The sequence below is a fragment of the Pangasianodon hypophthalmus genome, chromosome 22 (genome assembly GCF_027358585.1).
Source record: "Pangasianodon hypophthalmus isolate fPanHyp1 chromosome 22, fPanHyp1.pri, whole genome shotgun sequence".
NCBI classification, from domain to species: domain Eukaryota; kingdom Metazoa; phylum Chordata; class Actinopteri; order Siluriformes; family Pangasiidae; genus Pangasianodon; species Pangasianodon hypophthalmus.
The window spans coordinates 9,644,311-9,714,778 of NC_069731.1; the positions used below are offsets into that span (position 1 = coordinate 9,644,311).

At 38.4% G+C, this 70,468-nt stretch overlaps 3 protein-coding genes across 9 annotated transcripts; 2 read left to right on the top strand and 1 right to left on the bottom strand.

The window, feature by feature from the left end:
* The first annotated feature begins 9,523 nt into the window (after positions 1-9,523).
* LOC113532566 (E3 ubiquitin/ISG15 ligase TRIM25) lies at positions 9,524-17,584 on the top strand. Of its 2 annotated transcripts, none has more exons than XM_026923980.3 (8): positions 9,524-10,267; positions 10,624-10,719; positions 11,037-11,270; positions 14,416-14,569; positions 16,574-16,615; positions 16,705-16,740; positions 16,824-16,853; positions 16,993-17,584. In XM_026923980.3, exons 1-8 carry the CDS (start codon positions 9,680-9,682, stop codon positions 17,565-17,567), a joined length of 1,755 nt encoding a protein of 584 aa, XP_026779781.3. In that variant the 5' UTR covers positions 9,524-9,679; the 3' UTR covers positions 17,568-17,584. The 2 variants fall into 2 exon arrangements, with proteins under 2 accessions (XP_026779781.3, XP_026779780.3); XM_026923979.3 differs by having other exon boundaries at positions 9,527-10,267; positions 16,702-16,740.
* Positions 17,585-19,065: 1,481 nt separating this feature from the next.
* On the top strand, positions 19,066-22,570 carry tmem14ca (transmembrane protein 14Ca). Of its 2 annotated transcripts, none has more exons than XM_026923983.3 (5): positions 19,066-19,326; positions 19,687-19,771; positions 20,076-20,177; positions 22,032-22,119; positions 22,369-22,570. In XM_026923983.3, exons 2-5 carry the CDS (start codon positions 19,696-19,698, stop codon positions 22,424-22,426), a joined length of 324 nt encoding a protein of 107 aa, XP_026779784.1. In that variant the 5' UTR covers positions 19,066-19,326; positions 19,687-19,695; the 3' UTR covers positions 22,427-22,570. The 2 variants fall into 2 exon arrangements, with proteins under 2 accessions (XP_026779784.1, XP_034153896.1); XM_034298005.2 differs by lacking the exon at positions 19,066-19,326 and adding an exon at positions 19,348-19,598.
* A 17-nt stretch (positions 22,571-22,587) lies between these two features.
* mak (male germ cell-associated kinase) lies at positions 22,588-43,644 on the bottom strand. 5 transcript variants are annotated; one of them, XM_034298004.2, is made up of 15 exons: positions 43,332-43,644; positions 37,600-37,814; positions 34,863-34,917; positions 34,581-34,702; positions 33,853-33,935; positions 31,672-31,804; positions 30,272-30,443; positions 29,757-29,924; positions 28,193-28,453; positions 26,113-26,291; positions 25,851-25,984; positions 25,113-25,244; positions 24,161-24,280; positions 23,641-23,736; positions 22,588-23,503 (listed from the first exon to the last, which is right to left on the bottom strand). In XM_034298004.2, the coding sequence occupies exons 2-15, from the start codon at positions 37,698-37,700 to the stop codon at positions 23,352-23,354; spliced, it is 1,908 nt and encodes a 635-aa protein (XP_034153895.2). In that variant the 5' UTR covers positions 37,701-37,814; positions 43,332-43,644; the 3' UTR covers positions 22,588-23,351. The 5 variants fall into 5 exon arrangements, with proteins under 5 accessions (XP_034153895.2, XP_034153894.2, XP_026779778.3 ...); XM_034298003.2 differs by having other exon boundaries at positions 37,600-37,819; XM_026923977.3 differs by lacking the exon at positions 33,853-33,935 and adding an exon at positions 34,311-34,390 and having other exon boundaries at positions 22,589-23,503; positions 37,600-37,819; positions 43,332-43,643.
* Between the last annotated feature and the right edge of the window lie 26,824 nt (positions 43,645-70,468).

Here is a 70,468-nt window from a genome sequence, read left to right on the forward strand (position 1 = left end):
TTGATAAACTCATAACTAGAAGGTTCTTCAATAACTAGCATATTTGTTCATCGTTCAGTAGTATGTTCAGAGGTGGAACTTTGTTTTAATGTTTCCATATACAGGTATTTGGGCATTACTTTGGCTTTCCAAATAAAGGTTTGCATGTGCATATTCTCCCACCATCAAGATGCATTTGAAAACATAGATCATTCATAAGGCTATTCTGCATGTTTATAAATCCAGCATCTTTCTATCTATATTATTTATTTTTCCAACTTATTTTTTATTGTCCAACTCTTTCTTACAAAGCATGTACACCGATCAGCCATAACATTATGAAGACTGACAGGTGAAGTGAATAATATTGATTATCTCGTTACAGTAGTACCTGTCAAGGGTTGAGATATATTAGTCAGCAAGTGACCAGGTGGTTCTCAACGTTTATGTGTTGGAAACAGGAAAAATGGGCAAGCGTAAGGATTAGAGAGACTTTGACAACAGCCAAATTGTGATGGCTAGATGACTGGGTCAGAGCATCTTTAAAACAGCAGGCCTTGTGGGGTGTTCCCGGTATGCAGTGGTTAGTACCTACCAAAAGTGGTCCGAGGAAGGACAACCGGTGAACTAGCAACAGGGTCATGGGCGCCCAAGGCTCACTGATGCGCGTTGGGAGTGAAGGCTAGTCTGTCTGGTCTGATCCCACTGAAGAGCTATTGTAGCACAAATTGCTGAAAAGTTAAAGCTGGCTATGATAGAAAGGTGTCAGAACACACAGTGCATTGCAGCTTGCTGCGTATGGGGCTGTGTATCCACAGACCTGTCAGAGTGCCCATGCTGACCACTGTCCACTGCCAAAAGCGCCTACAATGGACAGGTGAGCATCAGAACTGGACCACGGAGCAATGGAAGAAGGTGGCCTGGTATGATAAATCACATTTTCTTTTACATCATGTGGAAGCACCCGGCCTTCCACATGATGTAAATGAAAATGTGATTTATCATACCAGGCCACCTTCTTCCATGTGCATCGTTTACCTGGGGAAGAGATGGCACCAGCCTGCACTATGGGAAGAACGCAAGCTGGTGGAGGCAGTGTGATGCTCTGGGCAATGTTCTGCTGGGAAACTTTGGGTCCCGGCATTCATGTGGATGCTATTTTGACATGTATCACCTACCTAAACATTGTTGCAGACCAGGTACACCCCTTCATGGCACCGGTATTCCCTAATGGAACTGACCTCTTTCAGCAGGATAACGCGCCCTGCCACACTGTAAAAATTGTTCAGGAATGGTTCGAGGAACATGACAAAGAGTTCAAGGTGTTGACTTGGCCTCCAAATTCCCCAGATCTCAATCCAATCGAACATCTGTGGGGTGTGCTGGCCATCAAGTCCGATCCATGGAGGCCCCACCTTGCAACTTACAGGACTTAAAGGATCTGCTGTTAACGTCTTTGTGCCAGATACCACAGCACACCTTCAGGGATCTAGTGGAGTCCATGCCTCGACAGGTCAGGGCTGTTTTGGCAGCAAAAGGGAGACCAGCACAATATTAGGCAGGTTGTCATAATGTTATGGCTGATCGGTGTACATTGTTCACATAAGGTACATAACATTTTGTTTTACTTATATGTTCACAAGAGAGTATTATTTTATTTAACAAAAAAGAACAAAACAAAAACAAAAAAACAACACAAAAAAACAAAAACAAACAAAACAAAACAAAAAAAGAGAGCAATATATAAAGAACAACAACACTGGATGGGATCTTGAGACACAAAAGGAGACAAAGTGAGACAAAAAGGAATATTTGACTAATAACCAGCCTGTCTATTTAAAGCCAGATAAAGTTCAGAAAATAGGACTTATATACCAGAGGCCATTACGCCAGTCCTCACCCCGTCCCTCCATTATGGGTGACCATTTCTCCATAAACTGATTAATTTGATGTCTGAAACTGTGCGTTATCTTTTCCATCACACAAATCTCCCTTACTGTCCACATCCATTCTTCAAATGTGGGTGGTACTTTCTGAAGCCATTTAATTGTAATGTTCTTTTTGGCAGCTGCCAATAGTATTTGTAAAAGATACATTCTCTTCCTATTATTATTGTTGTTGTTTTTTTTATTATTCTTTATTTTATTTTAGAATTTGTTGTATTGGTTTTGTTCAGCACTTTGGTCAGTGTAATGCTGAATTTAAATGTGCTTTATAAATAAAATTTACTTACTTACTAAACTTACTTACTTCCCACCCTCCACTAAAACTGGCAAACTCCCAAAATAGCTATCAAGCGGTCCTTGGGCAAATCAACTTTAAAGATTGTATTAATAAGGCCAAATACAAGTGTCCAGAAGCAATCTATGATGGGACAGTCCCAGAATATATGGGTGTGTGTGGCTATTTGCTCTCTGCACTCTCTCCAGCAGGCACTAGTTTGACTGATCGTTTGAAAGAAATGATTGATCACCTTCCAGTGGAATTCTCTCCATGTATTACTACAAATAAATCTCAAACAAAAAAGAGTTTTGGCTACAGGTCAAAAGCTTCACTTAACGTTCACACCACAGAGTGGAATGGGAAAAATATGATCTTAGTGACTCTCACATCTCCGTCTTTTTCCAATCTTCAACTCTCCAGTTTGGGTGACTCTCTGCCCACTGACAGGAGTGGAACTCAACGTGGTCAACGTGGTCCGCCTCAAGGTTTGATGTGCTGTGCGTTCTGAGATGTTTTTCTGCTCACCACAGTTCTAAAGAGTGATTTGAATTACCATAGACTTCCTGTCAGCTGGAACCAACCATTCTCCCTAGACCTCTGTTTTCGTTTTTCACACCATTCTGTGTAAACTCTAGAGACTGCTGTGTGTTTGAAAATCCCAGGATATCGGCAGTTTCTGAAATACTCAACGCAGCCTGACTGGACAACCATGGCACATGACACAGTCAAAGTCACTGAGATCACACTTATTTCCAGTTCCAATGTATGATGTAAACATTACCTGAAACTCTTGCTTGACTAATTGGATAATCGCATGAACATGCAGGTGTACAGGTGTTCCTAATAAAGTGACCAGTGAGTGTATATTGATGGTCAATTTTAAATGCCAATCCAAATAAGGGCAAGTTTAAAAAAAAACAAAACAAAACAAAAAAACACTTGACACTTGTGAAAACTCTTTTTGAAAAGAAACCCCCAAAATTTAAAAATTACATTTATTAATTAATTTAAAAAAAGAATGCTGATGGAGCCTCCAGTGGCTCTGTATCAGCAGTAGCAAAATGTGGACCTAGGTTTGTCTTGAAAGTTGGTTGGTTGCATTTTGTTTTTATTTAGTACTGTCCTGAATAAGCTATTTCACATAGCAGACACAACAGATGTTTACATGTAGTCCCCAAGACACAATATTAACTGAATTTACACAAATGAACCAGTTCAAAAGTTTACATATGCTTGATTCTTAATACTGTGTGTTGTTACCTGGATGATCAATAACTGTTTTTATGTTTTGTGATAGTTGTTCATGAGTCTCTTTTTTGTCTTGAGCAGTTAAACTGCCCACTGTTCTTCAGAAAAATCCTCTAAGTACTGCACATTCTTTGCTTTTCCAGCATCTTCTGCATATTTGACCCCTTTCCAACAGTGGCCATATGATGTTGAGATCCATCTTTTCACACTGAGGACAACTGAAGGACTCATACACAACTATTACAAAAGGTGCAAATATTCACTGATAGCACTCAGGAAGGCAACACACTACATTAAGAGCCGGGGGGGTGTAAACTTTTGAACAGGGTGATCGGTGTAAATTGTTGATGGATCTCAACATCATATAGCCACTGTTGGATTGGATTGGATTAGTTTATCAATGGGACGTTGGTAATACATTTTTTACATTTTATCTCCTCAATTATAAAAATCTCGCATCCGGACAGCAATAAGATTATCACAGGAGGAGTGAGTTTCTAGCAGGTTGTGTCTTCTACGAACCTGTATGTTTGCGTCACAAGATCATATGTTCACGCTCCATGCACAACATAGCATCAGAGTGGTTGTAGAGGTGCTGGAGAAGAGAAGAGATGCTAGCTCTTATTTCAGTTTGGGGTGAACCAAAGTTCCAGCAACATTTTAAAATACAATAAAACAATAATCAGTTACACACGAAGCATCTATTTTTTATTTTATAACTCAGGGAATGTTTAATGTCTGGGGAGGATCATTGATACATGAGCTATAAGACTGAGTACGGCAAGTAGCAGCAGTCAAACATCTTTTTTTTCTGATGCGAGGTGACAGCTACATAGTAAATCATGGACATGTGTATCCAGATGGGACTAAAACTATCAGGCGAGCACAGAGTTTGGAGAAAAACAGTAGGTAATTCATCCTGCAATTTTCTCAGAAGAGGATGGAAATTACCCCAGGACTCCATGTAAATGTAATCCCGTCCAGACAGGGCTATAGACAACAGTACTGTGTCAGTGAGGGAACAAGAGAAACATGACTCTTTCTAACTTTAACTCTTTCAAACATAAAACAGAAATGAACAGTTTCTGAGTCATTTTCTAACCAAGTCACTTGCACTACATATCTAATTTTGCTTTCCTGACTGGTAAACTAAGGCAAAACTGCTGTCTCTTTTATTCACCATTAAAAGCCTAAATGTTGCTAGGGTCATTTCGACCATTGTAAAGGTTGGTCGTGCCCTTCATCCCTATGCAAACGTACACCTATGCAACAAAGGAGCAAACTAGGAAGAGTTGTATTGATATAAAACAGTTAAATAAACAGATTTTATCATAGGCATGAATCATGCTGATGCAGCAGGTAACACTGCTGCATCACACCTATGGTCCCTGATTAAGTCCTGAATGTGGGTTACTGTTTGTGTGGAGTAACAGCCATAACATTAAAACCACTGACAGGTGAAGTGAATAACATTGATTATCTCGTTACAATGGCACCTGTCAAGGGGTGGGATATATTAGACAGCAAGTGAACAGTCAGTTCTCAAAGTTGAGGTGTTGCAGGAAAAATGGACAAGCATAAGATCTGACCCACTTTGACAAGGACCAGATTGTGATGGCTAGACGACTGTGTCAGAGCATCTCCAAAACAGCAGGTCTTGTGGGGTGTTCCCGATATGCAGTGGATAGTACCTACCAAATGTAGTCCAAGGAAGGACAACCGGTGAACCGGTGACGGGCTCATGGGCTCCCAATGCTCATTGATGCGCATGGGGAGTGAAGGCTAGCCCATCTGGTTACAGAAGACCACACAGAAATTGCTACTGTAGCACAAATTGCTGAAAAAGTTAATGCTGGCTATGATAGAGAGGTGTCAGAACACACGATGCATCACAGCTTGCTGCGTTTGGGGCTGCGTAGCTGCAGACCGGTCAGAGTCCCCTGTCTACCGCTGATGGGAGGCAAGCCTGGGCAATTTTCTGTTGGGAAACCTTGGGTCCTGGCATTCATCAGGATGTCACTTTGACACATACCACCTACCTAAACATTGTTGCTGACCAAGTACACCCCTTCATGGCAACAGTTTTCCCTAATGGCAGTGGCCTCTTTCAGCAGGATAATGCACCCTGCCACACTGTAAAAATTGTTCAGGAATGGTTCGAGGAACATGACAAAGAGTTCAAGGTGCTGACTTCAAACTCCCAAGATCGCAATCCGATCGAGCATCTGTGGGATGTGCTAGACAAACAAGTCTGATCCATGGAGGCCTCACCTCGCAATTTACAGGACTTAAAGCATCTGCTGCTAAAATTTTGATTTTAGCACACCTTCAGAGGTCTTGTGGAGTCCATGCCTTGATGGGTCAGAGCTGTTTTGGCAGCACAAGGGGGACCTACACAATATTAGGCAGGTGGTTTGGCTGATCGGTGTATTTTCCCCATTCCATTGCTGGAATTTTTCTGGGTTTTCTGGTTTCCTCCTACCTCTCAACAACTACATCTCTGGAAATTTTCCCTAAAGTTCCAAAGCTCATAATAGCAAGTGGTTTTCAGTCACAGAATGCTGCTGAGCTACACAGGTGCAGACCTTGCCAAAGGACACATTCACAACACTACATGGCAACTTTGGTCTAATGCACATCACCTCAAAAATGACCTTCTTTCATTTCTACTGCTATGTCATTTCACTTGGTAATTTATTACATTTTATTTATAACCATAGAGTATGCATAGACCAGCAGAACACTATGAACCTGAAGTACAAAAGTAGCCTAAAAAAGCTTGTAGATCTTAAATGGACACTTCGGCCAAAATCTCAGATCTACTCGCGATGACACAGCAGGCTCTATAGTGAGATTTCCCTGTTTGTGTACTGGGGAAACCCCCTCCTGATAACATCTTGGAGGTGGACGCAAAATTTGAAAGACTACAACGGTTATGGTTGACACATTGGTGGGAGGGGAATAGGGAGAGAAGGGAGAAATGGGGGGCGGTGCTCACTAGACAATGGTATGTTCAGGGAAGCGAGATAGCTAGCTGGCTACTGCCAATAAGCAACCACTTTGCGTTGTAAGTAAATTATTGTGAGGGAGTGAATTTACTACTCATATGAATGAAGATTTTTTTGAGTTACTGTCAACCATACCATGCTAACCACACATGTTCAAGCCAGAATCTACAGAAGAACTGCTCCAGCGAAAAGAGCAACAGGAGGCAAGCAGAGAGCAACTGTAGTTTCAGAATTACACTGAGACAAATAACTAAAGTTAGCAACAACACAAGGAACTGCCATAATGTTAGCAACGTTACATGAATATCTACCTTTGTGTTAGCATCTTATTAGCCATCTTACTAGTTGATACATAGGTAAGGACAAGTATTTGCTAATGGACAACTAGTTTTGCTACCTCAGTTCTCCTACCTCAGGTCTGCTACCTCAGTATGGCTCCTTTTTTTCTGATATGGAGCATCTCTGCTCTCAGTTTTGTACTAAATACAGACTGAATCGCTGTTTTATCATCGTATTCAGTGAAATACCAAGTATCTTTTATAGTAATCTGGTTTGAAGTGCTTGCCGCACACTCATAAATATCCATAACGTTTTGGTGGTGTAGAAACCACTTTAGGGTTTGTAAACAAAATGACGCGATTACTATGATGCTAACTGGGTTAACTCCCTGCTTTAGGAGTGCCAGTGCGACATGTCTCACAGAATAATACATACCATACAAAGAATTCCCCTGTATCCCCTGTTTCCCCTTCAGTGCATTGAGCGGCTAGTGTATGCTTTATCATCTTGTTAGGTTATAGCGTTATTATTTTTCTTTGAGCATAAGGTAAATTTCACATTATTTGATAGTTTGCAATTAAATATATACTTTAAAGGATATTATGTATTGTTGTCGGAGGTTTTATTGCTCAATCATTAGTCAGATGTATATACTTCTATCATTCTAGGTTTCGCCCTGTTTTCAGAGTCTCTGTGTAACAGCTAGAATTTCACCAGTTTGATGAACTGATATTTCCCAATTAGAACTCTAAATACCTAGTTCTTCAGGGGCATTCTGTTTGGACAGTAGTTTATATTTTTGCTTTTTTATTTTATTATTGTGTTTATGTTGTTTTTTGTCACACAACCCGAAGTTTTGTTGCAGAAAAAATAGTCTTTATATAACATTCTTTCAAATAAAGTTCTTTCACACTAGACCACAGAGAGAACTGGATTACCTGGTATTGGTAGAAAGGAGGTTTCCCACACATATTACAGTATATTAAACTGAAATGTCTGTGAAATAATACAGTGATTATGGTAATCTATCTGTCTTTTTCCTCTGAACTCAACAAGTTTCATCCATATGCTTTTATGATTAAGAAACAGGGGAAACACATTACACTGTCACCCTTGGAAATTAGTTTCCCCAGTTTATTCCAACTAGCGTACGATTAAAATAGTACAGCAATGCTAGTAATGTGTACATGGTTAATCAACTCAACTATTCATCACACTTCACCCACAGAGCATTTGTTTCCACTGAGAACACGGGGGGAACAGATTTACCTGGTGGCCTGAGAAAAATGGTTCCTCCCTGTACAGTGTGAAAATTACAGTGTGAGAATTTATTATGCACTACAGTGATGCTGGTGATGTATTTTACAGTCATCATTATGTAGAACAAGTTTCATCTATAGATCAATCTCTTACACTGAGAACATGGGGGAAACAGATTTACCTGGAGGCCTGAGGAAAGTGGTTTGCCCTGTGTAGAGACCAATCTATAAATGAAACTGTGTATCCACAGACTGGGCATCCTCAGTAACATCTCAGTAACATCCTCATGAAAGCCAGGACCCAAGGTTTCCCAGCAGAACATTGCCCAGAGCATCACCCTGCCTCCGCCGGGTTGTCTTTCAGTGGTGGTCAGGGGTCAGCATGGCCACTTTGACCAATCTGCAGCTACACAGCCTCATACGCAGCAAGCTGCGATGCACTGTGTGTTCTGACACCATTCTATCATAGCCAGCTTTAACTTTTTCAGCAATTTGTGCTACAGTAGCTCTTCTGTGGGATCAAACCAGATGGGATCACTCCCCATGTGCGACAATGAGCATTGGGCGCCCAAGAGCCCCTCGCTGGTTCACCGCTTGTTCTTCTGTGGACCACAGTTGGTAGGTACTAACCACTGCATTCCGGGAACACCCCATGAGACCTGCCGTTTTGGAGATTTCCTGACCCAGTCGTCTAGCCATCACAATTTGGCCCTTGTCAAAGGCACTCAGATCCATATGCTTGCCCATTTTTCCTGCTTCCAACACATCAACCTCAAGAACTGACTGTTCACTTGCTGCCTAATATATCCCTCCCCTTGACAGGAGCCATTGTAACGAGACAATCAATATTATTCACTTCACCTGTCAGTGGTTTTAATAGCTGATCAATTGAGCAATAAAACCTCTGACTACGATACATTCTATACTTTAAACTAAAGTATGTATTTAATTGCAAACTATCTAACAAACAATGTGAAATTTACCTTATGCTGATGAAGAGAAAAATAATAATAGCTCTAAACTAACACGATGATAAAGCATACACTAGGCGCTCAACGCAGCACCAGGAGAAACCGTCATGATTTCGCACATGCGCACTGAAGGGGAAACAGGGGAACTGAATTCTCCAGAACGCCTGAATTTCCCTTTAAGGTGATTGGTTGATCACATGTCTGCTGTGATTGGTTGATCACTTGTCTGCTGTGAGAAAATGAGAAATTAGGTTGATACTAATCCAGTGATAAAACTCACAAGCATGAATTGAAGTACAGAAGTCGGAGCAGTGTTTCAGAAATCCACTGATAAATGCAGCCAGTTTAATGCGTACACACACGTAGAGCGACCCACAAATAAATGCGGTTAAAGATCTGGTGTATTTCCGTGTACCTCACTGTATTTTTGTGGATCACTTACTAGTTATATGTGGATCTCGTCATTTTTTGAACTGTTGTTATTTATTTGCAAATTAGAGACAGAGAGAGCATAAACAGAAATACAATCAAGCAGTTGTTTTGATGAGTTAAAAATGTCTTTAATATGATTGGCTGCGCTCTGGGGGGCGGTACACAGACTAGTCCTCCATTAATGCCAGTTAATATTCTCGGGAAGGCGTCCACATGTCCGCAGGAAGCACTAGACTACTGTTTCTGGAGAATCAAAAGTGAAAGCAGTGAGCACTGAAACATGGCGGAGGCAAAGATTTGCGTGGACGAGGCGCAGTTCTGCTGTTCCATATGCCTGGATCTGCTTAAGGATCCAGTGACCATTCCGTGTGGACACAGCTACTGCATGGACTGCATCAGACACTTCTGGGATCAGGAGGCTCAGGTGAGAGCATGTTGCTGTCCACAGTGCAGACGCGGCTTCACCGTCAGGCCCGAGCTGAACCGAAACACTGTTCTTGCCGAGCTCGTGGAGAAGCTTCGACAAACCGGATTCAGTCGCTCTTCCCCGACGGCTGTCCCTGGAGCTGAAGGCGTCACATGTGACGTGTGCATAGGTGGAAAACGTCCAGCTGTCACGTCTTGCCTGGTGTGTTTAGTTTCATACTGTGATGTTCATGTTCAACCCCACTACGAGTCTCCTGCGTTTAAGAAGCACAAACTGGTTCCGGCCTGCAACTGGCTTCAGGAGAAGATCTGCTCAGTGCACGACCGACTTTATGAGTTTTACTGCCGCAAGGAGCAGTTGTGTGTGTGTTACCTGTGCACGGTGGAGGAACATAAAACCCATGACACGGTAACAGCAGAGACAGCTCGAGCTGAAAAAGCAGTAAGTGCACACACTTATCTTCATTAAAAAGACTTTCACAAAGCAACATGCTGGCTACACTTAACTTTTAACGTCGACCAGTCTTTCACCTGTGTTGTGTTTCCATACTTTTTAAAATCAAACTATTAATTTAACACTTTAATTAATCAATTCTTATTCTTTACAGATGCAGATATATTTCTAAATCCTATTTAAGTAACCTGTATATTTGTCAGCTGTAATACTGAATTGTTTTTAGGGAATAATGGAGGAATGTATATATGACAAGTCCAACTTATTTTATCTATCGATTTATTTATTTATTTGCAAAAATTACAATTGGTGTATTCATCTTTATCTTTATCTTTTTATTCAAGGATGAGCTTAGTAGGCTTAACAAGACAATAAATCAAAGGATACAGCAGGGGGAGAAAGTGTCCCAGGACTTGAGAAAAGCAATTAACAGAACCAAGGTAAGTTCTGACTTTAACTATAATCACTAAGTACCATTTTTTGCAGAGCTACCAATAGGGCTGCTGAATGTGTTTGGAAGAGAATGTCAACTGCCACATGCTGTATACTAGAACTTACAGGCTAATGGTTGCCTGGTATTGCTCTGATCAGTAGGAAAGACAGAAATGCCATCCTTCCTAACCAGAGATTCCGGCCAGTTATACTCTCTCAGCATTGTCAAGTTTCAAATTTGCCTTCTGTTTATAGGACACGTTTTGCTGTTCTGCAGGTTATGTATTCTTTATGTGTTTTAAATGCACATTGTTTCTGCTAACAGCTTTCAGCACAGGCAGCTCGTAATGAGGTCGAAAAGATTTTTGCCGACCTGCTAGCCTCCATCCAGAGGAGACGCTTGGAGGTGATGGAGCTGCTCAGGGCACAGGAGGAGAGCGAGCTAAGAGAGGCTGAGCAACTCTTGGAGAAGACTGAGCTGGAGATCATGGATCTTAAAAAGAAAAACACTGAGCTACAGAAGACATTACAGATGGATGATAACATTGATTTCCTTCAGGTTTGGCTATAAGTAAAATTGTGTTATATTGCATCATCTCTTGGTTTAGACTTTTGCTTTCCTACTTGATTAATAGATTATTTGCATCTTTTTATAGTGATATAAATATATTTCTGGAATGTATATTCACTTGATGAATCATTCATTTGTTCATCTTCAGTAAGCACTTTATCCTGAGCAGGGTAGTGGTGGATCCGGAGCCTATCCTGACAATATTGGGTGCAAATGGGAGAATTCAACCAGGATGGGACACTGGTCCATGTCAGGGCACCACTGACCCACATACCTACAGGCAGTTTAGCATAGCCAGTACACATTGTGTCTTTTGGGGAGGGGAGAGGAAACCAATGACAACACAGGGAGAACATGCACGTAAAGAGTAGCCTGAGCTCAGGATCGAACCGGTGACCCTGGAGCTGTGAGGCAGCAGCACTACTCACTGCACCACTGCACTATGATGATCTAGCCATGTCCTAGTCTGGTGCATGTGTCTGTGTAACTTGGGGAGAGGTTATGCACTTGTAGAAATTATGTACCCTAGATGGGTTATGAAATAAGTTTTTGTGATTATCAGCTTTATCTGAAAACATGAGAGAATTATTGGCACCCTAGATATTCTTATGAATAAGATCGAACTGAAGCATGTTCCCATTTATATTCTTAAGACACCTGCGTAATTAGAAACCTCTCCTGTTTCACTGGAGTATAACTGCGAGGTGAGACTGAGGCTACATTCCCTTAATCATTCAACATGGGGAAATTTAAACAAATTTTTTAAAAAATTTGTTGACCTTCATAAATCAGGCAGTGACTATGAAAATCTCCATGACTGAAAATGCCCATATCCACTGTTGAAGCAATAATTAAAATGGTTAAAACAACCAGTGCTGTAATGCATCTGACCAGAAGACGATGCAATATATATTCCCCCCACGCATAGTGAGAGGATAGATAGACAGGCAATGATTTCTCCAAGGATCATATTTGTAGATCTGCAGAAGATAGTAGCATTTTGGGGTCACCAAGTCTCCAAATCTACAATTAGATGGAAGACATGCCTGAAGAAAGCTGTTCCTTTCATCTAACCACAAATGTAAGCACCTGGGGTTGACCAGAATCTACTGGAATTTTGAATCAGGTAGTGGTTTTTGAGTATAACCAAGTTCTGTAGTCAGATGAGACAAAATGCCTGACTGTATGGCATCAAATGACTCTCATCATAGAAAATCTGGCTGCCTCTGCCAAGAAGTTACAATTGGGTCATGGTTGAATTTTCGAACAGGACTATAATCCAAAACATTCATTCAAATCCACACAAAAATAATTTAAATGACCAAGATTTTGTCATGGCTGTCCCAGTCCCCTGACCTAAACCTCATCAAAAACCTGTAAGATGAGCTGAAGAGGAGAGTCCAAAAGAGAGGATCTAGTATCCTGGAAGATCTGGAGAGATTATTGAGGAGTAATCTCAGATTTGCACTTTTCAATCTCATCAAGCATTATAGAAGACTCAATGCTGTTATGTTGGTAAGGTTGCTAAGGTACTAAATGGAGGATGATGTGGTTTTATTTAAATCATACATTTTTGTAAGGGTTTAAAAGGATTTAATATATATATATATATATATATATATATATATATATATATATATATATATATATATATTAGTCAGGTCCAGAAGTATTTGGACAATGACAGAGTTTTTGTGATTTTGTCTTTATACACCACCACAATGGATTTGAAATAAAACAATCAAGATGTGATTGAAGTGTAGACTTTCAGCTTTATTTCAGCTTTATTTATTCAGGTTCCACAAAAATATGGCATTTACCATTTAGGAATTACAGCCATTTTAAGCAAAGTACTTCAAGACAAAGCAGATAAAAGGTCTGGAGTTGGCATTTGGCAGCTGTTCGACTGGAGCTACCAATATGAAGTCCAAAGAGATCTCAATGCAAGTGAAGGAGGCCATCATTAGGCTGAAAAAACAACATAAATCTATAAGAGAGATGAGAGATAGCAAAAACCTTAGGTGTGGCCAAATCAACAGTTGGGTAGCCTCCCTGTCTCACGTGTGTGTGTAATATATATGTGTAATATATGTGCACCCAAGGCTTCTTGATGCATGTGGGGAGCGAAGGCTAGCCCGTCTGGTCCCATCCCACAGAAGAGCTACTGTGGCACAAATTGCTGAAAAGGTTAATGCTGGCTATGATAGAAAGGTGTCAGAACACACAGTGCTTAGCAGCTTGCTGACCGGTCAGAGTGCCTATGCTGTATCCCTGTCCACGACTGAAAGTGCCTACCTTGAAAGTGCCAGCATCAGAACTGGACCATGGTGCAATGGAAGAAGGTGGCCTGGTCTGATGAATCACGTTTTCTTTTACATCATGTGGATTGCCAGGTGGGTGTGCGTCGCTTACCTGGGGAAGAGATGGCACCAGGATGCGCTATGGGAAGAAGGCAAGCCGGAGGAGGCAGTGTGATGCTCTGGGCAGCGTTCTTTTGGGAAACCTTGGGTCCCGGCATTCATGTCAGTGTTACTTTGACACGTACCACCTACCTAAACATTGTTGCAGACCAAGTATATCCCTTCATGGCAATGGTATTGCCTAATGGCAGTGGCCTCTTTCAGCAGGATAATGCGTGCTGCCACACTGCAAAAATTGTTCAGAAATGGTTTGAGGAACATGAGAAAGAGTTCAAGATTGTGACTTGTCTTCCAAATTCCCCAGATCTCAATCTGATTGAGCAGCTGTTTGGACGTGCTGGACAAACAAGTCCAAACCATGGAGGCCCCACCTCGCAATTTACAGAACTTAAGGGATCTGCTGCTAATGTCTTGGTGCCAGATACCACAGCACACCTTCAGAGGTCTTGTGGAGTCCATGCCTCAACGCATCAGGGCTGTTTTGGCTGCACAAGGGGGACCTACACAATATTAGGCAGGCGGTTTTAATGTTATGGCTGATCATTGAGCCATAATCTAACCTTTTAAAAAAGGTTAGATTAAAATTAACCACAAAGACATTTAACATTTCTTTTTTTTATCCATCTTTACTAATGGTGCCAATAATTCTGGAGCTGACTGTATATGTAGATTATTCATAATGTGTACACATGATGTCTTTTTTTTTTCCCCAGAACTGCCAGTCTTTGAAGTATCCATCTGAGTCTTGCATCATTGTCAGGTCTACCCATAAAATCACATTTGAACAAGTTGTTCAGTCAGTCTCAAAGCTGCAGCAGAGCCTGGAGGACATCTGCAGTACAGAGATGAGTAACATCTCAGACACAAGTAAGAGGCTCATAATGTACATCACTGGTAAACTCTTGAAAACATGTGTTTCTTTTGATATTAGTTCCAGCCCTGGCACCTGATCTAAATTTATTTCAGAAGGACAGATTGATTAATTTTTCTATGACTGTGGTGATTTTGCAGGTCAGTCAAAGTGTCCTAACGTTCCAATATGCTCTGTTAACATGGTACACTATAAAACATACTAAATACCACATGTAGAATAACCATTTTGAGACATCTCTGATTTAGAGACCATTTCTTTTCAGCCTCTGTGTTTGTGTACATTATTTGTAAAATAATATTTTCTATCTATTTTATTCTATGTAAACATTTGCGTGTAGAAGAGCTCTCAATATGATTTTATATATAGTCCCCTCTGAAAGTACTGGAATGGCAAGGCCAGTTCTTTTTTTTTTTTTTTTTTTTTTTTTTTTCCTTTCTGTACGCTGAAGACATCTGGGTTTGAGATGAAAAGATGAATATGAGATGATAGATTACTATTTCACCTTTCATTTCCTGATATTACATCTACATGTTAAACAACTTAAAACATGGCACCTTTTGTTTGAACCCATCCATTTTTCAAGTGATCATAAATACTGGAACATGTAATTGACCGGTGTTTCTTGTTGCCTAGGTGTTCCCTGTTAGATTGATTGATTAGAATTACTAGTACTGAATGTTTACTCCTGTTTTGACCCCTGGGTTTTGCCTGTGAAGACCGCATTGTTAAACTAACATGAAGACCAGAGAGCTGTCTATGGGAGAAATGCAAGCCATTTTGAAGCTGAGAAGGAAAACTGATCAGAGCCATTGCACAATCATTTGGTATAGCCAATACAACAATTTGGAAAGTCCTGAAAATGAAAGAAACCACTAGTGTACTAACAACCAGACATTGAACAGGTTGGCCAAGAAAAACAACTGCAGTTGATGACAGATTCATTGTGCAAGCTTTGAAGAAAAACCCCAAAAACGACAGTCAGTGACATAACCAACAACCTGCACAGGGCAGGGGTGAAGGTATCACAATCCATTGTTTGAAGAAGACTCTAAGGACAGAAATACAGAGGATTTACAAACCACTCATCAGCAGTAAGAATCAGAAGGACAGATTGGAATTTGCAAAGAAACACAGAGATGAGCCACAAAAGTTCTGGAACCAAGAGTAACCTCTACCAAAGTGATGGAAAGGGCAGTGTGGAGAAAGAAAGGATCTGCTCATGATCCAAAACATACGAGCTCATTGGTCAAGCATAGTGGAGGTAGTGTCATCCTTGGGCTTGCATGGCTGCTTCTGGAACGGGTTCTTTATCTTTATTGATGATGTAACTCATGATGGTTGCAGCAGAATGAATTCAGAAGTCTTCAGAAAGATTCTGTCTGCCAGTTTACAGAGAAATGCATCCAATCTAATTGGGAGGAACTTGTAGTTGGCCATGTAGCAAAACAATGACCAAAACACACTGCTAACACAACAAAGAACGACTTCAGGGACAAAAAGTGGAAGGTTTCAGACTGGCTAAGTCAATCACCAAACCTTAACCCAATTGAGCATGCATTTTACCTCCTAAAGAGGAGACTAAAGGGAGAAGAAAACAAACAACTGAAAGAAGCTGTGGTACAAGCCTAGAAAAGCATCACAGAAGAAGATTGCAACAGTTTGGTGATGTCAGTGGGTTACTGGCTTGATGCAGTTATTGCAAGCAAGGGACACACAATCAAATATTAAGTGTTACTTTAAGACTATCTGATCTTATACTTTTGCTCACCAAAAAAATTGGGTGGTCTGGCACCAATGGTGCCATTTTCTAAATTGCCATGTTCTAAATGAAAGCTGAAATTCTGATCTATCATCTCATATTCATCTTTTGATCTTAAACTCAAACGTCTTCAGTGTGTAGCAAAAACAAAATAACTGGCCTTACCGTTCCAATACATTTGGAGGAGACTGTAATCTTCTAGTCAGTGCATTATTCAATTTTATCTGTGTGTCTGTAGTTAAGGAGGTCCATATCTTCCATGGACAGAAGGCAAGGAGAAGTGAGTGTGCAGATATTTGGTTATTATATTTATTTTTACTTCTGCAAAATTTGTTTAATTTCTCTCACTTTTTTCTCTCTACCCAGCAGAAACACCAGCACCACCAAAACTCCTTCCTAGCTCAGGTTAGTGCTGAAAACAGATAATATGCACACAAATGATACTAGGTAAAAGATCATATATTCTAATATGTACTCTGGTGTTTTAGAACCAAAGACAAGAGAAGACTTTTTAAACTGTAAGTAAACAGACCCCCAACCCCCCCCACACACACACAAACACACACACATATATACATTAACAGTATCAGAAACATTGAAAGGACTTTGTCCTGATAGGTCAACATTTGATGAGCATTTTGTTATTTTATTTGACAGATGCCTGTTACCTTACTTTGGATTCTACAGCCGACCATCCAAATCTGCGTGTGTCCAACAGGGCAGTTGAGTGGGTTAACTGTATTGATCAGGCTGTATCAGACAATGGGTGGCCTCAGGTGCTGTGCAGAGAAGGTCTGACAGGTCGCTGTTACTGGGAGGTAGAGTGGAATGGCAGTGGCATTTGCTCAATTGGTCTTTCTCAGGCAGGTGAAAGTGCAACACCAAGGCTGGAGAATGGTTTTGGCAGAGACAATCTGTCCTGGGGTCTGGACTGCTTCCAGCTCACGTACATGTACCGTCATGCAAATGAAAACATTAAGATTGTGGCCCCCAAGTCAGCCAACAGAGTGGGGATATATTTAGATCACAGGGCAGGAACTCTGTCTTTTTATAGTATCACCAACACAGTGCACCTTCTCCACCAAGTTCATACACACTTCACTCAGCCGCTCTACCCTGGCTTTGCACTCTGGGCCAACGGCTGGAAGAGTAGTATGCATGCATATTTATATGGCAGACAGAGTTTAGAATCTGTGACAGGATGCATGTCGGTCAAACTAATAAACCTGTGATTGTTTTTCTCCCTAAATGATTGATAGTATGGAGCTCAACTCAGCCTCACTTTGCATTTATTTTAAACAATTAAATGTTGTTATACATACTGATCCTTCAGGAAACCATCTAGTTAACCCATAGGTTCCAATCAGTGGTCCTGAAATACCCCCTGTCCTGTACAGCTTAGTGTTTTCCCCTTTCCCAGCACACCCGTTTGAAATAATCAGTTAATTAATAGTCCTTTCTGAGTTGATGTGGGTGTGTTACAGCAGGGAAAACACTAAAATGTGCATAACGGGGGTTTCCAGGACTAGGACTGAGAACCAGTTGCTATCTCCACATTGTGTTTGCCAACACAACTTTATAGATATTTGCTGATGCAGTTATTCAAGCTAAAGCAGAATATAGATGTTGTTGTACATCACACTTCACATGGTAAATGTTGCTAATGCTAATTTCTAACATTATCTGAAAATAGCAATGCAGTGCTAGCTCTTGAGATGCTGGGTTATAATAATGTGAGCCTGTATTTCTATGTAATGGGCACTGGGCATAAAAGAAATGCATCAAGTTTAAATAGTCTAAAACATGATGCCAAAAGCAGTTAGTGGGAAAATGATTTACCATCTGCATAGATTTGTTTGTTCTAATGCAGTTCTGAAAAAAAATAAGCGATGAGTTGGAAAAAAAAATGAGGATGAATGTTGTAGGTTAATTTCATGCAGACATATTTTGAGTAAATGCTGAGAAGATGGAAATGAACAAGTACATTTTAATTTACTTAATTCATTGGTAGTTTCAGTCAGTTAATTTTACATAAGGGTCTAGCTATACATTTATTGTTCTTATGAACTGTTTATATTTTTGCAATTATTGCATATGTTTCATACTTTAAAAAATTATATTTAATTTAATTAAAAAGTTAAAAAAAAAAGTAAAATTACATTTTGTTTGATTTATTATGCCATTGAAACTCACAAGTGTCTTACCTAATGAAAACTTTTTGCTGATTTTGAATGAATGAATGAATGAATGTGTTTGTCAGGAGAGTGATTTCTATGAGATGTACACTATGTGGCCAAATGTTTGTGGCCACCTGAACATCACATCCATATGTGAGATTTCCCCAAACTGTTGCCATGAAGTTGGAAGCACACAATTGTACAGAGTGACTTTGTATGCAGTAACTTTAAGATTTCCGTTCACTAGAACTAAGAGGCCAAACCTATGCCAGCTTGACAATGCTCCTGTGCACAAAGTGAGCTCCATGAAGTCATGGTTTACCAGGTTTGGGGTGGAAGTTCCTGAGGCTGCACAGAGCCCTGACCTCAAGCCCATTGAACAACGCCCATGATTAATGCTCATGAGTTTGTAATGAGATATGTGGTCTGTGGTAGATGCAACTCTAACCAGTAGGGGGCAGCATAGGACTGTTTAATGTGATAGTACGTTAACTATAACCTATTATAGAGATGCATGTTAATATTTACTGTAAATATTTACAGTGATTTTTTACAGTATTACAGTAAATTTTGCTAAATTGGGACACAGTGTAGCACTGGAATACTGACATGACTTAACTATAAAAAAAAAATAACGAAAAAAAAAAGAACTTTAGACTTATCTTTTTAGAGAGTAATGTCTCAAAAAACTATATTTCCCATCATTCATGCGTGAATCACGTCACACCGGAAACTGTCTGAAGGAAATTTAACTGGTTGGTCCTGCGAGGGCATTGACTTTGACTTCGAGCTAGTTCAAGTGACCCCTAAAAAAGTGAGTATATTTAGGTTTACTTCACTGCCAATGCTATACATTGACTGGGTTTGTTTTAATCATGCACTGAGACAGTGTATCGTTTTAAACACAGCTATAAGCCGAGCAAGGCAGCCTTTAAGGCACAGATGCTTCAGCAGATATTTAGCTTTAGCTCACTGTGTTAATTGTAAAACTGTCGTGCGCCTGTTTCATAGCCACTTTAACAGACAAGAGTGTAAAAGAGGCTGTCAGGCATGAACACTACTGCGGTTCTGGTCTTTTTCAAGCAGGTGTGTTTAGTATAGTCACCAGGGTTGTAGCTTTGCATTCCCGAGTGTTTGAAGAATGCTGTGTTTTGCTGGGTTTTTGCCCTGCCAGGCGCTGGTGATGGCGGTGGACTGGGCTGGATACGGATATGCAGCGCTCGTTGCGTCTGGAGGAGTCATGGGTTATGTCAAAGCAGGTCTCCTTTAATACTCCTTACAATACAAGATTATTACTGCAGCTCATAACCATGTGTAACATCAATAAGTTTAGTCCATTATTTATTCCCTTTAATTTTTGCATCAAAAATATGATATATATGGCAAAAGTTAAAATGCACAATAAGTAAAAAGTGTCGATAGATATTGAACGTACAAGTAAACAGTTGTTTTCTAACTCGGTTTATACAATGGCCTGTAAGGTATAGAAATTTGCTGTGATGTTCAGCTAGATTTGAAGAAGCTGTGGGTTTGGTTTGAGCGGGTTTATCTCTCTCTCTGCAGGCAGTGTCCCTTCTTTGGCAGCTGGACTGCTGTTTGGAGGTCTGGCAGGTTTTGGTGCCTACCAGATGTCACACAACCCCCAAAACATTTGGGTGTCTTTAGGTTGGTATTTCTAGTCATTTTATGCAAAGTTATTCAATATTTTTTTTTTTTTTTTTTTAAACCCAGAAGTTGATTATTTTCCAATATTAGCCCTTAAACCACAGCAATTTTCACAGCAGTTTTATTGAAAAATACCTTTTACTCATTTATATTTACATTTAATGTTGTAGAACGTCCTGTTATCACTTACTTTATTTCTTTTGTCTCCCATGAAGTTAATGAGACAAATAAGACAAAAATAATCCAACTTATGTTAGAAAGAAACCAGAAAACCTGGTTTGAAAACGGAAACCCTTTCCTGAAAACTTATTTATAACCTTGCCTCTGTCTGTTACAATGCACTGTCACTGGAGACTTCTTCCAAAAATGCTATATAAATGTCTCCTCAGAGAAAAAGTCTTCATATCAACAACTGCATTATTAATCAACAAAAAAATATACATTTGTGTATGTTGAACTTCCGCCATACAAGTTCCTGTGTATGAGCTGTTACTACAGAAAGGATGACGTATTAGAACAAGCTCATTAATATGACCTTACAACTTTCAGAGCTGCTGTTATAGAAAATTAATCAATACCTTCTGAACAATCAGAAACAAGCATTGAACAGTATAATTATGAATAACTGTCATATACTGCCATTCAGCATACTAACCATTAAAAAATGCCAAGTTAATAAGAAATAAGTTGAGCAAGGACATGCAACATCTCATGTATAGGAAGATGCCCTTGGCAAAGTGAATTAAGTTTATATAAACATTGGCAAATTGGTCTGCTGGATGTCAGTCACACAAGGCTCCAGTTCCCCTGGAAACCCGTTAATATACAGTCAGGTCCATAAATATCTGGACATGAAAAATCCATTAGAGAGATACCAAAAACATTAGGTGTGGCCCAATCAACTATTTAGTACATTCTTAAAAAGAAAGAATGCACTGCTGAGCTCTGGAACATCATAAGGCTTGGAAGACCACGAAAAACAAATGTGGCGAATAATGGAAGAATTCTTTCCCTAGTGAAGAAAAAAACAGAGCAAATACAGAGGGTTTACCACAAGATGTAAACCATTGGTAAGCCTGAAAAACAGGAAGAACAGATTAGAGTTTGCCAAAAAAAAAAGCCCATATGGTTCTGGAACAACATTCTGTCAACAGAAGAACAACAATCAACTTGTACCAGAATGATGGCAAGAAAAGAGAATGGAATTCTTTAAGAGAGAAATCACTGTCGCTTGAAACCAACTTTCTGTGACTTGTTGCTAGTTTTTTTTCCCCCCCTTTTTGTGGTTCCTCTAAAGTGGCTGCATCTCTTAGACTTCACAGTGGAGTCAAATGCCTAAGCCTATGAAAAGATCGCACACTCGTTGGCCCTTCAAGGATCTGAGGTCTATGGGTGTTTGATATTAAGTTGCCGGTTAAGCCAAAGCCTTAACCTTAGCATACTGTGACCTTGGCACATTGTGGTGTTGCGGAGTACTGTTTCCTCATCTGAAGAAAATGTCTGGTTCCCAGAAGCAGTCACCTGATGGCTAGAGGTGGAGCCAGTAGGCACTGTTCTTCAGCCTTTTCAGGCTCTTCAGCCTTGCTGATGGGTGTCTTCCCATGAGTGTGATGTCTTATTTACCTTCTTCAGGGAACTGGGTTTGTTAACTAGTTAACTAATCAGTTAACTAATCAGTTAGATAATCTACAATAATTCACATATCTTTTACAGGTGGACATACTTGAGAAATCCCATGTGTATGAAATAAAAGTGTGTGAAATCCTAATACTTCATCACTGAAATGACAGTGAACTGCATTTATTAGAGACATCCGTTTAGTGTGTATTAATGATTTCTATTTGTGTTGGGCAGCTACATCAGGAACCTTGGCTGCTCTCATGGGGAAAAGATTTTACAACTCTCGGAAGATAATGCCTGCGGGTATAGTGGCTGGAGCAAGGTACTTCATGTTCACACTTGACAGACTGGAGGTCTCTGGAGACTGGATTACGAGCCTTTTCAGTAAAATATTAACATTATCCATGCTCTTTTAAAAACTCAGGAGCAGATGTAGTACTTTTTAAGCAGTTTCTCACACTACATAGAGGGCACAGGCCCTTTTAGTGGTTATAATAATTAAATGGGCATGGAATGAGACAGGACATGCCATGCCCTGTTTCGTTCATGAATGTCTTTTTTTCTTTTCCAGTATCCTGATGTTGGCAAAGCTTGGTATTGGAGTCTTGCAGAAGCCTCAAGATTCATGACTGGTCCTGCAAAAAAATGTCTTTTTTTTTTTTCAAATCATATTTTTTGTTTGCATCTATATTGTACAGCTATTTAGAATAATTTGACATGATTGCGGGTCTCATTTTCTATAAAATGTTTAATAAATGATTTAAAAAAATAAGCAAATGTGAATTCTGCATTTCCATATATATTTTCATACCACAGGATCCAACATGTTTTAAAATACTTACAAAACTGTTTCAAGCTAAAACCAGATTATTTTGATTTTCTACAATATATTCTGATATGACACAAATCTAGTGTTGGTCCGAAGTGGCTTATAAGAGGAAGAAAAAAGCAGGTTGTTATTTGGATAACAAGTAGTCAGATCTGAGTTGGCTGACTGGAATTCCAGTGGCATTAAAGGTGAGGTTTGTAATGTTTCAATGTTTTTAAAAGCCTTATGATTTTAGTAATCATATTCAAAGTTAACAACAGCTGGAATCTTGTGGGAATGGGAAGGCTTTTCAATGCAGTTGTACATCACAGCCAGCAGAAGGCCCTAAAAATGACTGTCCCTTCAAACAGTGAATTCATATGTTCTGAAATCTACACTGATCTCAAAAATCAATAATAAATGTACCTAATTTTAAAGGCACCTCACACAAGCATGACCTCTTTGTGTTTATGTGATTAAAAAGAGAAGATCCGGTTTAGAATGAACAGCCCAACTCTAAAATACGATTGATATTTTCACCCAGTCGATAAAGAAAACAAAAGAAAAATTTTCAGTTCTAGGATGAATATCTTGAATATCAAATATCTTGAATATCAAAAATGGTAATTACATTTTCTACAAAATAATCTGCACAGTGGGCTTTGAGACATTAAAAACTTCTCTGCTAGAGGAGATGGAGCCATTAAGATTAGCACAAGCTGAGGCTGTAAAGATTTGAAGATGTGCTACCGATGACTTCCGTACTTCGCTGCCCAGTCCACTCGACCATGGACAGGTTGGACAGGAGCTGCACGAGGGAGGATGTTGCCAGAATTTTTCCCCAGGACTGAGTAGCTTGTCCCTTTGACTTGAGATTTTTTTTTCCACCCATCGGCATCTGAGGAGCAGTGAGCAAGAATGTCATACGTAAGAATACAGGCCTTAAGTTTGTTTTAGGAAACAATGTATGTGGTTTCATTCTCACTGGGGGTGGTCAGAATTTGCCTAAATGAACAGCAAGGCCTTAGGCTTTACCTTCAGTACTTGCATTTAATGAAGGGGAAGCAGCAGGTTTTGGCTTTATATATTTTGTTTTGCCAGTTTTAGAATCAGCAGTGGTGGAGAGATCAACTAAGAGGAAGAAAACATGGAAAGGGATGGAGAATGGGAGAGAAAGAAACAGTAAAGGCCTGATTAAATCAAGTAAGATATGCTGCAAGTAAGAGGGCATATTATGTTGTTCAGCTATTGCTTCTCCAGCTTACTGTATGTTAAGTGCTTTGCTCAAGACACAATAACAACAGCCATCAGTTAAGACTAAACCTATATCTTGGGTCACAGACAAGTTCTTCCAGTCAGGAAGAAGCTGGACATCCAGTGAGCCTAAAGATTTTTTTTCAGGGAATAATATCTGATTTAATCTCACCCATGAAACAATACATTTGCATGACACAATAAATTTGAATGCATGAGAGATGAATAACCAAGAAGATTGGTGAATGTAATCAGGAAAACAAAATTTAAAGGTGAAAAAAGGTTAGAAGTTAGTACATACGTGCTTGCTGGTTTCCAATTGGTGCAAGCTGTATCCTCTGGCCAACAGATCCAACCTCCTTCTTCTGGAAAGATGGAATATAACCTCCAGAGAGGTTGTATGTAGTGCTAATAAAGTTCCCTAAAAGCCAAAGTCATACTGTTACAAAAAAATCTATGTAAAAATCTATGGTGTGAATTTTTGATTAGTGACCTCTTGTTACTACATGTTTCTTCTCCAGCTTTAGGGGTTCTGTAAGTTGTAGCTTAAAAGCCAGATGTTATTTGATGCAAAAGGTACAATCTGTTTTGCCCAACTGTGGAACACTATATTCTTATTTTTTATGTTGGCTACTGCACATCTCCAATCTCCAATGGAGAAGATGTAAGCTATAGCAATGTTATGTGTACCTTTAGGCTGTTCAATTTTTTCTAGTATCCTAACTCTAGGCCTATATGGGACTTTAATGCTGCCGTCCTCTGCATCTGGGGATAGTAAGAGAGGCAAGGGATGCATGCAAGAAGGAAATTACAAAAATATGACTAGGAGAAATACCAATGAAACTCAAAAGCAAGTGAAAAAGATTAAGCTGTAAGAATCTAAAGGATAAGGAATGTGTGAATCCATTAAAACCATATCTGGGCTGTGATGCCTCTCTGGACAGCAGTGTGGGGGACATTTGATACTGAACTACCAGGTCAGCATTGGCCAGATCATCTGAATAAAGAAAAGATCTGCATAGTGGTTTTATATTGAAAGCTGATTATATGGCCCATGAATAATGGAAGGCTCAATTGCTACAATGTTCAAACCAATTAGGAGTGTTTAAAACACTCTGCTGCGCTTGAGTCATATAAATTAATTTTGAGTAAGGAAACTCAGTCACATTTGTGTGTGTGTGTGTTGTGTTGCACAGTTTTGGTGTTCAGACAGCTGCTAACTAACAGACAACCCTTCTGACACATAAGCTTACCTGGAGTGACTCGGGTAACTGGGGCTCCTCCAATGGGAGCAAGGGGTTTCTTTGAAAGTGTTGACCAGTTGTCCCACAGGTCCCTCTGGAGCTCCTTTTCCACAGTGGACGGGGAGCTTTTACTTATCAAACCTGAAATGAAGGTACGAGAGTAGTACTTATATTACTAGCCTCACTCTGAAATGACATGATAATCCTGTATTTTTTACTCCTTTATATTTTAATAATGAGGTGTATTATACCAAAACAAATTCTATTTTATCTAAACATGTCACAAGACAATGCTGATGAAATAATATTTCGCTTCTTGAAGCTAATTCTTCTAGCTCAGAGTTGTCATTCTTTCATTTATTCATGTTCAGTAATTGCTTTATTTTGGTCAGGGTTGCAGTGGATCTGGAGACTATTCCAGGAACAGTGGGTACTCCAGTACATCCTGGCAGGACACCAGTCCATCAGTGCCTCACACACACATTAACTCATAGGGGCAAATTAGTGTCAGAAATCCACCCACCAGCATGTTTTTAGAAAGTGGCAAGAAACTAGAGAACCCGGATGAAACCCACATGGATAAAGAGAGACCATGAGAACTGCAGGATCAAACCCAGGATGCTGGCATTGTGAAGCAGCAACGCTACCTGCTGCACCACCTTGCTGCTGCTTCTCATCCTTCTTCCACACAAATTAAGTAACATTTCATTTGTAATTGAACTGGACACAACCATATAGCAGACGTACCAGGAAGATATCTCGATTGCCGCAGGTAATGATGTCGGGCTGAGCAGGTGCTTTGCAGACCGGAGTTTGATTTGATGCTACTCGGTAGCTTCGTGACGTTGCTAAAAGTGTAAATAGGCTTTTGGTCTTTTGGCCTAAATAGGTTGGTCATTAAAAAGAGAAGAAAGAGCAAGTTCAGAAGAACAAAACTCCATTTGAGTAAAATACTCTGCCAATCTTAAATAGTCACATCACTGTACAGTCCAACTGAAAATTCACTGACTCAGAAGTGAACTCATTCATAGGTTTGTTCTCTTCTGCTCCCATGCTGGGTTTTTTGGAGTTGGCTGCAGCTGTGTCTGAGGGATCTGACTCGTCCCAGCTGTCTGAGAGTTTGGTCTGTCCCCAGCGTCTCCGCCCACTTTTCAGTCCCATCAGGCTGTTCTCATTTCCCACAGGCCTCTTGAGAAATAAAACCACAAATTCAGTACTAGGTTGACAGGTTACTTATATACATACATACATACATACATTTATATATATATATATATATATATATATATATATATATATATATATATATATATATATATATATATATATATATACAGTATGTGTACAGTCAACTCACATACTCATGTATATGAAAATCGGCTTAATGACACACTAAATAATTATACACCATTATTGATGTATAATGATTAATCTAAACCAATCATTATATACCAATATTAAAATTTTCCACAAAAAGTCAGAGGTTATGACTTGACCGTAGATGAATCTTTTAATATGATCTTTTTTAGTATTATTTATGTATTTACTTACTTATTTATTATTTATTTACATATACACATACATACCCAGTCACACCGAGGTTTTAAAAATCTCAGCAACATTATGCACCAGCACTATATAAACTACCATATCCACCACCTAAATAATATATAGTCCTCTGTCGGTTCTTTTTCACTGATGTACAGGTCAAGAATGAGTGATGTGGGTGGGTAATAATTCTAGCTACGTGGAACAGTGGATATAAAAAGTCTACACACCCCTGTTAAATCGTAGATTTTTGTGAAGTAAAAAAAGGAAACTAAGATAATTGATCATACAGTATAAATCATGTCAGAACGTTCTCCACCCTCAATGTGAAATTACAACGTATAAACATTAAGGGAAAAACAATCAGAAATATTTTAGGGAAAAATAGGAAAAATAAAAAAAAGTTACAATAATCTTGTTGCATAAGTCTGCACACTCATTTATAATGAACTATAATGAAAAAAACTTACCAGGGAGGCTGCGAAGAAGCCTACAGCATCATTAAAGTAGCTGCAGGAATATCTGACAAGTACTGATTACTCTCTGCATCCGAGAACAATCTCTTGTATTGGTCACATGTCTGGGCTATGGGGTAGGGTGGCTAGATAGAAGTCCTTTCTCACAAAAAACATCCAAGCTCAACTAAATCACCCCAAACCATCTGGCAAAATGTGTTATGTCTGATGAGAACAATTCCAAAAGGTATAGTAATACCAAAAGATAGGTTTGGTGCAAAACAAAATACATCACCAAAAGAACTCCACACCCAAGGTGAAGCATGGTGGTGGCAACATCATGCTTTATGGCTGCTTTTCTTCAGCTAGAACTGGGGCTTTTATCAAGGTGGAGGGAATCATGAATAGCTGCAAATAGCAGTCAATTTTAGTGCAAAACATTCAGGCATCTGCTAGTAAGCTGAAGATGAAAAGGAATCTCACCTTTCAGCACAACAATGACCCAAAGCATACATCCAAATCAACAAAGGAATGGCCTAACTAAAAAAATGACGCATGTTTTTGGCCTAGCTCAAGCCCATACCTGAATCCAACTAAAAATCTGTGGGGTGATCTGAAGCAGGCTGTGCATAGGAAGTGCCCTCACAATTTGACTGATCTAGAAAGTTTTTACAAGAAAGAGTGGGAAAATATTGCCAGGTCAAGGTGTGCCATGCTGATAGACTCTTACTCAAAAAGACTGAGTGGTGTAATAAAATCAAAAGGTGCTTCAACAAAGTATTTGTTTAGGATTTTTTTTTATTTTTCTTTATTTCCCTATAAAAGTTTCTGATTGTTTTTCACTTTATTTGTATACTTTGCAAATTGACATTAAAGGTGGGAAAGGTTCTGACATGATTTATCTTAGTTTCATTTTTTTACTTCACAAACACCTGCCATTTTAACAGGGGTGTGTAGACTTTTTATATCCACTGTAGGTTGTAAAGACAACTCAGTGTACACCACATATAAACAAGGGTCTGAGCCCACTACTAGCAACTGTTTTGATTTCTAGGTATTCCAGAGAATTTAACTTTTGTCCTTTACCTTTTGTGTATTGAGTGCTAGAGGCTCAGCTTGGTGGTTTGCCTGAATGGGGGCCTGAGGCAGAGAGATTGGCTGCAGGGGCTGATGGGAATTCCTGCCCTGGGCCTTAGCCTGAGAGTGCAGGGCTGGTTCAGAGGCTGACTGCAGCTCAGATTTGGTCTCGTTGAGATGAGCCGTTTTCACCTGCGACTTACAAAGGTCAGGGGTTTGAGGCCGCGGTCCCAGCACCTGGCCCACTTGAAAGTAGGGGTACCTGAGTGCCTGGCATGATAAAATAACATCACATAATAAGAAACCTTGTGTCACTGAATAAGATTAACACCAATTAATAGTTTAAGAAGTTTACTATTACGCAGGATGGTTGGCATACATCTTATATTATATATTTTAATAGAAAACCTGTTGTTCTAAAAAAAAAAAAAAAAATGAAAAACTATAAAACTGAAGGTGACTGAATATTAAAAATATTTACAAATATTTCACAACACTAAAATTGTACACTACTTGGTCAGATACTTTACTTTGGTACTTTAGTCCATGTCACATTATTTCCATCTCTTATTTGTGGTCAGTCATGTGGACATACACATCTTCCAGGAGGATCCCCAAGAATGTACATGGGTTTTGTGTATCTCTTTCCATGAATATAATTTATATTGCTAATAACCCAGATGAAGTTATGATATACATTTGTAAGACATTTTAAAGTACATGGACAATATTTGCTTAATAGAAGCAAAGCATTATTGCTTGATGCCAGCCATGAACTAATCTTAAATGAAAAAAAAAATCTCGCCTGAGATTGTAGTATGGAAGCATATCACAAGCATAAAATGGAATACTTAAAATGGCTATGAATTGTGTACATGTAGTAAAAATTTCCACTTATCCAGGGAATTTTGGCTCAAAATGAAAAATTCCATGGGCTATTTATATATATGCATATATATGTATATATATTTGTGTTTCACCAGTGACATAAATTTGTAAGTACTTTCTAGGCACAACATATGTTTGTCTATATGACATAGGGCTAACTGTCCATGTGCACCTGCCATTACTAAAGCACTAATTTATAGTCTCATTAGGTTCTGACTCTGGAATCCTAATAGAACTCTAAATTGAAGCTTTATTAAAGGCAGGCGCATAAGGATGATTAGGCCTAGAGGTAAATGATATACAATGCTGAATCTGGAAAATGTATTACTCCAACTGCATGTTTTTTTTTTTTTTTTTTCATTGAAATTTACTTTGAAAATGGCAAAAATATGCTGACAGTGTCATGACTTTACTGATGTACATGTAATGCTCTAAGAATATGTGAGACCTTTTTCGGAATGCAAAAGTGTTTCAGAATTTAAGAAGTATTTCATAAAAAATTACAGAACAGCATGTCCGCTCCATAGAATGTAAATGCATATAAGTTAAATTAAATTTATATATTTCGACACCAATAATACATAATCACACTTAATTGTGCCTGTTATGAGGTAAAAATCTTGGAATAATGGAATGGAATAAACACCATTGGTTCATAGTAATTTAGAGCTAAGCATCTGTTTACCTGCACAGCGGTTGGCCTTTTCTTCGGGTCCCAATTCAGCAAATCCTTCATTAGTGTCAGGGCCTCATTGCTGGCATTGGGGATGAGGGTTTTTAGAGGTGTGGGAACACACTGAGGAAAGCGGAAGTTCATTGCCGCAGCCAGCTGATGACCCTCCAGCCAGTCCGTCTGAACATGTAAGAAATTAAACACTGGAATGACTATACCATAAAGGAAATTGGTATCCATAAATGTGCTAACTGCAAGTGATAACAAAACCACTACGAGGATAAATGAAACAAACCAACACAAATCAAATTACCATCAAATTTAGCCATGTCTCAAACTTTTTTGTGCTGTTTGCCATTTCTGCACCTACATATAAGTACCTACATATCCTAATATATGCTGGGAATGGGTTATAGGACCTCGCCCTGATGTAAAAATCAAGGATGCCAATAATGTCCACTACAAATTAGTCACTGAAGCACTGTCTTCTCTGGCACATTAATTTTTTTGGTCACAGATTCACATACCTTCTTCACTGTGCCAAGAACCTGGCAGATCTTGAAGATCTCATCGACCTCACTGTTGCCTGGGAAAAGAGGTCGTAAGGTATAGAGCTCTGCCATAATGCAGCCCACTGCCCACATGTCTATAGGAGAGCTGTACACAGATGACCTCAGAAGCACCTCTGGAGCGCGATACCTGCGCATACAAATACACACACACACACACACACACACACGCACACGCACACACACACACACAGATAAAGGTGCTATGTCAATATGCTTAGTACTCATATACAAAAAGCTTATTTTTTTGTACTAGATATAAATGAAAAATCAACCCTGAAGAACTTGCATATTAATATTTATAATTAATACATAGAATGAAATTCTGAGGTGACTTTTCAATTTAAGCTTCTTTCATCAAAACCTGGGCTAAGGACTTGCACCTTGTCCTTTGTTTGAGATTTGTTGAAAAATTTTCTCTTATTAAACACCAATGTAACTGCACTAGCAATGTCCCCCAGCAACATCAGCGCAGCACACAACTGCTAATTCTCACAGGAATAATGACTATACAGTACCAACCAACAAATTAGCATCATAATCAGAAATAACCAGCACATCACAAATATTTCAATATAAATATATTTAATGTATTTTGCAGAGTTTTCCTTTAATCTTAATTAAATTGAAAATTTTAAATTAAACAATGTCCAACTTGCCACTGTATTAGGCCTTGTGCATCCATGACATACTCAGGCATTAAAGTAAATATTTCATTTTTGAAATTGTGTTGATTATTTTTTTTTCAAATCGTATTTACACTAACCAACTTAAACTGCAGAAACATATGTTTTATGCATTCTTAAACAGTCCTGTAAGTTCTATCAATTATTTATGCATTTAAAAGTGAAGTGAAATGTAATTAAAATATTGATTAATAAACTGTAACTCACAGAAAAGTATTTTAGAGTGCAATGGTGTTAAATCAACATGTTTTAACAGTTCCACTATATAAGACTTCCAGACTGCTGTTGTATTATGTTTCTTTTAGTCTTATTCTTGGACTGTTTCATTTAGCCTTAGTACTAGATCTCTGAAATCTAGATATGTATGCATCTTTACGTCCTGCTGCTCATGCTACGTCACAAGGCAGCTGAACATACTCTGAGAAATGTGTTAACTGTCCTCTTCCATATACATGAGAACATTAGTCTCACACCGATTGACAGGGGAGAGAGCAATGCCATCACTGCAACCTAAGGAGCATGGCTAATTATGATCACTTGGACTCTTGGCGAATGGATGGCTGTGAACTTACAACTACTGAACTCAAGTAAATAAACTTTTTCATCAGTAATTCACATTTGCTGATTTGCCACATTTATGCCTCCATGAATAGAAAGTGAAAGCTTTCTTACCATCGTGTGGAGACATAGTCTGTATAGGGAGGCCGAGAACGGATCTCTCTGGCCAGACCAAAGTCTGCTATTTTCACCAGTTCAGGACCCATACAAAGCAGATTCTCTGGCTTTATATCCCGATGGAAAAATCCTGAATCAGTAAACCAATTCACACATAACAATTAGCTATGACAAAGTGTATGGTTGTATTTCAAAAATAGAATTACAAAAACACAGTAATGCAGTGTAGTTAAACTTAGCACATGAGGCTAAGGAACGTAAGAGAACAAACAGGGACTGTTTCTCCATAAAAGCTCTAATCACAAACAATATCTCTAAAATGCCTGACTACAGTAACAGCAGAATTAATAAAATAAAATCAGTCGCTAGAGTGTAGGTCAGATTGCAGATCTCAAAGCTGTGAACAAAAGCATAAAAAACTGTGAGGTACCACCAATGGTTCAAAGCACTCTCCAAATCTTATTCCCAATAAGAAAATTACGTTTCAGAATTTTAAGTACGGTTTTGGCAGGGAACAAATACTTTAAAATTGATAGGCCTGAGATACAGATTAGTTGTACTGTTCTGTACATTTCAAAATGATTAAGATTTAAAATTGTTCTATTGCTATTTGAGGCTTCTGTGGAAAGCTATTTGTATTAAGTTATAGTATTAATATAAAATGCTTTGAACCAGTAGACAGGTTTGGAAATTTGACATTATAATTGGAAGTTATATCAGAGCACTATGTAGCACCTACAGTCAGGTCCATAAATATTGGGACAGTGACACAGTTTTGGTAATTTTGCCTCTGTACACCACCACAGTGGATTTGAAATGAAGCAGTCAAGATGTGACTGAAGTGTAGACTTTCAGCTTTAATTCAAGGGGTTTAACAAAAATATTGCATTAACCATTTAGGAATTACAGCCATTTTTTTTACAGAGTTCCTCCATTTTCACAGGCTCAAAAGTAATGGGACAAACTAATATAATCATAAATATTAGGATTATTTTTATTACTTGGAGGTAAATCCTTTGCAGTCAATGACTACCTGAAGTCTGGACCCCATGGACATCACCAAATGCTGAGTTTCCTCCCTTGAGATGATTTGCCAGGTCTTTACTGCAGCCATCTTCAGTTGCTGCTTGTTTGTGGGTCTTTCTACCTTCAGATTTGTCTTCAGTAAGTGAAAAGCAGCTCAGTTGGGTTGAGGTCAGGTGACTGACTCGGCCATTTAAGAACATTTAATTTCCAAGCTCTTGGGCTGCTTTCACAGTATGTTTTGGGTTGTTATCCATCTGTACTGTGAAGCGCTGTCCTATCAGTTTTGCAGCATTTGACTGAGTCTGAGCAGAAAGTATAGCTCTGTACACTTCAGAATTCATCCTGCTACTTCTATCAACAGTCACATTATCAATAAACCCCAGTGACCCAGTTCCATTGGCAGCCAAACATGCCCATGCCATAACACTGACTCCACATGCTTGACGGATGATGTGGTATGCTTTGGATCATGAGCCCTTCCTTTCCTTCTCCATACTTTTCTCTTCCCATCATTCTGGTACAAGTTAATCTTGCATCAGAACTGGTCAGACTTTTTTTAGAGGTTTTTTAGCAAAGTCTAATCTGGCCTTTGTGTTCTTGAGTGTTACCAGCGGTTTGCATCTTGAGGTAAACTGTCTGTATTTACATTCATGAAGGTGGCTCTTGATTGTAGACTTTGACAATGATAGGCCTACTTCCTCCAGAGTGTTCCTGACTTGGCTAGATGTTGTGAAGGGGTTGTTCTTCATTAAGAAAATTCAACACTTGGAATCAGCTCCAGACCTTTTATCTCCTTAATTTATCATGATATAAGGAGGAAACAGGCCACAGCTGGCCATGAAACTGCTTATCATTCAATTGTCCCATTACTTTTGAGCCTGTGAAAATGGAGGAATTCTGTAAAAAATGGCTGTAATTCCTAAAAGGTTAATGCAATATTTTTGTTAAACCCCTTGAATTAAAGCTGAAAGTCTACGCTTCAGTCATATCTTGACTGCTTCATTTCAAATCCACTGTGGTGGTGTACAGAGGCAAAATTACCAAAACTGTGTCACTGTCCCAATATTTATGGACCTGACTGTAGATATAAAAGAAAGTAAAAGAAGCTCTAGGGAAAAGAGCCAACCAAGGTACAAAATAATTCAATCTTACCATGCTTGTGCACAAATGCCAAACCAGAGAGCACTTGAAACATGATGTTCCTTATTTCATTTTCAGTGAACATCTTATTTTCTCTGATGGCAGAGCATTTCATACACATAAGAAGGGAAAAAAGAGAAAGAGAAGCATAGAATAGAGGCATAAAGAGAACCAAAAAAAACATCTCACCCATAGGTTGTGCGAGACAGTGTGCTTAAAATGAACTCTGAAATTGATTAGTTTTTTTCCACCCATATCAATCTGGACTGTAGTGTTAAATGCCAGGGCTTCAGTTTTAAATGTGTGCCTTAGCTATGTCTGAGCCACTCGCACATCCTGTCACTGAAGAGATAAAGAGAAATTCTGAGCCTTCATGGGTGTTTGTCAAACCCATGAATGACTGCTTGCCTCTCACACATCTGTTCTCCTTTACTGAACATGAATATCACAGTCCTGAGACAGTAACCTACCATGTTTATGAATAAATGATAGCCCCTGCAATATCTGAAAGGTTATGTTCCTGATGACTGACTCAGGGAACAACTTGTTTCTAGAGACAAGAAAATTAACACAAATATCAAATTCTTATGTCAGTTTTCATGAATGTCTTATGTCATCTAGCCCTATGAACGCTACATACTTTATGTAGGTAAAATATTACAAAAATGTCTTCCTTATATGCAGTGCAGAGTCAAACAAGTCTTGGGTCAGTCTGTAAAATCTACAGAACTGCTTCTTACCTGTCTTTCATCAGCTGGTAGAGATTCTCTTTCATGTACTCAAAGACGAAGTACAATTGGTCATTTTCTCTGATTACTTCCTTTAGTTTCACCACATTGGCATGATTCAGTTTCTTTAGTGACTGAAACACACCAATATTCATTTGAAATGTTTCACTGAATGCAAATGTGATGCTATCATAGTAACAAGAATCAGAATAAATATTATTATTTCAGTGGATGATAGTAGTGAACTGATTATGAGCTCAAGAGTTCACTCTCGTGGTCCGTTGCAGTTCGCACCTTCACTTCTCTCAGGTTCATACACTCCTCCCAGGAGTAAAACTTCCTCTTCATTCTGTGAAAGAGAAAGAATACACAAGCTCAATTTCCATGGCTTCATTAGCAACAACAGACCACACATTATTGTTAAACTTCCCTGTATGGAAACCAACACCTTGTATTAGTACACAAGTGAAATGTGCCAGTTCTTTCGCCATTTGTATGGACTAGTTGATCAAAACAGTCATTTTATGTTCAGCAAAAGTTAACACTAAAAAGAGCATTTTCTAATAATTACAGTACTATTGTTCTGCATTTAGACATGATATTTGACAATGAATTGTCAGTTTCCACCATCCTGATCCTTATCCTAAAATTCCTAAAATCTAGCTAAGATCTAGCACTTTCATGCATGTCCACAGATATGGTGTTCTTATGGCCTATGTTCAGATGTTTTGTTTATTGTTCCTCCATCAACAAAAATAGTTCCCAAAGACGCTACAGCTGGATAGAGGGTTGCATGTTGCCATGCCAATGCACAGACTAACTAACAGCCTGTAGTGAGCATAGTAATAGTTTCAGTGTAACAAACTTTTGCTAGAATTAAATTTTAATTAGCAAACACAGAAAAGAGGAGTGATACAAACAGTCAAATGTACCAATGCTGTTATATACTAAATATCAACATTCTTGGAACACCACTTGTCCAATCAAATTTGTGGACTAGAACTAATTGTTGTATATATATGATACAAAATATTGTGCCTAAATTACTGAGTGAAAAATGCCATTCTAAATATCAGTGACAGAACAGCAAACATTCTGAGCTACAACTAGTTCTTCTACGACCACTAACAAAATTGCCAGACTCCATTATAAAATGTTGGAGCCAAAGTTGCTATGTATAATACAGACCCAGCACAACAGTTGGTGCCTGAAAGCTAAGCCAGGCAGGGATGTAGACCTGCCTGCATGTGCAGTAAGAGTTATGTAACCCAAAGCATACTGTAGTGATATTGCTCATTTGTTGATGTTGCACCAAGGCGACACAGGCCTGTGCACTTTCACTCCTTTTTCACCGTCACTGGAGTATCATTTTGCATGGTAACTGTTTGTTCTGGACAGCTACAGTGTCTCAAAGGGTCATTTATAATTCAGCTTACTTACCCCTGTTGAAAGAAGAGACTTATAAGATGGTGTGGCCTAGCCTGTGCTCTGATCAGCTCTAGGTTTACTGTGTTTATTACAATTATGAGGTTAGTATAGGGGATGATACTGAAGCTCAGTTTATGGTGTGTCGATGACTGTTGATGACATATTTATTTATGTCTGTGGTTTGTTTGTGTACAGAGTTGAGATTCCCTAGCACTATGTTCTTGACATGCTTTCCAGGGACTTTGCAAGGACAATATTGAGCTCAATCAATGGCAGAATAAAAGTATATAAAGTATATTAAACCAAATTCTATCACCATCAACACAATTCATCTGTCAGTGTAATTTTAGATGACAGGCTTCTCTGATTACATCAACCACCAGTTATTGCAGACTTTTTCTTCACAGCATAAGAGGAATATGACCTTTGCTGATGACAAAACTTGCTTAAATTCTTATTTAAATTTTTAATAATTTCCAGATTGCTGCAACGCTATACTTCCTGGTCTCCCTTCATCCACATATCTTCTCTACATAGCATTCAGGATGCTGCTCCTTACCTGGTTCATATCCTTCCAAAGTTTTCTCAAGTGATTCATCTACTGAGGTCACTCCAGTGATGAATGTCTACGTGTTGTGATGATGATGATGATAAATGATGATGTCTCCCTGTTGTGCTTGCATTTCACCAGCCAGTTTGTCCAACACAAGTTTTATCATAACCTAGTTTACCACTACATTGGAGTTTACAAATTACTAAAAATGTATTACTTACACCAAGTAACAGATCTAACTTTTTTTCATACCACACATTATTTGACCTTGATTTAGTATCTTGTGGCTTCATTACACTGTCACAAATTATATTATGCAACAAAATAGAAAATAGTAGGACATGTGAATCAGTTGCTTTTTTTTTATAAACTGCCAAATAATGAGGGTAGAAGCCATATTGTTAAATTAAATTAAAATTGGCAGTGATTAACATGATAATTAGGGCTACCCATGCAGCAATATATTGTCAATATACTAGTCTCCTTTTAGATGTTTATTTCAATTCCTGCCATTTTCTCATTCATATACACTATACGGCCAAATGTATGTGGACACCTGACCATCACACCCATATGTGGGTCTTCCCCAAACTGTTGCTTCAAAGTTGGAAGCACACAAGTGTCTAGATCTTTGTATGCTGTAGCTTTAAGATTTCCCTTCACTGGAACTAAGTGGCCCAAACCTATCCCAGATTTTTTCAAGCTTAAAGGCAAGTACTTACAGGCAGTGGACTAGACACTAACACTGTCTCTTACACGTCTATTTAAAAAAAAGCTTAAAAACCTTGGATGTATGAACTACACATAGGTGATTTGCATAATCTGAATGGAGCACCCAGAAAATCAACTTAAGAAGCTTAGTAAATGACTAAATGTAAATATAAATATAAATATAATGTAAATTGATTTCCACCAGTGATCCTTAATACCCTTACTTGATGACATCATGCATTACACATTTCTTACACACCAATACACCTGACACAATTCATGAAAACACAAAACATGCAGCTGGGACTGTAAACCACAGACTTTAAACTTTCTTTGTACCTCTTGATGGCCACCAGCTCCCCGGACTCATTGCTTCTGCCCATAAGCACACTGCCGTAGGTACCATCCCCCAGCTGCTTCAGAGTGGTATAGCGGTTCATCCTTGTTCATTCAGCTCCCTCCCTCTCCCAGATGGAAAAGAAAACAAATGGAAAAGAATACAGCTCACGCATACACAACTGCGCAAACTGTGTTTCTCAGGCCATCTCCTATGACTGCTCTATAGGCAATAGAGAATAGAGACAAAGAACAAATTATACACACACACACTCACACACACACACATATATTTGTATATATATATATATATATATATATATATGTACACACACATACACACATACATACACACCCCTACTCATTCATGCAATTATCTAATCAGCCAAACTTGTGAGAGCGGTTCAATGCATAAAAACATGCAGATACGGGTCAGCAGCTTTGGGTAATGGTCACATCAACCATCAGAATGGGGAAAAATGTGATCTCAATGATTTTGACTGTGATATTGTTGGTTTGAGTATTTCTGTAACTGCTGATCTCCTGGGATTTTCAGACTAGAGTTTACTCAAAATGGTGCAATAAAGAAAAAACCTTGTTTGCCTTGTTGATGAGAGGGGTCAACAGAGAATGGCCAAACTGGTTTGAGATGACAGAAAGGCTGCAGTAACTCAGATATCCACTCTATACAATTGTGGTGAGCAGAAAAGCATCTCAGAATGCAAAACACATTAAAGCTTGAGGCGGGTGGGCTACAACAGGAGAAGACCACGTCGGGTTCCAATTCTGTCTGCCAAGTACAGAAAGCTGAAGCTACAGTGGCTCACAAGCTCACCAAAAACTGGATAGTTGAAGACTGGGAAAAAATGTAGCCTGGTCTGATGAATCTCAATTTCTGCTGAGGCACACAGATGGTAGGGTCAGAATTTGGCACCAACAGCATGAATCAATGGACCCAACCCGTCTAGTGTTAACAGTTCAGGCTGGTGGAGGTGGTGTAATGGTGTGAGGAATGTTTTCTTGGCACATTTTGGGCCCAACAATCAATCATCGCTCGAATGCCACAGCCTATTTGAGTATTGTTGCTGACCATATGCTCCCTTCATGGCCACAATTTACCCGTCTTCATGGTCAGCATGATAATGCATCATGTCACAAAGCAAAAGTCATCTCAAACTGGTTTCATGAACATGACAATGAGTTCAATGTTCTTCAGTAGCCTTCCCACTCTCCGGAGCTGAATCCAATAGAACACTTTTGGGATGTGACAGAATGCAGCATGAAAGTGCATCTGAAAAATGTGCAGGAATTACATGATGCAATCATATCAACATGGACCAGAATCTCAAAGGAATGTTTCCTGTGGAATCCATGCCACAAAGAATTTTGAGCAGAGAGTATAGCCCTATACACCTCAGTATTCATCTTGCTACTTCTGTCAGCAGTCACATCATCAATAAACACCAGTTAGCCCGTTCTACTGGCAGCCATACATGCCCATGCCATAACAGTGCTTCCACCATGTTTGACACATGATGTTTTATACTTTGGATCATGAGCTGTTCCTTTCTTTCGCCATACTTTTCTCTTCACATCATTCTGGTACAAGTTAATCTTGGTTTCATCAGTCCAAAGAATCTTATTCCAGAACATGGGAGGTTTTTTGAGATGTTTTCTGGCAAAGTCTAATCTGGCTTTACCTGTTCTTGAATGTTACCAGTGGTTTGCACCTTGTTGTAAACCCTCTGTATTTACATTCATGAAGGCGCCTCTTGATTGTAGATTTTGACAATGATACGCCTATCCTCTCCAGAGTATTCTTGACTTCTGTTGATGTTGTGAAGGGGTTTTTCTTCACCAAGGAAAGGACTCTGCGATCATCCACTTCAGTTGTCTTCCATGGTCTTCCAGGCCTTTCGATGTTGGTGAGCTCACCAGTGCTTTCTTTCTTTTTAAGAATGTACCCAACTGTTGATTTGGCCACACCTAAGGTTTTTGCTATCACCTAAGATTTATGTTGTTTTTTCAGCCTAATGATGGCCTCCTTCACTTGCATTGAGATCTCCTTGGACTTCATATTGGTAGCTCCAGTCGAACAGCTGCCAAATGCCAACTCAATACCTGATATCAACTCCAGATCTTTTATCTGCTTCATTTGTCTTGAAGTAATCAGGGAATGGACCGTACCTGGTCAAATAACTTCTTGTCAGTCAATTGTCCAAATATCTCTGAAAATGGAAGTACTTTGCTTAAAATGGCTTTAATTCCTAAATGGTAAATGCCATATTTTGTGGAACCTCTTAAAATAAAGCTGAAAGTCTACACTTCGATCACATCTTGATTTATTTTATTGTTTTATTTGAAATCCATTGTGGTGGTGTATAAAGGCAAAATCACAAAAACTCCATCATTGTCCAAATACTTCCGGATCTGACTGTATATATATAGATAACATTAAAACCACTGATATGTGAAGTGAATAATATTGATTGTCTCAATACAGTGGCACCTGTCAAGGGGTGGGATATATTAGGCAGCAAGTGAACAGTCAGTTCTTGAAGTTAATATGTTGGAAGCAGGAAAAATGGGCAAGTGTAAGGATCTGAGTGACTTTGACAAGGGCCAAATTGTGATGACTACACGACTGGGTCAGAGCATCTCCAAAACAGAAGGGCTTGGGGGGTGCTCCCGGTATGCAGTGGTTAGTACCTACCAAAAGTGGTGCAAGCACTGTAGCACAAATTGCTGAAAAAGTTAATGCTGGTTATGGTAGAAAGATGTCAGAACACACAGTGCATCGCATGGGGCTGCATAGCTGCAGCCTGCAGAGTGCTCATGCTGTCCCCTGTCCACTGCTGAAAGTGCCTACAATGGGCACGTGAGCATCAGAACTGGACTCTGGAGCAATACTTTCTTTTACATCATGTGGACAGCCGGGTGGGTGGGTGTCGCTTACCTTGGGGAAGAGATGGCACCAGGATGCACTATGGGAAGAAGGCAGTCCGGTGTAGGTGGTGTGATGCTCTGGGGAATGTTCTGCTGGAAAACCTTGGGTCCTGGCATTCATGTAGATGTTACTTTCACATGTACCACCTACCTAAACATTGTTTCAGGCCATGACAACATGACACTTTTGCATGACAACAGTATTCCCTAATGGCAGTGACCTCTTTCAGCAGGACAATGCACCCTGCCACACTGCAAAAATTGTTCAGGAATGGTTCAAGGAACATGACAGTTCAAGGTGTTGACTTGGCCTCCAAATTCTCCAGATCTCAATCCGATTGAGCATCTGTGGGAATGCTGGACAAACAAGTCCAATCCATGGAGGCCTCACATCACAACTTACAGGACTTAAAGGATCTGCTGCTAACGATACCACCTACAGAGGACTTGTCTACTCCATGCCTTGATGGGTCAGAGCTGTTTTTACAGCACAAGGGGAACCTACACAATATGAGGCAGGTGGTTTTAATGTTATGGCTGACCAGTGTGTGTGTGTGTGTGTGTGTGTGTGTGTGTGTGTGTGTGTGTGTGTGTATATATATATATATATACACACACACACACACACACACACACACACACGCTCCACATTATTAGGAACACAACAACATCTAGAGTTTCCACATGGCATCTTAGCATGCACAAAACATCAAACCTTGAGGTGGATGGGTTACAACAGCAGAAGACCACATTGGGTTCCACTCCCGTCAGCCAAGAACAGGAATCTGAGACTATCATGGGCACAGGCTCACCAATACTGGACAGTTGAAGATTAGGAAAAAAAAAAAATCACACAGTCTTCTTCCAAATTGTGACATTAGCTGGAGCTCTTGACCTGTATCTGCATGATTTTATGCATTGATTGGATAACTGCATAAATGAGCAGGTGTACAGGTTTCCTAATGAAATGGAGTAAGCATAAAGAAAAGTTAGAACAGATAAGTCAGGAAAAATGGGGGCCAAATTTTACAACTAAAAGTATACAAAAGCTATTCAGAGGATAGGGAAAGGCTCAATAAGATTTATATCACATTCAGAAAAAACAAATGCAAAAGTTTAACACAGTATTGACATCACTTAGATTTTCTCTATTTGACCAGTTTTGTTACTAGTGATAAAGAACATTATCTATGAAACTCAACATAATGCCTGATTATAAAATGCATTACTTTGTCTTAATTTGTCCTACTGATACACAAACTCTTGCACTACACTGTACTTTCTTTAATTGGACCCTATGGAAGCATATTTCATAAAATCAATGCAGTCCACAACACACCAATCAAATGATCACAAAATGATCACAGTCTCCCAAACGTTTTTTTTTTTTTTTTTTTTTTTTGAGAAGCACCATCTGTGGTGGAAGGAACCAAGAGAGCCAATCTAAGAGGATTACAAATGTGGCAGGATTCAGGCTCTCCTGTGCAGTGACCTACAGGCATGCTATAGAGGGATGGAAGTCCCTGAAAGTCAACACAAAACTAGGAAACAAAGCTCTTATTAAACTCATTATTTTCTCCTTGACATCATCAACCTGCCCTGTGTTTTCATTTTCCAGGTACAGAACCAAGTCCTGAGAGGGAAATGATTAACATAGGTGAATTAGCACCGATAGAGAGTGTAAATATGATCCTGCGTCAGCATAATGCTGTCAGTACCTGATCAGCCTGCCTGCTAATTGGATTTTAAACCAGATTTAAAACCGTTTATTAATCCTGTACCTGCTGCGCTGCCTATTTTATATTTTATTCCTGACTCAAATCATCAACTATCTAACAGGTTTAGGAAAACACCATCCTACACCTTTGTACTCTAAGTAACATTTATCAATGCACTGTCAGTAAAAATTATAGCAAATTTAAATTATCTTTAGTGATTAGAAGTGTTGAGCTAATTATACTGGGTTATACTACTACAGCTTGCAAATGTTTTTTGTGTAAAAAAACAAACAAACAAACAAAAACATTGATACTAAAACACAAAACAAAAAACAAAGTGACAAAGTACAATACAACCAAAATTCTCATCCTCTGCAATATAAATGCATTCTCCTAAAATTATAAACTTATCTACTTTAAAAGGCAGAGGATTTAAGGCAGCCTTAGCCTATCTGTAGTGGTTTGCTACTCTCCACTGACTGAGCTTGCCAGGTAATCAGTTAGGAAAGGGTTTAGGGGGAATTAGACAGGTGTAAAAAGGGTAAATGACAGCAGTGTTCTCAAGGTCGATGAATGATGTAATCTACTGTAACACATTCTCTATAGTGTAGGCTAAATCATCACATGAAAATATTTAAACAATGTGCTGTAAGATAATCAGTTTACACAAGAAGTTTGCTGAGTTTTCTACCAAGACTACATTAACTGTAATCCATCGATTTAAGTGTCATCACATGATGCAAAGAGATACTGCACGAAAGTTAAGCCACCAATCCATGCCATTCAAACATGGCCGTTTATGAACAGTAAAGTGCATTGGCATATGGCTAATCTGAACCACCATTAAGTAATGCTGACGTTACAGGGCGGCTTTCGTTTTTTTCGTTGTTTGATCATTAATTTCATTAAAATGTTAAGCCAAAAGCTAAACCAACCATAAATGGGTAATTACATTAGGTTTGTCTGAGACAGCTAGAATGTTATAGCTTTAACAGCTAACTCGGTAATTCAGTAGTTTAAATCAGCCTATGCTTTAACTGATCTACAGTCTTTCCCTTTTTTGAAACTCACCGCCCTTTTCCGTTGTCTGGGACAGAAGATAGTGAAGTTGTGTGTAAGATAAGGTTAAATTCACTCGTCTGTCCAGATAAGGCGTGTACCATCGTCTCTATGGCAACGAGGACTCTCGCGCGACGAACACCCTGCGTCACGTGGACGGGCAGGGGCTTGTGGGATATGTTGTTTGCCAGCGCCAAGACGATTCCGGAGATTTGTGTATAAAGTTACTCGTTTTTTTTTAAAGGCTGCTTTTGGATTAACATGATTATGTGAGCTACACATTATGTGAGCCACTAGGCGATGCAAGAATCCAGCTTACAGATCCCATAAGACACCTGCGTGTAACATTCCGAACGTTTCAGTGTTCGGGTTTTGTGATCACATTAAAAAAATCTCCTGAGCACCGGCAGGTGGAGACACTGCTGCACACAACCTGCAACTCTTCCCTTCGTCTCTGAGCCTCATGGCCGCTGCTGGTGCTGTGCCTGTGACACCGGGTTGCTCCTGACCAGCTGCAGCCGGGAGGAAATGTTTGTCTTCAGTTTCTATCAATCATCAGCAGTTCAAACAGGTAAGTATACGCCTTAGACTATGCATACAAATACATGATCTAGGTCTACTGGTTATAATCAAAATTTAGTTAAGTAACAGCTAAAATGTGCATCAGTAGAAAAAGGATTGTAAAAAAAATGTAAATATAGTTCATTCATAAAATAAAGACTAGGTTTTTACACCAGTAATATTGCAAAAGTGAATTGGGTTAAGCCTAGTCTTAAGCCTATGCCTAATCTTCGTAGCTAAACTTCATTTATGGTATAAGATGTTTAGTGGAAAAAAAACTATTTACTTTTCATTTCACACACACACACACACACACACTCATACATACATACATACAAATATATATATATATATATATATATACATACAGTATGTGGGTTGTTTTGGTTTAGTTTATACTGAAATTTTGAGCTGATTTGTCACACAGATATGACAAGCTTGCAAATCACACTAATTGTTTTAAGTTGAGCCCAAATATAAGGAACTTACTAGGTTCTTAGAACCAAAGCTCTGAAGTCTTGTTATTTATAAAATAATTATAATTGCATTTTTTAAAAATGAGAATGTCCATGTGAATTAAATTATAATAATATTATAAATATTATAATATTTATGCAATATATGTGTATAGAAATATGTATACATGTGTGCAATACATTTATGTTGAAAATTTGCTACCATGTTTCAACCCAATTATATAACCCCCACTAAAATATTTTCATTACATATTCATCAGCTTCTTCGGTTAACTCTGTAGCTTGTTGCAACACTGTTATTGTAACCCAGTTGTAACAAAAGTTGTTATTTGTAATTATTACTGAAAAATAAATGCCAACATACAGTATTCTTGTTCAAAACTATTGTATTAATAATAAATGTTAAAATGTATTATGTATAAAAGTTGGAAAGTATGGACAAACAAGATAATTTTAAAAAATTATATGGAAATATTTTCATAGAATTGTAAACAAAATTTTTTCTGTAGAAAATGATTAATTCACTATAAACAGGCTTTTTTCCTAAATATTTGTATAACTGGAGTACAAACAATGCACTGCGTCCTGAATGACGTAGCATATAGTTTTTCTTTGATTAAGTGGCTGTTGTTGGAAAATACCATTTTATGAAGATTAAAAAACCCCTTTCACTGATATATTCAGGGGAAAAAAAATGAGTTCCATTATAAAATTGATAAACCAGACAAAATATATATCGACATGCTTACAATTGTAGGCTCTTAAATAGGCTATAGAAACACATACCTGGTTAAATAAATTTTTACACTGCATATTATATCCAGCAGACCCCATGTTAATTACAAAAATGAGTCAAATGAGCCAGGAGGTACTTATTTCTTGGTCTATTTGCATATCTTGCAATTTCTCTGCTTAGAAAGATATATACAAGATATCAGTTTTATGTAGATTAGGTTAGATAATAAGGCCTGTTTCATTTTTATAAATCTTCCTCATTAGAAGAAAAAGAGGATTTAAATTTTTCAGTGAAATGAAAAAATTGTAGCTTATATGCTACAAATGCATTTGAAAGCATTCTTGTAGAAGTATCATCAGCAACCTCAAAGAGGCTTTCAAGATTTGCTGGCAGAAACTTCAGACACAACTCAGAGCACTTTAGGCCAATACGACCAGTCAACAAACACAAATGGATTCTGGTTTTCAAATCCTCTAGTAGCACTTTAGTGCTCATGTATTGTCAGTGGTATAAATGTGACCGGGAAAAAGCACAGGCCTAAAAGGGGGTGCACAGGTGCATATAGAAGAAGTCAAGCACCATTGTTACCAGACACAGACACACTCACACACACACTCACACATACATCTCCATACAGAGGTTGTCGTTTTGTTCATAATATGTGAATAAACTGTGTGATATAAATAATATGTAATATATACCTGATAGTTTACGGTATATGATGATATAAAATGGCATTCATATATAACATTTTATAAAGAAGACATAATCTGAGTGAGTCAAAAAATAACTATAAATTAGGTTTGTCTATCAAATATTCACCTGGCGCCTGGGAGGATCCTCCGAACTAAGCAAGAAACTCGGATAGAGTGAGGCAAAAACAGAAAAAAAGAGCACAATTACACTGTTTTGACTTGAACTGAGGGCAAGGCATCAATCGTAGAGAAGTTAAGCGTGATTTAGTTTGCATTGGAATTCATTAAGCATCAGTGAGAAGGGGGAACATCCTGCAGCTGGCCGGATTTGGTTTCATACGGGCGCTCTTCATTCTCTCACGTCCATTTCACATTTCGACATAAGAGGCCACACACACAATGTGACCTGAAGATGACACTCAGTCTTTTTTTTTAATCATTTCAATCCGATGGCTTAAATTAGTCTAACATTTATATTCAGTGTTAATCTGTTTTCCACACATACCATTACCATACATATTAAAACTATTGAAACTAGCGGGGAAGTTCACGTTTGAACTTATTATTATGTTAAAACATCAGCTTGTGCTATTCTAGGCAAGTAAATCTGTTGTTCCACACCGTTTAATTAGCTGCCAAAGTGAATAATGACTGATCTGATATTTAGATCCATTATAAATTGTTGTATAAAATGTGAATGTGAGCTAAGTGTAGATCAGATAGAAATACTGCAAATATGTTGACTCTGCATTTGACCAGTTTGATGAAGGCATAAGAAACTGAATTCTCCTTCATCTCAACCAGGAAAAGACGGTTGTTGACCTGCATGACATTCAGGCACTGGTGCAGAAATACTTCCAGCACAGCAAACAGCATTGAGGTTGAGCTCAAAATAAGTCAGTCTTTAAGCTTGGAGTGTCCCACTTTTGTTGCCTAAACAGAGCAGTGGGCTGAGTTTGCTGTTTTACTGCGGACAAAACATACAAATTCCTCTTAACTTTACATCTCAGTGTGATGTATTGCATTTCCATTGACTCCTTTCATTTTTTAAATTTATATTTAAGAAAAGAACAGAACAGGCTTTCTGAAAGCATTAAAATCTCCAAATATGATTAGAAACCAAAACTCCCTCGAAATCTGCCCATTCATCTCCAGAGATTAATTAAACTATGCACACATATAATGAATAAACTTTCCCTATGACAAAGAAAGTCATAAGTCATGAGGCTTCCTCAGGATCAGCCACTTGTCTATTCAGACCAACCCTTCATCTGTGATGTTACACAATCCACAGATGAGCATTAGTGATGGCATTGTTTATAACCCAAGCTCACGTCACTTTTTCTTAATTTTTGCAAATTGAAAAGGCTTCAATTGTTGGTTTATACTTGGGATGCCACTCACCTACAGACTGACCTTGAACTGGGACAACAAATGGAGCAATAAAAGGAAATGTGGGGGTAAAGAGTGAGTGTTTTGAGGGTGCAATGCTAGTTGCGGGTAGATTGAGTGCTGCTTAATTCAATGTGAATTCAACACCTGATCTTTGCTTTTTTTACCAAAAGGCTTCCCTTTCAGGGCTCAATGACAACTACTTCACACCATCCAGCTCTTAAAAAACATTGAGTTGTGTCTGATAGCACACACCAGTAACGCCCAATGGTCCCACCTGATGCTTATCTGGGATCTAGAACTCTAGCACAAAAAAGCATCCTCTCATTACCAGTTTTTCCCAAGGCACCATAAACACTTTGGCTCTCTACGTCTGTAAAACTGGCTAGAGAGAGAGAGAGAGAGAGAGAGAGAGAGAGCGAGAGAGCCCTGACCTTATAAAGAACAATGACATGACCTCAGCACTCTTAGTCAGCACCACATGACAGTTTATCAGACAAGACATTTGGACCGCTTGAAACAATTTCAGAGATACATTTATGAAAATGAAAATTTAATAATCTTAAATCATGACCTTGGAATTATAATATTCTCTCTGACCTATTTTTCACAGAAACTAATGAATTATAAATGTATGTCTAAGATTTTCACATCAAAACATTGTGTATACATATAAAAAAGATCTTCTTGAGGGTCAACTTTATAGCTCAGTAAAATCACAAATTTGCCAGATGGAACTTTATTAATTCCAAAACTCATATTGCTGGTAATGCTAGGCTTAAATTTTCACTCAAGTAATTTTTAAAGTGTCTGTGTGATTTTAGACATAATATGCAACAACATAGTTACTTAATGTTCAGACGCAAGATTGTGAGTATAGGATGATATATATATATATATATATATATATATATATATATATATATATATATATATATATATATATATATATATACACACATACATACATACATACATACATATACATATAGCAGAGCAGCAAAGACAAGTCCATCCCCCCTACATTTTTGTCAGCTTTAAACTGTCGCCGTCATTAATCAAGCTCTAGTGATCATGCTTTTACTGAAACACACCTGATAGCCAGGTGTGCATAGAGTTTTTACTGTCCATCCTGTGCATATGTGTGTTTATAGTGCGCATCAGATTACAAAGGTCAGAATTAGGTGCCGTTGCCTCAACTCGACACTGTGCAGTCTGCATTAAATACTTTCTCCTGTGTGTTTGTGTTGGGCATATTGTGCTTGTTGTCTGTCTTTCCCCCTCATTACTCCTCCACTTCAAACACTCAGCACCAGCCTGCCTTGGGGTCACGTCAGCCTAAAAACTGTGAAAGCTGCTGTAGATCACTGGAGAGAAGTACCTCAGTCCCTCAAAACACTACACCTCTGTATGAAAGGCAAAGAGCTGATGTAAGAAAAGTGCAAGTAGGTTTACACTCATTCATTTAATAGGCTATGGATGTCATCACACTGAAGCATATACCAAAGAAAGTTAAAATATGTCTTATTTTAATTTTCTTTGAGATTTAAAATCTCCCTTTTGAGTCAGGTTCCTTTCAAGGTTTCTTCCTCATATCATCTCAGGGAGTTTTTTCCTTGCCATTGTCACCTCTGGCTTGCTCACTGAATTTATTCAGTAAAATTTCTGTAAATCTGCTTTGTGACAATGTCCACTGTCCAATGCACCATACAAATAAAATTGAATTGAATTAAATTAAGCATAAGCATATATGAAAGAAAATTAAAATATGCCTTATTTTAATCTTTTTCTTTGTCTGGTTCCTTGAAAAAAAATAAAAAATAAAATAAAAAAAAAAAAATATATATATATATATATATATATATATATATATATAATATATATATATTTTCAAGGAACCAGACTCAAAAGGGAGATTTTAAATTTGTTATATATATATACATATATATACATATAACAAATACTTTATACAATAAAAACAAATTTACTAAACTTAAAGTTTAAATAGTATCAGACAGATAGGAGTTTCTACATAAAGCTAAATAATGATACAATGAACCTAAAACGTTAAAACTAATAACCAGCATACAGCAGAAACCACATTATGTTTTTTAAAGGAATCCTGCACCTATATTTACATTTACGGCATTTGGCAGACACCCTTATCCAGAGCAACTTACATTTATCTCAGTTTTTATACAACTGAGTAGTCGAGGGTTAAGGGCCTTGCTCAAGGGCCCAGCAGTGGCAGCTTGTTGGTGCTGGGGATTGAACTTCCGATCAGTAGTCTAACATCTTAACCACTGAGCTACCACTGCCCTGTTTCTCTAATTTCTCTTGGCTGCTACTGTAGCATATATAAGCTCATCATGGACAAGATTTGTAACCCTAATTCATGTATTAATAAAGAATGGAAAACCACTTCACTTAAACCTCAATCATAACAGAACTCAAAGAGCAGGTGTTGAAACAGTCATTAAATGTTTATGCAAAACATATTTTTGTAGAAAGCTTTTCATGAACTTGTGAATCATGATTAATTCAGGGTTGGAGTTATGTGTATCCTATGTAGTCATATGGGTCTGATCACATATGGATACCACAAGGCAAAGCATAAGCAACCAGAATGACCTTTTACTACAGTGTTGGTAAATTAGAAATTAGAGTCAAAATTCTTGTCCATGGTAATATAGATTCAGTGAGTAGGGATTAAAGCAATGAAAAGCTCTGACTCTGTATTTTTAGGATCATGCCATACACAGTGGCCTGGCTCTACATTTGATGTCTCTCTATGGGCCAAGTTTACAGTCCACTTTCATCAGTGCAGAAAGCAAGAATTATCATGTGAAATGCTTATCATACAGTCAGGCATAAAATCACAGCGGTCTCTTCAAAGGCCTGGAGGGCCCTCATCTATGGCAATCAGCTATCTCCCAGCAGAAGAGCAGAATGGTAACTGTGTAAATCCCCAGCCAGACAAATAGAGCATTGTGTGCTGGACACTTTATGATTATTGGTGCAGCCTGTGATTAGGCTTTTCTGAAGTCTATGAATTTATTTCTCCTATTAATTTCAATATTTGATGTGTTGATTTGTTGGAGCTAGCCATTTACAGGGAAAAAAATAGCTTATTGTTATACCACTAACTGTTGTTTTTGCCTGTGCAAACAGAGCCCATTAAATATGTTTATAAAGTGTATAGTAAGCTAAGATTACTCTAGATTATTAATGACTGGTGTAGTGATGGTGGCTGCAAAGTCTGGAGATGCTAAAATGTAGCTACCTTCAGCACCTATAAACACTCAACTGTAGATTTGTTACCCAGTGCAAAAAAAAGGATACATTGATTGAAAATACACAAGATATAATGTTTATACAAAGGAATTTGGGAGTTTGTAGTTGATGCATACACTATATGGTCAAAAGTTTGTGGACATCTGAGTATCACACCCATATGTGGGCCTTCCCCAAACTGTTGCTACAGAGTTGGAAGCACAGAATTGTATAGGATGTCTTTGTATGCTGTAGCAGTACACTTTCCCTTCACTAGAACTAAGAGGCCCTAACTCTTCCAGCATGACAATGCCCCTGTGCACAAAGCAAGGTCCGTGAAGACATGGTTTGCCAAGGTTGGAGTGGAAGAACTGTAGTGGCCTGCCTTAACCCCACTGAACACCTTTGGGATGAACTTGAATGCGCTGCAGGTCTTCTCGCCTGACAGTGCCTGCCTAGTGCTCTTGTGGTTGTATTGGCAAATAACTGCAGTCACACTACAAAATCTATTGGAAAACCTTCCCAGAAGAGTGGCGGTATAACAGCATAGGAGAAATAAATCTGGAATGTGATGTTCAAAAAGCAAAAATGATTATTGTCAGGTGTCACATATTATTATGGTCAGGTGTCAACTCACTTTTGGCCATAAAAGCCAGGTTAAATGCCTTGTTCAGTTGTGGTCTTTAATGAACAAACAAACAATACATTAGCCTATTAACCAGTTTAAGAGATTTCTGCATATGCCTGTATCCCTTCCGCCAGAGTAGGGATACAGTTTGAAGAGCAGATTCTCCACTGTACACCACCTGTTCATGGATGAAAACAAACTGTACAGCAGCACCAAAAGACACATTGACTCATTGATAAGCCTGAACTGGATCTACAGCTAGAACATCAGAATTGTGGTTGGCTAATAATAAAATGAGAGTAAGTCTTTAGTAGGGGTAACCATAAACAAAATTCAATTTTAACATGAATTCAATACAGTAGTATTGATAGGATACGTTTTTGATACAGCAAAAATAAGCTGTATCAAATAGGATACATTTTCGATACAGCAAAAATAAGCTGTATCAAATAGGATACATTTTTGATACAGCAAAAATAAGCGTTGCCTGAATATGTCACATATTTGGTGGATTTGGCTCTGTAACATTTCGGTCAACAACACACTGGCTGGCAGCATTGTAACCAGAACTTAAAAACTTGGGGGGAATCTTCCTGCTCCTGCTTGCTGCTGAATGTGGGATCTAGCATGCTAGTAGGCTTTCATATTTGGTCATGGAAAATGCAGTGCTTAAGAGAAGCATGTTTTTATATCCCTGTAGCCTCGCTTAATTAAGAGGAAGTTATTTTCAGAGGAGGGAGTGTGGGCTTGATTAAGTTTAAATATTTAATGTAATATAAGCAGTATTTTATGAGAAATAGCCTACTTTATTATGCAGTGTTGAATGTATTGTTTGACATGCTGATAAATCGAATCAAGAGTATTGTATCAAATGAAAGAATACAATACTATTTGGACCAATTACTAATAACTGGGGATGCTCCAATCACATGAGAACCATAAGGTAGAAACCCTAAGGACAGCAGAATGGGAAGAATAAAACCAAATCAACACATATGCCCTGCCAGCCACAAAACACACAGCTGATATAAGAGGCCAACTATGTGTAGAACTACTGTAGTACCTGCTAAGATCAAGACCCAGAATCTCATCTCAGAACACTTCACACAAAATTCAACCAGAGTCTTTACACTTTACAGATGAAAGAAGTAGGGAGGATTCTAAATAAGACATATTTGCAGAAGACAAAAAATGGATGTAGTGGCTAGTTAAAACATATCTGCGCATCCCTATCTGCAACCATGGACCCTCTCCATTTTGCATGCTGCTCTAACAGATCTACAGATGATGCCATTGCTCTTACATTGTACACTGATCTCACACACTTAGAGGAAAAAAAACACAGCTACTGTATGTGAGAATGTTGTTCATTGATTACAGTTCAGCATTAACACCAACATCCCAGCCAAAAATATCTTGAAGCGATCTAGGGCTTAACATGACCATGTGTAATTGGATCATGGACTTCCAAGTGGTCAGAATCAGTAACTTAGCCTCCTCTCACTGATTCTGAATACAGGAGCCCACATGGATGTGTACGCATTCTTTATTCTTTCACCTGACGCATGAATGCGCTGCCAGACACAGCTCCAATATCATTTTCAAGTTTGCTGATGACACAACCATCCTGGGCCTCATCACAAATAGAGATGAGACAGCCTACAGAGAGGAGATCAGAGATGTGTCATAATGGTGCCATGACAACAACCTCTCTCTTAACATCATCAAATGGAAGAAATGACAGTGGACTACAGGAAGTCCCAGAGTGGAATACACACACATACACATCAAACAAGCTGCTGAGAGAAGAGTCAAGTTCCTCTGTATTTGATGACATCACCGATTACCTCACCTGGTCCCTCCACACCAAGATGCTCATAAGGTCTGTCTGCCAGCGACTCTATTTCCTGTGGAAGCTGAGGACGTTCAGACTGAACCCTAAAACCCTCACCAACTTCTACCACCGTACTATATAGAGAATCCTGACTGGGTGCATCATTGTACCTACTATTACAGATACAGGCAGCCCAGTGTTAAATGTGAGATTATCGTTTAACTCACCACTAAGTGCTTCACAAAAAATGTATAATAATTTTTAAAGACAGGATTCTGTGAACTTTTCTCAGTGCAGTTACTATATTGTGCTCTGAAAAGCTCATTGTGTAACGTTGTTCAAAGCTTGTTTTTCAGACTGGAAGGAGTACATGGAAGTACAAAGAACCAGTCAGATTTCAACCACAATCCTGAAGATTGTGTCCAGAAAAGTGTATCAGACACTCTATCTATCTCCATAGAGCTCACAGTACTCCACAGCAAACTATAAGAGCCATCCCTGAGTACAGGAGCACTTCCATCACTCCTTGACTTACAAGAAACTGACTCTCTGGGACTAAACTTTCCCTTTGGTGTTTGTATTCATGCTGGGCAACTGCTTCACTATATAAAGTATAGTGGCGGCAAGTAATACTACATACTGTATATGCACCTATCAAATATAACATTAAAACCACTGACAGGTGACATGAATAACATTGATTATCTCATTACAATGGCACCTGACAAGGGGTGGGATTGGAAGTAGGAAATATGGGCAAGCATACACTGCAAAAAATGACATCTTATTAAGTGGAAATACCTTGAATATAGTCAAATTGATCTAGTAGTTCCTATTATAAGTTTGCAATAAACCAAATATAAGATTATTAAACCTATTTCAAGCCATTCGTACTCAAGCTTGAAACAGTTCTACTGGCAGATAATTTTACTCTTTTTTAAGCAGTTAATCCTGAAAAGAAGCAACATTATCTGCCAATAGAATAAGAAAACTACAAGAAATAATCAGAAATACTAGATACATTTTACCATATTCAATATATTTTCACTTTCTAAGATGACTTTTTTTTTTTGCAGTCTAAGGATCTGAGTGACTTTGACAAGGGCCAAATTGTGACGGCTAGAAAACTGTGTCAGAGCATCTCCAAAACGGCAGGTCTTGTGGGCTGTTCCCAGTGTGCAGTGGTTAGTACCTACCAAAAGTGATGCAAGGAAGGACACCTGGTGAACCTCAGTGATGTTTGTGGGGAGCAAATGCTAGCCTGTCTGGTCTGATCCCACAGAAGAGCTACTGCAGCACAAATTGCTGATAAAGTTAATACTGGCTATGATAGAAAGGTGTCAGAACACACAGTGCATTGCTGCATATGGGGCTGCATAGCTACAGATCGTTCAGAGTGCCCATGCTGACCCCTGTCCACCACTGAAAGTTCATACAATGGGCACATGAGCATCAGAACTGGATTATGGAGCAATGGAAGAAGGTGGCCTGGTCTGATGAATCACCTTTTCTTTTACGCCATGTGGAAGGCCGGGTGTGTGTGCGTTGCTTACCTGGGGAAGACATTGCACCAAGATGCACTATGGGAAGAAGGCAAGCCAGCAGAGGCAGTGTGATGCTCTGGGCAATGTTCTATTGGGAGACATTGGGTCCTGGCATTCATGTGGATGTTACTTTGACATGTACCACCTAGTACGTAGACCAAGTACACTCCTTCATGACAACAGTATTCCAGCAGGATAATGCGCCCTGCCACACTGCAAAAATTGTTCAGGAATGATTTGAGGAACATGACAAATATTTCAAGATGGTGACTTGTCCTCCTAATTCCCCAGATCTCAATCCGATCGAATGTCTGTGGGATATGCTGGACAAACGTGTCCGATCCATGGAGATCCCACCTCGCAACTTACAGGATTTAAGGGTCTGCTGCTATCGTCTTGGTGCCAGATACCACAGCACACCTTCAGAGGTATTGTGGAGTCCATGCCTTGATGGTTCAGAGCTGTTTTGGCGGGGCACGGGGGACCTACTCAATATTAGGCAGGTGGTTTTAATGTTATGGTTGATCAGTGTATTGTATAATGTGTATTTTATAGAAATTATTAATGCACATAAACATTATTTCACTGTTACTTCTCCAATATGCATTCAATATAACATAGGTCTTACATCAAATGTTTAAAAAAGACACAAGTTCTCAATAGAAGTAGAGAAGAAATCAATCTGTGTGGCATACTTTTAAGAAGGTGTTGAGTGTTATACTACAGGATGTCCATCATGCTGTTTTTAAAAACATAATTCTATAATTTCAATAGTAACAGCTTACAAAGGTGTATTGATATGGTGAAGTTTTCTGTGAGGTGTTTGTTTAGCATTTAACATTTGTTAACATTTGCATTTTGTAAGTCAGCTGTTTCTTTTTTTGACATAGCAAAGTCTTCATGACAGAGGACTTTGTGGTTTCTTGGTAAAATGACAAGCTGCTTAAAGAGTAAGGGAAAAAAAGAGAGGCTGTGATTAGTTTGCTTTAACAGCATGCCCCACTGTGTTTTATTCCTTACTTAAATAATCACAGTTATATGGAGGTCTGTGAAGAGGTTGTAAAGAAAACCTCTGAGGACTGTATCATGTTGCAGCAAGGTTAGTAAATCAAAAAGGTTTTAATAGTTTTACAGTGTCTAGTAACCTGTGTCACAAAACAATATGTACTGCTGTACAGCAACCAAGAATACTTATATTGTTGTTATTATTATTCTTTTTACGAATTTACTCATTTTAAAAAACTACAATACGCTGTATATACCTTAGTTTTTGTTTGCTATAGGTGACCAGGACATTTCTTGTTAATAAAATATACAGTCATGTATACTGAACATGTTTAACTATAATGGATTTTTAATCATTTAGTAGTATATAAAAGATAATGTGTATTTGTTCATATGCTTTTTTAATAGATAGATTGATAGATAAGGATATAATGAATTCCAAAGATATTACTAGTAAATATAGTTTTATGCCCTGAAGGATTCCCAGTGTTCCTGGGAGATCATCACAACCCTGACCAGGATAAAGCAGTTACTGAAGATAAATGAATAATAATACTTTTACTGTACTGCTGAAAAATGTCATTCAGAATCATGGATGCACTGCCATAAAGTATATTTATGCTGCAACATATTACAGCAAAAAACCTAATTTACTTCAAAATTTAGCCTAAAAATATTTTTTAAAAAATACAATAATTTCTTACAGATATAAACAGGTGACAACTACTTGTAACAATAACGGCAAATAAAGTGATTGAAATAAAGTTTATGAGTATGAGTAAACATCTATAAGAGTAAAAAGCCAAATAGCACAACACTTGAGTTGGTATATGTTCTACAGTATATGCCTATAATGACATTTTTAATTATCCTCAGATAATATAATTAGAAGGTGCATTTAAACAGCAGAAATTGCATTAACAATTTTGTCTTGACTTTATTGAATTCTAACCCCTTTTTTTTTTTTATCCGCAAAATGTTCGGTCCATTCTTACTTCATCCATGTTTTGTGCAGTTGGATGCATTCTCTTATCTCTCAGGATCCTAATAGCCCTCATGGGTTAGAGACTTAAAGTGTGACCAGATGAGTGTCTGTCCTCTCATCCATACTCTTCTCTCATCTCAGAGCTGCTCTATGCTCCAGAGCAGTTGGGATGGATCTATTACACAACAATTGCTCTCCCTTATTGTGCTGATGAAAGGTGTCACCACTTAATCAGTGCATCTCTCCTGCTCTCTACACACAAATGACTTTGCTCCTTGCATATAAATAAATCACCATATCAGTGTAATGTGAGCACTTTTTAAAGCATCCCAGTTTTTTATAACCATCACCAATGCCTCCACCCTCCAAAATGAAGCTAAGAAACGAAGAGCAACCTCCAGCCAACACCCTACCCCCCTCCCACCCTCCAGCTCTTTCTTGTGTCTCAGATGTGGCTTCCAGCTAATGGCTGTTTTGCTTGTAATGCCACTTGGTGATGATCAAAATACAGACAGAAGAGAGAGAGAGAGAGCCCCTTGGAATCTAGAGTGAAGCAAAGGCAGGTGGAAGATTGCTTATCAGGAGTGATGCACAATATCTTGACAATGAGATGGCTATCAGAGAGGCAATGCTTTGGCCAGCAGACTCATGACAGTACATTTTTGGCTCTCGCTTCCTACTCAGATAAGGATTCTCACGGAAAGGTGTCCTCCTCAGGTTTATCTCACAGGAGTATCGGGCATGTTCAGAATTAGCCAGTTGTTGAAAAGTCAAGCTTACACATCTGGTTGGGTGACATAGACTTGTGATAATTTCAACACAGTTACACATGTTTTATCGCAAAACATTTCCACATAATTACTCATACAGCCTATACTAATCAAGCAGAAGTAGCTGCTAGCCCTAGGCATTGTTAAGAGTGGGCTCACTGCCAACCTCAACTGATTTGTCCAGGCAATGGTTTAATAAAAAAAAAGCACTTTGTTACCTGCTGTCCACAATGCAGCAAAAAGTATCTCATGGGGCACACTGTGGAAAAGACCTCATCTGACATGTTACTAACATTCTGAGGCCTCCTCTGATATATTACACTGAGTGTAATGTTTCTTTTGAGCACATTCATTCAGAGAGTGAGTCAAGAATTAGTATAGAGGAGATAACATGGAAATATGCTTTTGCTATAAAGACATCAAAAGGGACCCTAATAATGGAAGAATTTATAATGTTAACTATGTGGAACATAAACAGTGACAAAATTAAAGTTACTAGTTAACTAGTTACCTAAAAAAAGATAGGTAATGTTAAGTATCTAGCATTTTAGCTGTGGTGTATTTTGCAGGCTTTACAAATGCTATTTAACTTAACTAAATTAATTAAGAGATATTAAATCAAGTCTTACACATACACACAGTTTGTACATTAGGAGTTTATTGTAAGCCAACGTTTCCTGAGTTGACTGCTGGCAAGCTAGCTACCATAAATACAAAAAATAAAAAATAAAAAACATTGTGACTCACTTAATACCATGCTGCCTTTTTTGTATGGAACCATTTATAGTCAGGTGACAATGTTTTTAAAATGTCGTGCCAGTACTTATTAGTTTCCTCATTTTTGGTTCTTCTGTGCTACAGTATGAACACCCCTTAATAATACCAGTTTAAGTTGTTCAGCAAAGTTGAACTTGACATAACCTTTCTCTCACAAAATTTATTCCCACTGGAGTTGTTTGATGCATTCCATTTGCACGTGTCTAGTTTACATTGGCAATATTCTGTACAAAACTCTGTGGTCCCCAGTATGAGGGGCCCCAATAATGTTATTAATTATTTTCCTTTAATTAATATTTCCGGTTTTGGTATCAGATTAATGCCTTTTCATCAGTCTTTTCATCATAATGCAATGTAAAGATAATGTAAAGATTTGTTTTTGTGAGTTTTAAATATTTTTTATTATTTTTAATCATTCTAATTAATAATGACTAAATAACTGTTGTTCAGGTTTGTTCATAATAAAGCTTTTCAAAAGCTTTAAATTATTGCAGTTAGGCTTAATGTTGCAGGTAATATCTGATCTAAAGTACAGTAATTGTGGTAGTTCTTCACTAATTTTCTTGTGTATGTCAGTCTGATAGAGAATTGACACATAACTTTTGCTGACATATATATTTTTTCTAAATATATTTGATTTTATTTTAATATATGCAAAAGATTCTACATAGAACATTTATGGGTTCTCCCATATGGAGAACCAAAGAACCCTTTCCTAAGAGTGTAAATTATTCCAATCTCTTATGATAATCCAACATTTACGGATCATATCCACCATAAGAAATCTGTGCAAAGCAAAACTTGATAGCACTCCATGATTTAGTGTATCTCACTATATTACAAGTTAACAAAGGCTGGTTTATAGAAGCCTCTGCAAGGAATAATATACAGATTGTTGGAGTGATGTGTAACAACCTCCACATCACCTCCCAGTTCTCTGTGAAGCGTGAACCATGTTATCATAACTCTCTGTCGCCATTTGCTACTGAGCCTGTTACTCACACTGAAGAGAATGTGCATGAAGCGATATGGTCATGAATGTTTATTTTGAACACGGCAGCCACTGATGCCAAACTATTCAGGTTAAACCCATTGAAATGCCTTTTATCTCTTCAGCTCTGACCTACCCCACTGTTCGTTCAATCGGCACAGGTATGATCTGCACGTAGGCGCCTCTTGCAGACCAGGGCTTTTTGCCAATGTGAAACCAAAAAAATCTTGTTCATGCAGGTAACTTTGATAATGTATCAGCTTCAACTGATCATCTAAACAAGCAAGCACCAGTGATGTCTGGAGATTGTAAAGAATGCTGCTGTTATAGAAAGTCCTGATACATAAACTAGAGAACATAATTTTGCTACAGAACATAATTTCCAAGCATTATTTTACATCTGCTCCCTCAGTTTTGAGTTTCGCAGAAGCCTGTAAGATGTTTTGGTAAAAATATCAGGATGGATTTCAGTCCATCTAGAATGTGGCCAGGATATGTTCAGTTTTTCTGGACCTCAGTGACAAAATGGAGATCTGAGACAACTCAGCATGTCAGTATGTGCATTGTGCAATACAGTGTGTCTGTGTGTGTGTGTGTGTGTGTGTGTGTGTGAGAGAGAGAGAGAGAGAGAGAGAGAGAGAGAGAAGGCCTTTCTTTCAATTTGTCTGAGATTCTTTTCCAGTTTACATACCTTAAGGAATTGTCAACCCTTGAGTATTATCCCTGTACTCACTCTGAAACTCCTACTCTGTGGGAGTTTGCCCACAGATCTGTAAAAAGGTGGTTATTAAAATTAAATACCCACATAAATTGATAAAGCATTCCAATCCTATACAATGATGTTTTTTGTTTGAACTTGTTTTTTCTCTTTCAGGAAATTGATGAACTGATATAGAGGACCTGTAGCCTTGATTTTACATAATTAAGGCTAGTAAAAACAACGAAAACAATAATAAAAGCAGACACCAGTAAAGATAAAAGTATTGCTTTTATCACAATATTTCAGTGCTTGCTTCAGTCACACAGGTGAAATATATAAAACTATGACTTCTACATTATTGATTCAGTACAATAACTTTTTAGATTTCCAAACATTAGTTTTCCAGCACAAAATTAAATGTTACAGAAAAATGTTTGTTTGTCAGTAAAGAAGCAGCATATTACATAAGAGACACTTTTCAGACAAAAAAAGCATAATGAAGGCTCCTGCGTTTTGCTGCAAAAATAAGAAGCAAATGTGAAAAGTCTCCAGAAGAACTGTGGCTGGTTCTGCAAGATGCTCAGCAACACTTACAGCTAATTTCCTTATAAAACTGCACAAATTGTACCTGAGATTACTATTTTTTTTTAAAGCAAAGGATTGTCACACCAAATATTGACTTTGTTTCATTTATTACTGTTTACTGCTCTTTATAGTATTTCTTTTTTATGTAGAAACATTTAATTTCATTATTTTTGAAGGCATCTTTGCTCTACAGCATTTATTTATTTATATATATATATATATATATATATATATATATATATATATATATATATATATATATATATATATATAGTGCGCTGAGACACCCAGGCTGCAGCTCCAAACTACAACACAAAATGATTTTCATTGCAAATACTTGCTCGTAATTGCTCAACTGTGAATGGTCACATGATGTATGAAAGAACAGGAAATGCTTGGTGAATGAAAGAAACACTGTAACCTATTACTAGTTTTTATAATGGCTCTTGTCTATGTATTAGTGTTGGGACATAGCCATGAGAGGGTTTGGGGGTGATGAGTGTTGTGAGCTCATGGCTGCTGCTGATGTGAGGATTATTTGGCGGCCCTCTTTACACAAGCCCTCACTAGTGTGGCATCTCGCTCAGAAGATGCATCAACTGGCGCTAAGATACTCCTTCCAAATCACCAAGTATAATCTCATATTTAAACAAGTTGGTGGACAGAATACATACTCTCGCACATACTCTCTGTCTCTTACTGTCTCTCTTAAACACACATCCACACACACTGCCTTTCAGCACCTCTGGAAGATTAACTGGATGCTTTTTAGACAATCTTGTGTGTACATGCTCTCAGGCCAAGGGGTAGAATTCTGTCATTGAAAAGTAATTTGTTTTCTTTAAAATGCCCCAAAAAAAAGGGTGGGGGGGGGGTTATAATTTTGTTATGGTATATGCATAAGCATGTCATTCTGGCAATAGAAGAAGTGGTCTTTCTATGGATGAAAGGAAAAATGTCATATTTGTCCAACTAAAAATGCAATTTACAATAAAAAATACCTGCATTTTATTATATATTGTTCTTTCTAACCACACTGTTTGTTTAAAAGTTGCTCTAGTTCTTATTCGTCTGATCGCAAGCTCTGATACTTTCAGGAAAAAAGGCCGCCGAAAACTTTTTACAATAGTCAACTACATGCAAGAGTCTTTTGCCATCGTCTCAGCTATTGTACTACATTCCTCTGTTGTTGAAGGATGCAGGAAGGAAACCGTCATACCCAAGAACTCATATATTAAACAGAGACACTTCAAACATGGATTCCACACTCAGGATTAAGCAAAAGAATGAAAAGTACGGGTCAGTGCTTAGCGTAGATCCATTCACACTTTGTATTAGCACACAGACAAAACATGACTAACGTGCCCTGCTCTCTCCCTGAACCAGGAAGCTCCTGTTAGAAAGGCTTGTAGAAGTGTTGGGAGCTGTGTGTATGCGTGTGTGTGTGTGTGTGTGTGTGTGTGCGAGTGTGGAGGGGAGCTCTTAAAGATGATTGAACTTTAAGAGAAAACATGACAAGCACACACATACTACAAACGCAGACACACAAAACACCTGGAAAGCTTCTCATTTTACCCAGGTAATGTCTTGCTAGGGTTCATTTCCCATAAAGGTTATATAAGAATCGTCACCTGATCCACTTACAATGATTTGCAGACACAAGGCTACTTATGGAGAAAAATAGTGGAAAATGGGAAGAAGAGATTGTGAGCAAGTGTCAGAAGACACCTATTACATGTGTTAGTAATATTATTCTGTTTTGTAGTAATGTTGTTATCATTTTGTTTTGACCATATTTGTTTAGACTGTATGTGATATGAAGCTACTTGATGTAAGGTATTAACTGAATTGTCAGTTACATTGTCAATAGTTACTTATATTGTAAGGCAATATTGGTTTTATTACATGAAAATTAATTAAAAAATGAATAAACATTATATATATGTATATATATATATATATATATATATATATATATATATATATATATATATATATATATATATATACACCGATCAGCCATAACATTATGACCACCTGCCTAATATTGTGTTGGTCCCCCTTTTGCTGCCAAAACAGCCCTGACCCATCGAGGCATGGACTCCACTAGATCCCTGAAGGTGTGCTGTGGTATCTGGCACAAAGACGTTAACAGCAGATCCTTTAAGTCCTGTAAGTTGCAAGGTGGGGCCTCCATGGATCAGACTTGATGGCCAGCACACCCCACAGATGCTCGATTGGATTGAGATCTGGGGAATTTGGAGGCAAAGTCAACACCTTGAACTCTTTGTCATGTTCCTCGAACCATTCCTGAACAATTTTTACAGTGTGGCAGGGCGCATTATCCTGTTGAAAGAGGTCAGTTCCATTAGGGAATACCGGTGCCATGAAGGGGTGTACCTGGTCTGCAACAATGTTTAGGTAGGTGGTATGTGTCAAAATAGCATCCACATGAATGCCAGGACCCAAGGTTTCCCAGCAGAACATTGCCAAGAGCATCACACTTCCTCCACCAGCTTGTGTTCTTCCCATAGTGCATGCTGGTGCCATCTCTTCCCCAGGTAAACGATGCACATGCACCCGGCCTTCCACATGATGTAAAAGAAAATGTGATTTATCAGACCAGGCCACCTTCTTCCATTGCTCTGTGGTCCAGTTCTGATGCTCACCTGTCCATTGTAGGCACTTTTGGCAGTGGACAGAGGTCAGCATGGGCACTCTGACAGGTCTGTGACTACACAGCCCCATACGAAGCAAGCTGCAATGCACTATGTGTTCTGACACCTTTCTATCATAGTCAGCTTTATCTTTTCAGCAATTTGTGCTACAATAGCTCTTCAGTGGGATCAGACCAGACAGACTAGCCTTCACTCCCCACGCGCATCAGTGAGCCTTGGGCGCCCATGACCCTGTCGCTAGTTCACCAGTTGTCCTTCCTTGGACCACTTTTGGTAGGTACTAACCACTGCATACCAGGAACACCCCACAAGGCCTGCTATTTTAAAGATGCTCTGACCCAGTCATCTAGCCATCACAATTTGGCTGTTGTCAAAGTCTCTCTAATCCTTATATATATATATATATATATAACTCTGTCTGGAGTTTCGCTTGTTTGTCCCGTGTTTGTATAGGTTTCTCTTAACCCTACTCCCACTGTCCAAATGCAGGTAGGCAGATTGGCTACACGAGATTGCTCCTGGGTGTGAATGAGTGTGTAAATGTGTATGTGCATGGTGCCCTGTGATGGACTGCCATCCCAACCCCAGGAATTCTTCTATCTTGTGGCCAATGTTGCCAGGATAGGCTCTGGATCCACCCTGGCTTGCTCAGGATAAAGTGGTTACTGAAGGGACTACAAAGTGACACAACAGAAAATTATTTGCCCTATTGTCCGGAAATTGTGAGTTCAAATCCCAACAATGCCACAGCAATCCATGGCTGGGAGTCAAGAGAAAAATAGGCCATGCTCCTTGGGTGGGAGGGGCATACTCTCTCTCCTGTCAATCAGAGTGACATTTAGCCAATCATGGATATAATGGATATCTGTGAGCTCATGTATGCAAAACAGGGCAGATAATACTTTCCTCTGAGTGTGATATGCTGCCCTGTGATGCAGCAGGGGCTGATGTTCAAGAAGATGCGGATGTTAGCTTTGCTTTGCTCGATGGAAGCATGTGTTTGCCCCACCCACCACAGTTGGTAGATGGATTTTTTTGACCATTGGAGTTGACTGTTTCTACTATTGTTTTTCCTTGCCATTATTGCCTTTGGCTTTCTCATTAGTGATAAATTCATATTGAGCATTCATTATTTAAAATTTATACCCTGAATTTATATATTTCTGTAAACCTGCTTTGTGACAATGTCCCTTGTTAAAAGTGCTATACAAACAAACAAACAAATGAATAAATCAAATAAATTAATTAATAATAAACAGATAAATTCAACATGGCATCATTTTCTGATATGATCTTCTGGATAAAAAAAATGTGTATAGACTTAAAAGAATGTGTAAATCACAGTCATTCATTCACCAAGCTAGATGGAGATGTTCAGCTGAATTTGATCAGCCCAAACACCCAAACACTGGTAACCTGAACAGGTGACTCTGATGCCTGTACATGAGCTTTGTGTCTACTGTAAATACTTCAGAGTAAAAAACAAAGATCACAGCAAAGCTCAAACATGTTTAGAATAGCAGCTGGTGATCAGCCCCAATGTTCTGAAGACAGACTGGAAAAAACATTTTGACCCTGAACATCTTCAGAAAACTCAGGTTTCAGATATGTGTCTCTTTGGCCTGAGACATGTTTTTTTGTTTTGTTTTGTTTTTGTTTTTGTTTTTCTTTCTTAACGTTATAAAGTGTTATAGGGTTTTCTCCTGTCAAACAATTTCAGATTTTATTTACTATAACATTTTTAGTGGGTCAAAAGTTTACATACACTTTGTTAGTATTTGGTGGCATTGCCTTTTAATTGCTTAACTTGAATCAATCACTTGGGGTCACCTTCCACAAGATTCTCACAATACTTTGCTGGAATTTTTGCTCATTTGTCCTGCCAGAACTGGTGTAATTCACTCAGGTTTGTGGGAGTCCTTGCTTGGACATGCTTTTTTTCAGTTCAGTCCATAAATTTTCTTTGGTGTTCAGGTCAGGGCTTTGTGTAGGCCACTCCAATACTTTCACTTTGTTCTCTTTAAGGCATTTTGTTACATCTTTGGAGGTAAGCTTCGGATCATTGTGCTGCTGGAAGACCCGGGTGCGAATCCAGCTTTAACTATCTAGTTGATGTCTTGAGGTGTATTTCAATATTTCTAGATAAACCTCCTTCTTTATGATGCCATCTATTTTCTGAAGTGAACCAGTTACTTTTTTCAGCAAAACATGTGATACTGCCACCCCCATGCTTCACAGTTAGTATAGTGTTCTTCAGATTAAAAGATTAATTCTTTAACTCCATACATACAGTAGTGCTGATCATTTTTGCCAAAGAGTTCAATTTTTCTTTCATCTCCAAACATTCTGGAGTACATAACACATTCCTCCAAAATGTTCCTCCTATTGATCACCTGCAAACTTCAGTCTGGCTTTTTTATGCCAGTCTTGGTGAAGGGGGTTCTTCCTTGCACGACAGCCTTTCAAGTAAATGTAGAGCTCTCTTAATGATGGACTATTTTGGTACCTGATGCCTCCAACCGCTTCACCAGTTCCTATGTTGTTGTTGTCTTTTGGACCAAAGTTCGTTCATCCCTGGAGTTAATTTGTGCCTCCTTCCTGAACAATGCAGTGTCTGTGTGGTCCCAAGATTTTTAGATTTATTTACAATTCTATATACACAGTGTCTTCAGTTATTTGAAAATTGGAGGACCAGAGTTTTTTTCTGTGGTCTTGGCTCAGTTGCTTGGATTTTTCCATGGAATCAAGGCCCAAAAGTCATTGGCTATAAAGGTAGACCCTTAAATATAGCCATGGGTACACTCTCAATTAGCTCCTAATTATGACAATTGGTCAATCAGATGCTTCTAAAAGTCATCATTACATCAATTTCTGGAATCTTCCACACTGTTTAAAGAAAAATTCAACTTGGTGTACAGTCAGGTCCAGAAGTATTTGGACAATGACAGAGTTTTTGTGATTTTGCCTTTGTACACCACCACAGTGGATTTGAAATAAAACAATCAAGATGTGATCGAAGTATAAACTTTCAGCTTTTTTAAGCTATTTTAAGCAAAGTTCTTCCATTTTCAGGGACTTAAAGGAATTTGGACAAAATGACATAATTGCAAATATAATCATAATTTTAATACTTGGATGAAAATCCTTTGACTGCCTGAAGTCTGGAGCCCATGTTCTCAAAACCCAACTTCTGAGTTTCCTCCCTGGAGATGCTTTGCCAGGCCTTCACTGCAGCCACCTTCAGTTGCTGCTTGTTTGTGGGTCTTTCTGCCTTCAGTCTTGTCTTCAGTCAGTGCTCTATTGGGTTGAGATCAGGCGACTGACTTGGCCATTGAAGAATATTCTATTTCTTTGCCTTCAAAAAGTCCTGAGTTGCTTTCACAGTATGATTAGGGTCATTATCCACCTGCACTGTGAAGCGGCATCCTGTCAGTTTGTAGCATTTGGCTGAATTTTGAGCAGAGAGTATAGCCCTATACACCTCAGAATTCATCTTGCTACTTCTGTCAGCAGTCACATCATCAATACACAAGTCACTTCACTTCACTTCACTTCACTTCAATAAACACCAGTTAGCCCGTTCTACTGGCAGCCATACATGCCCATGCCATAACACTGCCTCCACCATGTTTGACACATGATGTGGTATACTTTGGATCATGAGCTGTTCCTTTCTTTCGCAATACTTTTCTATTCACATCATTCTGGTACAAGTTAATCTTGGTTTCATCAGTCCAAAGAATCTTATTCCAGAATTTGGGAGGCTTTTTTAGATGTTTTCTGGCAAAGTCTAATCTGGCTTTCCTGTTCTTGAATGTTACCAGTGGTTTGCACCTTGTTGTAAACCCTCTGTATTTACATTCATGAAGGCATCTCTTCATTGTAGATTTTGACAGTGATACGCGTACCTTCTCCAGAGTATTCTTGACTTCTGTTGACGTTGCGAAGGGGTTTTTCTTCATCAAGGAAAGGATTCTGCGATCCACCACTTTAGTTGTCTTCTGTGGTCTTCCAGGCCTTTTGATGTTATTGAGCTTACTAGTGCTTTCTTTCTTTTTAAGAATGTACCCAACTGTTGATTTGGCCACACCTAAGGTTTTTGCTATCTCTCTTATAGATTCATGTTGTTTTTTCAGCCTAATGATGGCCTCCTTCACTTGCATTGAGATCTCCTTGGACTTCATATTGGTAGCTCTAGTCGAACAGCTGTCAACTGCCAACTACCTGATATCAACTCCAGACCTTTGTTTTACTGTTGAGCCCCTGAAAATGGAAGTACTTTGCTTAAAATGGCTGTAATTCCTAAATGGTAAATGCCATATTTTTGTGGAACCTCTTAAAATAAAGCTGAAAGTCTACACTTTGATCATATCTTGATTGTTTTATTTCAAATCCATTGTGGTGGTGTATAAAGGCAAAATCACAAAAACTCTGTCATTGTCCAAATACTTCCAGACCTGCCTGTATATACATATGTATTTATTGTGTTTTGACATGACCTCCGATGAATATCCTTTTTTTTTTTTGTAATTTTTTACACAAAGGCTTTTCGGTTCATTTGTTTATTTTCTTAAGACGTGAGTAGCACACTTACCTGGAAAATTATAAAACGTATGTGTTAAGCAACACACAGCCACTCACTGAATGTTTTTTTTTTTTCAGAATTGGTTCACAGTTGTAGATAGAGTGGTCATGGTTCAGTGATAGACTATTATGTGGGTGTGTACAGAATTTACTCTTTCTGAAGATGTGTAAGACAATTTTAGTTGTTATAACTTGTTCAAGCTTTTTTGGCTTGGTGAGATAAGTGACCTGAAATATATATTACCAAATTTGTAGGTATGTAATCCATTTCCACACTGCTTTCAGTGTAATTATGGATCATACTGAAACAGCTGATAACCATCTTTGGACCGACGGGCCAGATACTTGCTGTGCTCATGTGAAATGAAGCAGACAGGATGTACCTGATGGCCTGATACTATCAGGTACATGCCAGGCCTGAAGGGCATTCAACTAAATTCCCACGCAGACACATACACATTTTATTTTTGATCATTGTTTTTTTTCTTGGTCTTTGTAATGCATTGTGCATTTACACCAGTTGTTAACAAAATATTCAAATCAGAAAAGTATGATTTGAGTTCACATTAGCTTATTCAAATTTTTCGTCACCCTTAAATATGATCACATCCTGACTTTGTGCTCCATTGACCTTTTTTTTTTTTTTTTTTACACCCGCTAACTAATTATCCCCTATTGCACTACAGCTACCAACAGCAACAGGCTAACATGTCCTTCCTCTGAGTCACATTAAGCCGTCTACTGCAACGTGTTAAACTGCTGTTCATACAATGTCTTAGAACAGCTGGTGAATGCCAGAATCATTCTGATCCATAGGGAAGGGAAGAGGAATGCCATTCTTTGATCCAGAAAGCAGGTCAATCATGCCATCTTGGGTTCCTAGCCCCATATGGCTATGGCATCTTCAGGATTTGTATTCAGGATCATGTGAAGTCTTTTGCTACTGTTATCTGTAAACACCAAATCTATCAGTTTGAATAAGCCCTAATGCTTAGTCTGCTGAACCTCTCCATGAGGTCATAAAGTCTGCAAAGTCTGAAACTGATCTGAGATTTAAATCATTAATTCATTTTCAGTAACTGCTTTATCCTGGTCAGGGCCATGGTGGATTCACTAAATTCATATGTTTGGTCATCTGTCTCCTTTATTTGTGAAGTTATAAATGGGTTACAAATGATATACCAGAAATAAAAAATAAATACCAGATGTTTATTTGTATAAGCACAGGATTTGAAACAATGGGGATTAAGAATAAAGCTTAATTCTGACAACATATATTGAAAGCAATATTTATTGAAATAACAGAAGCAGCCTTGCAGTAAACCACAGCCTGATTGTGCAACGATACTTGGATTCAGTACAACTTGGCTGTGGAAAAAATTAAAGTAGGTCGATAAAGTAAAGTTGATCTGTACCACATGCATGGAAGAAAATATTCATAACTTACGTACTACTATTCTATTTACTAGCATTAAATGATAGCAGCCCAGCAGTGCAGTCATCTCAAGTGGTGTGCGGGTCCCAGGGATGTATTTTAATTGCTGGGCCTTGGCAGGGGAGTGCAACTTATGTGGGGTGTGAATATACAATTAATCTTAGGAACTGAACATAAACTACATCTGATCCACAGCAGAAAATTAAGCATGTGTTATGTACTCAAGACCATGAATAGCTATAGCTGCTTACCAGGGATTATTGTCTATTGATACATTGTTCACACATTGAGTGCATCAGTGCTATCTTGTGCTTCATTATCCTACTGTGTTGATATACACCTGGCAAATTAATATACACACAAAATAAGTGTGGCTACCTATGGATACCTATCTATAATACAGGCTTAAATTATAAATAAAAATGGGGTATCTGCTTTTGATTTAGAAATGTGTTCAGGTCTCTCAGAAACCTTGTTTTGCCCTGATTGCAATTTGTTTTAATTAAATAAAAGTGAAAGGTATACATATGTACACATTATGAAGGCTAAGGATTTTCAGCCAGACAGCTATTTCCCACAATAATAATTTGTCAGTCTTAAAGTAAAGTATTGTGTCAATGTTTATGTTCGCCAAACTGAACAAAAGCAGGATTTACCAACGTTTCAGAAAGGCTGACATTCTTTGTTCACCTGTGCAAAGCGTGTTGCTGACACAGGTACCCACAAAACTCCATAAAAGGTCAAGTGAACGGACAGCTGGGAGCATGAAATGAATGATAAGGGTAAAGCCTGAAAGGCAGAATTGGAAATAATTTTGACCCACTTCGATTCCAATAACAATATTTAACAAAATATGATGTTAATAATAATAATAAGCGAGCGCTAAATCTTCCATCTGTTGGAAGATTATTAGCTTATGGATAACGGCCATGCAAAAACAGACCAGCTCATCCTCCGTTTACATGGAGCCATTTCTTTTGACATAATTGAATGATTAGTTTTATTTGTCTTAATTTATGGGTTTGTGTTTGCTCGATTTCTTCATTTTTCATATTCTTTAATTATTGGCAATAATATAAAAGCACTCATTTTCAAAAAAAAATTCTCTATGATATTCTTAGTCCCTGACCTACTGAACTAGCATGAGGATGTGTTTTTGATAGAGACTACAAAGCACTTCTATAAGAAATTTAAACTTGACGGTATAATCCATATATATAAGTGCATCAATTCATGCATTTTACGATTTGAAGCTAATCAAGTTGAAGTTTCCATTAGTTAGTGTGTAACTTTACACACACTCAGGAGCAAGAGAAGGATACATTTTTCTGAATTTACAGGCTTTTCATGAATGCCAGATTTCTTGTATAAATGCTCATACGAACTATTTACACATAAATCCTTTTATATCCAGCTTGATAATTGAGGCCCACTATTTCTATAATGCATAAGAAAATAGTATATTAAAGGCAATTACAGTTAAATATAGCCCACTTCACA

Bases quoted from the DNA above. Each gene is read 5' to 3' on its own strand.
- LOC113532566 (XM_026923979.3), top strand. From the start codon at position 9,680: ATGGCGGAGGCAAAGATTTGCGTGGACGAGGCGCAGTTCTGCTGTTCC. The intron at 10,720-11,036 runs GTAAGTTCTGAC...TTCTGCTAACAG, and splicing joins AAGCAATTAACAGAACCAAG to CTTTCAGCACAGGCAGCTCG. The intron at 11,271-14,415 runs GTTTGGCTATAA...TTTTTTCCCCAG, and splicing joins ATAACATTGATTTCCTTCAG to AACTGCCAGTCTTTGAAGTA.
- tmem14ca (XM_034298005.2), top strand. From the start codon at position 19,563: ATGAACACTACTGCGGTTCTGGTCTTTTTCAAGCAG. The intron at 19,599-19,686 runs GTGTGTTTAGTA...TTGCCCTGCCAG, and splicing joins TTCTGGTCTTTTTCAAGCAG to GCGCTGGTGATGGCGGTGGA. The intron at 22,120-22,368 runs GTACTTCATGTT...TTTCTTTTCCAG, and splicing joins GGTATAGTGGCTGGAGCAAG to TATCCTGATGTTGGCAAAGC.
- mak (XM_034298004.2), bottom strand. From the start codon at position 37,700: ATGAACCGCTATACCACTCTGAAGCAGCTGGGGGATGGTACCTACGGC. The intron at 24,281-25,112 runs GTAAGCTTATGT...TTTGGCTTTTAG, and splicing joins AGTTACCCGAGTCACTCCAG to GGAACTTTATTAGCACTACA. The intron at 23,737-24,160 runs GTATGTACTAAC...TCTTCCTCTTAG, and splicing joins AATTGGAAACCAGCAAGCAC to TTGATCTCTCCACCACTGCT.